General features: G+C 34.7%; 3 protein-coding genes and 1 pseudogene across 8 annotated transcripts; 3 read left to right on the forward strand and 1 right to left on the reverse strand.

Annotated features, from left to right (window-relative positions):
- Positions 1-15288: 15288 nt before the first annotated feature.
- Positions 15289-19739, forward strand: LOC115973204 (midasin-like). 3 transcript variants are annotated; one of them, XM_031093450.1, is made up of 9 exons: positions 15289-15386; positions 15465-15550; positions 15669-15754; positions 16053-16194; positions 16303-16371; positions 17605-17725; positions 18111-18265; positions 18685-18798; positions 19207-19739. In XM_031093450.1, the coding sequence occupies exons 1-9, from the start codon at positions 15344-15346 to the stop codon at positions 19399-19401; spliced, it is 1011 nt and encodes a 336-aa protein (XP_030949310.1). In that variant the 5' UTR covers positions 15289-15343; the 3' UTR covers positions 19402-19739. The 3 variants fall into 3 exon arrangements, with proteins under 3 accessions (XP_030949310.1, XP_030949311.1, XP_030949312.1); XM_031093451.1 differs by lacking the exon at positions 16303-16371 and having other exon boundaries at positions 17602-17725; XM_031093452.1 differs by lacking the exon at positions 16303-16371.
- Positions 19740-24676: 4937 nt separating this feature from the next.
- Positions 24677-29540, forward strand: LOC115973201 (annotated as a pseudogene). The gene is made up of 6 exons (XR_004087644.1): positions 24677-25170; positions 25733-25890; positions 26797-26843; positions 26942-27005; positions 27806-28504; positions 29128-29540. The product of XR_004087644.1 is annotated as a protein NEN1-like (transcript).
- A 5955-nt stretch (positions 29541-35495) lies between these two features.
- On the reverse strand, positions 35496-40921 carry LOC115973203. Its single transcript, XM_031093449.1, has 10 exons — positions 40745-40921; positions 40233-40394; positions 39321-39472; positions 39160-39239; positions 38687-39036; positions 38339-38560; positions 38071-38257; positions 36741-36790; positions 36119-36442; positions 35496-35999 (listed from the first exon to the last, which is right to left on the reverse strand). Exons 1-10 carry the CDS (start codon positions 40919-40921, stop codon positions 35574-35576), a joined length of 2130 nt encoding a protein of 709 aa, XP_030949309.1. The 3' UTR covers positions 35496-35573.
- An 8642-nt stretch (positions 40922-49563) lies between these two features.
- On the forward strand, positions 49564-54097 carry LOC115973202. Of its 3 annotated transcripts, none has more exons than XM_031093448.1 (8): positions 49564-49759; positions 50257-51476; positions 51566-51683; positions 51763-51844; positions 51981-52071; positions 52930-53091; positions 53245-53302; positions 53541-54097. In XM_031093448.1, exons 2-8 carry the CDS (start codon positions 50259-50261, stop codon positions 53693-53695), a joined length of 1884 nt encoding a protein of 627 aa, XP_030949308.1. In that variant the 5' UTR covers positions 49564-49759; positions 50257-50258; the 3' UTR covers positions 53696-54097. The 3 variants fall into 3 exon arrangements, with proteins under 3 accessions (XP_030949308.1, XP_030949307.1, XP_030949306.1); XM_031093447.1 differs by having other exon boundaries at positions 49564-49750; XM_031093446.1 differs by lacking the exon at positions 49564-49759 and having other exon boundaries at positions 49774-51476.
- Positions 54098-61362: the final 7265 nt, after the last annotated feature.

The following is a 61362-nucleotide window of genomic DNA, read 5'->3' on the forward strand; positions in this document are numbered from 1 at the left end:
AGAGAAGTATGCTAGAAACATTGTCAAGAAGTTTGGACTAGACTCCAAAAAACATGCCTCCACTCCAATGAGCTCATCTACTAAACTGAATGTTGAATCTTCTGGAGTAGAAGTAAGTCCTACCTTATATAGGAGTATCATTGGGAGTTTACTCTATCTTATAGCTATAAACCGAACATTGTATTCAGTGTTAGTGTTTATGCCAGATATCAAGCTAATCTAAAGGAATGTCACCTGACTGCAGTTAAACGAATCATTCGATATGTTAATGGAACTTCAGACTATGGTCTGTGGTATTCAAAAGACTCAAATGCTTGTCTTGCCGAGTATTCAAATGCTGACTGGGCTAGTAGTGTGGACAATCGAAAGAGTACTTCAGGAGACTGCTTCTACCTTGGTAATAATCTTGTCTCGTGGATGAGCAAGAAACAAAATTCCGTGTCTCTATCTACTGCTGAAGCAGAATACATTGCCACTAGAAGTTGCTGCACTTAACTTCTTTGGATGAAGAAATTACTTCATGATTATGGAATTCCTCAACAGACGATGTGTGTCTTCTATGACAACACCAATGCCATCAATCTTTCCAAGAATCTTGTCCAGCATTCAAAATCTAAACACATAGAGATACGTTACCATTTCATTTGAGATCTGGTAGAGGAAAGAGTTGTGTGTCTTGAGTTCATACACACCGACAATCAAAAGGCGGACATCTTCACCAAGCCTCTCGATGGTCCACAGTTTGAATCACTCCGTAAGACCATTGGTGTTGGTACAATTCCTTGACTCTCTTATGTGATGTGTGCTTCACATATTTATAATGTGTTAATTTTGTTTATGTTGGGGCACACACTACTTTGTTGGCTTTTTGTATAACATGATTCTGTTTGTTTGCTTTTGTTGTTTTTACATTGTTGTCTTTGATCAATCTTTTTCTTCTTATGTGTCAAAAATCCAAAAATCACATAAAAAATTAGAAAATCAAAAAGTTTGATTGACATTGTTGAGTTTTGTCTCAAAACTTGTTTCGCCTTGTACCTTTGTGCTAATGGCTTTGTGCATTTTCGAGCATAGCTTGTTTCTTTGCACTCTTATCACTGTGAGAGAAATCTTGAAATCCATGTGATTGTTGTAAGTAGATCTTCAAACTTATCATGAATGATTAGTGAATGGTTATGTTGATCTTGAGACATGCATAGACTTATGTCTATATATCTTCCCACTCTTTATTTTTGTTTTTGCTAAAAAGAGCTCACCAAATGTAAATCTCCAAATGAAAAGAGATATTGAGCTGCAAAAGTCTGTCGCACATACTAGTATTCGACTAGGAAAAAGGGAAAGCGACCAAAAATTAAAGTGAATGTTTATTCAAAAAGCCAAAGGCTATCTTATCAAAGTGAAATATCAAATATCACTCTCACAATGAGAGGTGATTGTCTCAAAAGGATCAAATAGATCAAATGATATGATTGAAAGTGGAGTCAAATGTAAAGCTCCAAGTTATGTTATCAAGTTTTGTGGGAAGTCATATATGCATACTTCTATAATTGAGATGGGTCTCATGATCTAGTGCTAATTGTGTATGCCTTGGTTGAATTGATCATTGAAATTTCACATTAGACTATGGACTATCTCATTGTTGATATCCACACACAACACACAAGTTTATGTTCAATAAATGCCATATTCATTTGTGTGATTGTACTTGATGAAATATGTTTTCACATGCTCAATTTTTGTTGATTCAAGTACAAAAAGATTTTTGAGTGTTTTAGGTGTTTTTGGAATGTATTTTGTTCTTCAAAATTTGAAAAGTTTAAAAAGCATTTTTGCCCTGTTTTGGCGACTCAGTCGCGGGTAAGTCAAGTCGCAGGCCTCAGTCGCGAGTTCACAGGTCAATTTTGGCAACTTGTTCGCGAGTGGAAGGTTAAGTCATGAGAGTTACACAGACATTTTCGCGGCTCAGCTCGCGACTCCCTCGCGGGTAGACCTTCCAGTCGTGAAAAACACTTAGAAAATTTTTTAAAATTTTGTCTTTGAGTGTTTTGGTGGCTTGACCTGACATCTTGTTGGCGACTCATTTAAGTCGCGAAAATCGCGTGTTCTGCAAAATGAACTCATTTTCAACACTCTTCTCAAAAAGGGGTTCTCATTTGCTTGTCTTGCACTCTGTGTCTGTTCATTTTCTGGTCTTACTTTCACTTATTCAACATCACTGTGGTAATCTTCAAATTCTTTCACCACTTTTTACCATTCAATCTATCTTCAAGGAAAGGTGTGGGTTTTGTCCTCTACTCTTTGTTTTGCCTTTTCCTTATGGTTTTTGTGTTCTTCTTGGTATTCATATTTCTCTTACTCGTGTTTGGTCACTTGAGTGTGTGATGTTCTCATTTTTGTGTGGTTTTAATCTGATCCACTCTATTTTGTAGCTACATTTGGGTCATTATTGTCGCTTATTGTTATTTCCTGGACATTTCCATCTAACTTTTAGGGTTTCTTCATTATCCCTAATTTGACACTAACCCTCTACTAATAATGTCTGTTGGATTGTGTTCTTTCTTTTCCTCTATTCATGATACAGACTGGAAATGTCTCCATTCAAGAAAGCAGCTGTGAAAGGAGGTAGTTCCAAAGGAAAGGAATCTGTCATTGATGTTGATGACTACTCACCTCAAACAAAAGGGACTCGTTCTTCATCAAAAGGGTTCAATCCCAACAAGTTCAGATCCTACACTGCCTTTCAGTTTCATGAGAATTATTTCCAAAATGCTACACCATTACTGGAAAGATCTGTTGACCAATCATCACTTCATGACACTGACATTCCGAAATGGTTTGCTCACAAGGATTGGAATTACCTTTTCTTTGATCTGGATGACGCGTATGAGAATTTGGTAAAGGAATTTTATGCCAACGCAATTGTGGAAGAAGATGAACTTAAGTGCTGGGTTGGGAAAAAGAGTTTTTCAGTCTCTCCTGCATATTTAGCAGAGATCCTTCACATCAACCGACCAATGCTTCGACACTCACCGGTTTATGATGACCTTTGTCCTGATGAGGAACTTCTTAAGGAAGGTCTCGGACAAGACTTAGAATTCTCATCCAATGGAAACTTCGTCAGTGTTTCCTCTCTTCCTCCAAAGCTGAGAGTGCTTACAATTATGATGTTTCACAATTTGTACCCCCTATCAAGCACTGGGTATATGAACCTCGGACGTGCCTTGTTTCTTCATGATCTAATCTCTGATGTAGAGATTGACGTCTGTGCTCATATCTTTCATGTTCTGCACAAAACAGTTCTACGAACTGAGTCCCGAATATGTGTTCCCTTCTACTGTCTCATTTTAAGGATCTTGAAGCTCAAAGGAATCTATCCAACGGCAGATGAATCTCCTTGCCCAAAACCGACTCCAATCAACATGCGTACATTCAACGCAAGCATTGGTCATAGTCGGAAGAGAGCCAAACCGGAAACTTCCACATCTCACAGTGGTTCGCATTTCAGCACCCTCTCCCTTGACGAAAAACTTGATCACATTGTCTCGTTTGTACACGAGTTGAATACTAAGATGTCCGGACTCACATCAACTCTACACCATCACAGCATTCGATGGGATATGAAGTTTGAAAGTTCAAATATGTGTAAAAACACCCTTGAACATTTAGACCCCCAAATTACAACTTAAACAATTCAAGCATTATGTCAAACAACTAGTGTGCGGAAAATTAACATAAACTATAATATGGAATTAGAAGAACTATCTAAGCCAAAATAAAATCACAACCCACAGCAGATAAAAAGGCAAAAATAAAAGGGAAGGAAGATGCAAACACAAAGACAACACGCGATGTGTTATCGAAGAGGAAACCGAAGCCCTCGGCGTAAAACCTCTCCACCGCCCTCCAAGCGGTAAACAATCCACTAGAAAATGTAGTTGGAATACATGGACAGCAATAGACCCTCCAAGCCTAATCTACCCAGTGCACCTAAGCCCTCCCAGCTTCTTACTCCAACGAGGTTGCGCCGAACCTTTTTCTTTTCTAGCTTCCCGGATTCCGCTACTAGACCGTAGCATCAACCAATGTAGATTGGTTCCTTCCTAACTGCTTCCCAAAAATCCAAACAACCCTCTCACAGTGATGAATATGGTGAGAACAAGGTTTGGTAAAATGCCTCTCAAGGATTTGACAATGGAGAGGAAGAGAGTTGAGGAATTTGAAGAGACTTTAATGTATAGATTGTGGGTGAATCAATCTTATTTTTCTTTAAGGTTTCTCTCTCAAAATTCTCTCTGGAAGCTCTCTTACATTTGTGGGTATAAGGGGTATTTATACTGGAGTGAGAGAGGAATGTGAAACGTCAGGTTTTACAAAATAGGGGTGGCTCGCGGCTTGACCTCGCGACTTGACTGAGTCACGAGATCCAGTCGCGAGATAACCGTATGGCCAGTTGTCCTGTTTTGTCATGTAGTACTCCAACTAGCATGATTGTTCACCTTCTGGCATGCTTGGCACGTGTGCTGCGTCTGGCGGCTTGCAGCCGCAAGTCACCCGCGAGTTACCCCCGAGGCCAAGCCGCGAGTCTCTGTTTTCTTGCACACTTTTGAGCAAACTTCACTCTATCTCACTCACTACCCTTACAACAAACCCACCTAAATATAGGGTTACTAAGTGCTGAAATACAAGCAAATTTGGCACAGAATAAAGCCAATAAAATGGTTGATTAAATTCAACCTTATAATCTCCCCCTTTGGCTATTCCGTGACAAAACCCTAAAACAGACTCTAGACTTAACATGTGAGTTGGGAACAGTTGAACAAAACTCACTCACACCTAACTCTAGAAGTTGTGATGCACTTGAATCATAAGAACATGAAACTGCTGAAACACAATAATATACCATGATCATTGTATGCAGAAAAACATGAAATGCATATGAAACAAGCTTAAGGTGATCAAGCAAAGATGAAGTGAAGATTCAAATCAAGGCTTGATCAACCAAGTAATCACCACAAGGTAGTGATCATAGTGCTCATTCACACTAGGAACGAACAATTGAACATACAACTTAACAAGAACAAGGCAAGATACTTGTATGCTCAACACTCAATCAATGCATAATACACAAAGTATATGCATCTAGGAACAATCCTATAAGGGCACAAGAGTGACAGTACATAAATCAAAATGCAAGACATTTAGATAGAAGTACTGATTTCAACATAGCATAAAAGGTTGCATTAAGCAAGGTACAAACCATAAAACCTAAAGAATATGCATAAAAACATTAACCCTAAAAGCTTACAAAAGCACATGGGTACAGACACAATATATCCTAAAAAACATCAATAATATATATAAAAGATTAAACCAAGATTGTAAGTTATGAGTTAGAAACAAGAATACACCAAAACCACAGTGTATCAAACTCATATAAACATTAAATACCCAAAACATAAGCATATATAAACAATGTCTCTGATTTTGACAACTCCCCCTCAACATATTACTCCCCCTTAAGTGCTGCTTTTCTGCTTCTCATCAACAATCTCATCAAAAACAGAGAACATTTTCTCCCCCTTTTTGATCGGAATGGCCAAAGGGTCACTGTCCATGCTGGGTGGTGAAGCTGTCAAGTTTTGCAGACAAAATATCAATCTGGTCTTGCATGGCTCTCATTCTCTCAGAGAGCTCAGTCTGGACTCCTCTGATCCCATCAAGTCGATCCAAAATGATTTGAAAAGCATCTGGAGGTGTATCTGAAGAAGTTGATGCTCTAGTCCTTTTGCCACTCCTCCTGGGTGTTGAGGTTGATGCATGCCCAGCTGCCTCTGCCTCAGTTTCCATTGGGACACCCTCTCCTTCATCACCTTCATCTTCTTCACCTGGAAGCTGAACAATTATCCTTTTTTGCAGGTAAGCTTGTTAATTGCAGAGGGTGTGGACATGGGACTGATGTCTTGAGGGATTGGAACACCCTTCTTTCTAAAGATCCTCATTAGCAAACTAAGAAAGATCAGTTTTGGCCTAGAAGTTGTTCTAGTCTCATCCACAATAGTGTCATATATGTGGGAACTGATGTCATTGAATGTCTTTTCTTTGAGATCCATCAGAAAGATTGCTCTTGCACAGTTGATTGTAGTCAACTTCTTTATGGGATATAGGTTAAACATCATGATTATTGTTAGACACCTCATGTCCACTGGAAAAGCTGTGGTATTCAGACATTTCCCTTCTCTCTGTCCACCTATCCTTTGTTGAACAGTTTCAATAGATACAATCCTATCTTTGTAATTAACAAACTCCTGATCTTCTAATCCTTCAAGCCCTAGCACATCATCAATGTCATGTCCATCCAAAGTGAATTCTTTACCTCTAACCCAGCAGCTTAAATCATCCTCCCTTATCATAGCATTTGAATAAAACTCCCTAATCAGGGGTTCACACACTACAGGGAGATCACTCAGAAGCTTTTCCCATCCTTTCCCTTCAAAATAGCTGGGGATAAAGGTGTTTCTTAAATCCTCAAAATCTACAAATCTTTCTTGAATAATTCCTGCTTTCAAGAAGAAATCCTTGTATCTCTCAAAGTGTTGAACCGACCTAAACATATTAGAATCCATTTTCAATCGTTTGTCAGCCTTCTTTGCAGGAGTTTTCTTCTTCGGAGGTGAGGGAGCCATCTGTGAACAATCAGAAGAGGCCACAACAACATAAAGCAATACATGTGCAGAACTAATCAGTACTATGTCATTAACAACAACAAAAAATTGCAACCGCACAGATGAACTTAAACACTTAAGCCTTATGCTACTTAAATCAGCCACATGGATGAACAAGCCTAAAAGAGAAAACACAAGAACAACAGGGAGAATGCAGGGGAGTATTAAAGCAGCAGAGATAGAAAACATCCTAAAGACAAATATATGTCAATGAGACATACAATGGGATGAAAATGACATGACTCATAATCAGCATAGTAAAACTCACAGATGCTCCCAATAGATTCACACAATAGAACATGCACATTCAGCACAGTAAACTTCACATCCACAATAGGAACATTTTGAATCAACTCATCAGCACAAGTTTAGATATAATGAGTAACCAAAAAAAAACTTAGCTAAGCACATGATGAAGACCAAAAACAACAACTAAAATAATTTCAAACTCAAGCAACAGTATCCACAAGCTAAGCAAGAACATAGAGTAATAGCCGAAACACAAACCCATCTCAAAAACATAAACCAATGCGAATAATCAAGGGGGAAAAACACAAAATCAAGTAGAAAGGAGTTCAAGAATGAAAACCCATACCTGTTACTTGAAGATTTTGAGCAGAAAATACGCAACAATGGAGTTTGGAAATGGGAGCACGGAGTGTTTGGGAAGGAGACAGTTGAGAAGGAAGATGAACAGTCACAAAAGTTCGAGGGAAAACTAAAAAAGATTTAAAAAACTGCCTCTATTTTTGCCAAACACACGTTTTTCGCGACTGAAGAGAGTCGCCACAAAGTCACCAGTTCAAGCCACCAAAACACTCAAAGATAAAAGTTTGAAAAAAATTTTCTAAGTGTTTTTCGCGACTGGAAGGTCTACCCGCGAGGGAGTCGCAAGCTGAGCCGCGAAAATCTCTGAGTAACCTTCGTGACAGGTATTCACATTAAAGAACTAGCCTTTGGCTTTTTGAATAAACATTCACTTTAATATAAGGTCGCTTACCCTTTTTCCTAGTCGAATACTAGAATGTGCGACAGGCTTTTGCAGCTCAATATCTCTTTTCATTTGGAAATTTACATTTGGTGAGCTCTTTTTAGCAAAAACAAAAATAAAGAGTGGGAAGATATATAGACACAAGTCTATGCATGTCTCAAGATCATCATAACCATTCACTAATCATTCATGACAAGTTTGAAGATCTATTTACAACAATCACATAGATTTCAAGATTTCTCCCACAGTGATATGAGTGCAAAGAAACAAGCAATGCTCGAAAATGCACAAAGCCATTAGCACAAAGGTACAAGGCAAAACAGGTTTTGAGACAAAAGCTCAACAATGTCAATCAAACTTTTTGATTTTCTAATTTTTATGTGATTTTTGGATTTTTGACACTAGAAGAAAAAGATTGAAAAAAAAAATCAAAAGCATGCACAAGTAGACAAGCAAACAACCATTGGCAAAAACAACAAGCAAACAAACAAATATCGTCGCAAAGCATAGGAAGTATTAATGCATGGACATGTTGTAATGCTTATGCATGGGTACCCTTTTTCACCCACACGTCACTTGCTTTTGGGGTGATTTCCTTATAGGATTGGGTACGGGAGGTAGGGCTTTCAAACCTTCGTGAGAAGCTTTCTAAGCAGTTGGTGAATGCACCAATCATCTTCATCACGTTCATCATTCCAGGATCACCATTTTGATCTCTAGATTGTTCACCTGCCCAATTTCTTCTATCATTTCTAGATCTTCGTGACCTTTGAGGAGTTGCATTATTCTTTGCTCTCAGCTTTTGGCAATTTGGTCGAGTATGCCCTTGAAGTCCGCAATGATGACACACATAAGTTGATCTAGGACCTCTTTGTGGTCGTGGACGTGACTTGGCACGAGATTCAGACCTGCCCACAGAATGATTACGGGAATTCAACAACCGTTCGTTCCCCACATTTCTCTTCTCCTCAATCTTAGGCTCCTCAGCAGTAGGACCAACATCGGTTGATTCTTTGGCCTTTATAAACTTCACTTCTTTAGTGACATTTCCAGATGAGCTACTTCTTCCAGTATATCCCAACTCGGATTTGTCTGAAAAGCTCTTTTGAGATGAAATAATATCATCTAGCTTCTTGGTAGTAACCCTCTCAATTTGAGCATTTGCTTGCACAACCTCTTACTCAAGAAATCTCACTTTTGTGTAAGCTTCGAACAGCTCACCATTCAGTGTTTCTATCTCACATTTGGCCTCCCTATATCGGATTAGGAGACTTTTGTAATCCTCCTCTGCCTTCTTCATTTTTCTCACAGCAGCCTTGGCCACCCTTGAGTACTCACCCGACTTCTCCAAGAGTGAGTTATAATTCTCTTGAAGATTGGCTGTGCTTTTGTCTTCTTCAGCATCTGATTCTTCAACAATTCCCAGTGATTCTTCATCACTATGTTCTCCAAGGTCTCTTGCAAGCAGATTCAACTCGTCTGAAGACTCAACATGAGCAAATAGTCATAAAAGCTGAGTAGTTCCCCTCTCCATCACAGCTTTCTTCAGATTCTGAGTCAGATGAATTCGAGTCACTCAATGTTGTGGCATACACTTTGCCTTTCGATTTCAAGTAATTCGAACATTCTTTCTTAAAGTGTCCATGCCCGTTACATTTGAAACAAGTGACACCTTGTGTAGGTTAGGATTCTTTTTCATCTTTCCTTTTGAATTCCCTTTTCTCCTTTCCTGAATTTTGGAATTTTCCTTTATCACCAAATTTGCCATTATTTTTGAATTTCAAAAATTTTCTGAAATTTTTAACAAGGTATGCAACATCTTTGTTAACCACATCTTCTCCCGATGAGTCATGATCTTCCACCTTCTCATTAATGGTTTTAAGAGCAAGAGATTTACTCTTTCGTTGATTGGGCAGCGACATCTCATAAGTCTAAAGAGAACCAACCAGCTCCTGGACTTTGATGTCATCAAGGTCCTTGCTCTCTTCAATCACTGTCACTTTAGCACGAAAACTTTCCGGCAATGATCGAAGGATCTTCCTTACAATTTTAGAATCCTCTGTTTTCTCCCCCAAATTGAACTTGCTGACAACCGTCTCATTTAGCTTCCCATAGAAAGAGTCAAAGGACTCATCCTCACTCATTTTGAGCTCCTCAAACCGAGTGGTCAGCATTTGCAACTTGGTGTCTTTCACTTTCTTCGTGCCTTCGTAGGTGGTTTCCAATATCTCCCATGCTTCTTTGGCAACGGTAATGTGGGAGATCCTGTGAAATTCATCTGGAGACACACCACAAAAAATAGCATTGAGTGCTTTACTGTTAGCATTAGATGCAGCGAGTGCTGCCTTATCCCATGTGGATTTGGCTGCCTCAGGTCTGGTCCAACCAATCTCAACAGCATCCCAAACTGATTCATCAATTGAGCAAAGAAATACTCTCATGCGAACCTTCCAAAAAGTATAATTACTACCATCAAAATATGGAGGTGTATTTAGGGATTGAGATCGATTCATCTCAATAGGGGGTCAAGGATCACATAATGGTATTGAAACCAATAAAAGTGTACCTGCTCTGATACCAAATGAAAGTTCAAATATGTGTAAAAACACCCTTGAACGTTTAGACCCCCAAATTTCAACTTAAACATTTCAAGCATTATGTCAAACAACTAGTGTGCGGAAAATTAACATAAACTATAATATGGAATTAGAAGAACTATCTAAGCCAAAATAAAATCACAACCCACAGCAGATAAAAAGGCAAAAATAAAAGGGAAGGAAGATGCAAACACAAAGACAACACGCGATGTGTTATCGAAGAGGAAACCGAAGCCCTCGGCGTAAAACCTCTCCACCGCCCTCCAAGCAGTAAAAAATCCACTAGAAAATGTAGTTGGGATACATGGACAGCAATAGACCCTCCAAGCCTAATCTACCCAGTGCACCTAAGCCCTCCAAGCTTCTTGCTCCAACGAGGTTGCGCCGAACATTTTTCTTTTCTAGCTTCCCGGATTCCGCTACTAGACCGTAGCATCAACCAATGTAGATTGGTTCCTTCCTAATTGCTTCCCAGAAATCCAAACAACCCTCTCACAGTGATGAATATGGTGAGAACAAGGTTTGGTAAAATGCCTCTCAAGGATTTGACAATGGAGAGGAAGAGAGTTGAGGAATTTGAAGAGACTCTAATGTATAGATTGTGGGTGAATCAATCTTATTTTTCTTTAGGGTTTCTCTCTCAAAATCTCTCTGGAAGCTCTCTTACATTTGTGGGTATAAAGGGTGTTTATACTGGAGTGAGAGAGGAATGTGAAACGTCAGGTTTTACAAAATAGGGGTGGCTCGCGGCTTGACCTCGCGACTTGACTGAGTTGCGAGATCCAGTCGCGAGATAACCGTATGGCCAGTTGTCCTGTTTTGTCCTGTAGTGCTCCAGCTAGCATGACTGTTCACCTTCTGGCATGCTTGGCACGTGTGCTGTGTCTGGCGGCTTGCAACCGCGAGTCACTAGCGAGGCCAAGCCGCGAGTCTCTGTTTTTTTGCACACTTTTGAGCAAACTTCACTCTATCTCACTCACTACCCTTACAACAAACCCACCTAAATACAGGGTTACTAAATGCTGAAATACAAGCAAATTTGGCATGAAATAAAGCCAATAAAATGGTTGATTAAATTCAACCTTACAAAGTTTACCTCTCTTCAAACTCAATTGGATCAGATTCAGAGGAAGCTATAAGAGAATGTGTAGCTATTCCATGGCAAAAAGGGGGAGTGATAGCTTGATCAGAGGGGGAGGAAATTTCCTAAGAGGGAGTGTTCCTGCAAGTTTCAATTCTTTAACTTTAAATTGTTTTTCAGTTTAAGTAGTTATTCTGTTTAGAATGTTTTTGTACCCATGTTGCTTATGTAAGCTTTTAGGGTTATGTTCTATGCATTTTTATAGGCTTTATGGTTTGTACCATGCTTTATGTAGCCTTTTATACTTTGTTTAAATCAGTACTTCTATCTAAATGTCTTGCATTTTCTTTTAAGTATAATCACTCTTGTTCCCTTGTAGGATTGTTCCTAGATGCATATACTTAGTGAATTATGCATTGGTTGAGTGTTGGGCATACAAGTAACTTGTATTGTTCTTGTTTGCTTGTATGTTCAAGTGTTCATTCTAAGTGGGAATGAGCATTATGTTCACTACCTTATAGTGATTACTTGGTTGATCAAGCCATGGTTTGTCTCTTAACTCCATCTTTGCTTGATCACATATTATCTGTTTCATATGCATTTCATGCTTTTCTGCATACAATGATCATGGTGTATTGTTATGTTTTAGGAGTTTCATATTCATATGATTCAAGTACTTCACAGCTTCTAGAGTTAGGTGTGAGTGAGCTTTGCTCAACTATTCCCAACTCACATGTTAAGTCTAGAGTCTGTTTTAGGGTTTTGTCACGGAATAGCCAAAGGGGGAGATTGTAGGGTTGAATTTAATCAACCATTTTGTTGGCTTTATTCCATGCCAAATTTGCTTGTATTTCAGCATTTAGTAACCCTATATTTAGGTGGGTTTGTTGTAAGGGTAGTGAGTGAGATAGAGTGTTGAATGCTCAAGAGTGTGCAAGAAAACAGAGTCTCACGGCTGGACCTCGCGGGTGACTCGCGGCTGCAAGCTGCCAGATGCAGCACACGTGCCAAGCATGCCAGAAGGTGAACAGTCATGCTAGCTAGAGCATTACAGGACAAAATAGGACAACTGGCCGTTCTGTTATCGCGCGGCTGGAACTCGCGACTCAGTCAAGCCACAAGTCCAAGCCGTGAGCCACCCCTGTTTTGAAAAACCTGACGTTTCACATTCTCTTCCCACCCCAGTATAAATACCCCTCATACCCATAAATGAAAGAGTGCTTCTAGAGAGAATTTTGAGAAAGAAACCCTAGAGAAAAACAAGATTGACTCATCCACAATCTTTACATAAGAGTTTCTTCATATTCCTCCTATCATATATAAAAGCTAATATTAATGTATATTAGTTCATATATTAATGTATAACTGAGTTGAAATATTAGTTCATATATTAATGTATATTTTTTTTATCAACTCAGGTGGTAGATGTGATATTTTTTTTTTTTTTTGCTCAATTTAATAATAATAGTAATAAAAAAAAATTGTCCAACCCATGGGTTCAACCCGACCCATGTGGGTTGGGTTAGGTTGGGTTGGACTTATGTGATGGATTGGATTGGGTTAAATTTTTTTTAACTCACCATGGTGGGTTTGATCAAAAAAATCCCCTTAACCAGACCCATGCACACCCCTACTCACACTCTAAAGATAGAAGATTCAGAAAAATGGGAGAAGAAGGGAGAAAGTTCTAGCTGAAAAAAGAAATTATATATTGTTGGGAACATTCGTGCAGCTGCATCGTATGCCACACGTCACATTCCCAAGTGTCCGACACGATTGCGGTGACTAGACGCACTGTACTTTACAGCCATAAACACATGTAATAAATTTTATATTCAACCCAAGTATTTTTTTATTTATTTATTTTTTTTGAGAAGGTATTCAACCCAAGTAAGAAAAGACAAGGTTAGCAAAAAAAAAAAAAAAAAAGTAGGAAAAGACAAGATTGACATAGAATAATAATAACGGTTTTCCTTTAAAAGTATAACAAACAATATAATATTGTGATTAAACATATAAGCAAAAGACCATTTGAGATTTAAAAATTAACTAGATGCATATGAAACAAGAATGACTCATCTTACCCCCTCCATCATCTATTTTTTTTAAAAGGTGAGATTAAAAATGTGCTAAATTTCAACAAGCAATAAGGCACCAACATATTATAGAATAACGTTCAATTAAAATGTGCTGTAGATAGCCTAGGAGCATGGAGTAAGAAGTAGTAGTTGATTTGCAAAGAAACATTTTCGAATCACAATAGAGGGATGTTTAGAATTCACTTATTTTATTTTATTGAAACTAAAAACTTTTGGCTGAAAGTACTGTAGATAAAGGTAAAACTTAACTGAAATAGTATAGTAGAATCTATAAATAATATGTAAAAGTGCCGCGAGGCCCATGAATAATAGTAAAAATAAGTTAAATAGTAACATAAGCTGACTTTTTAATTTTTGCCAAATACACACTAGATAAACTAGTGTAAAAGAAAACATTGTCTTTGAAAACAAACATTGTTCTGTGCCCACAACTCTTGAAATTTTTGCACTAAAGGACTTAGTGTTCATTGTTTATATGAGAGCATTATAGCCATTCTACTATACACATTTTTTTTTCTTTGGGGCATGTATCGTCATACCGACCTTAATATATATTTTATAATAATAGATGAACGATATACATGATTGTTAGTTTTTATTTTTTTATTTTTTTTATTTTTTATAATGGGAATGATTGTTAGGTTTTAAGCAGGGTTTAAAAGGCACTAGATTTAAGTTGATGGACTGTCCATGCATTTGGTTAATGCATCAATGGAAGGTTGGTAAGTTGCTATTATCGTGATAAAAGGCTAATGAAAAACAATGATGCCGAGAGCACACAATTTTTATAGGAGGGTATTGGCAAGTAATTATGCTAAACGTAGTTTATTAAAATATATTTTTCTAGTAGTCTAGCAAATTTGAATTAATCATTTGATTTTTTTTATTAAAGATAAAAATAAAAAACTATTTGAAGCCTTAATAAAAAAATTAAATAAGTTTCCATCAACAAAACAAAAAATTAAATCGATTTGACGGTAAAAAAAAAAAAAATTGTAATTAAGTATTAAATTCTTTGATTCTTTCCTTTAAAAAAAACAGATTGGTTATTCCCTTATAAAATTGATTATTTCTTTATAAAAATAATAAAATAATATGCTAACATAATCCCATTGGTAGCCCATTAGGCCCAACCTGGTAGCCTAGCCCGTTAAAGACAAAATAGGCATTGCCCATGGGCAGGGTCGTGGGTTGGGGTTTTCTCTTTCAGCCCAGCCCGACCCAGCCTGTAACTAGTTAATAGCCCATTATGTCTAGCTCATTGTGCCATTGGGCCAAGTAAAAATGGGTCGGGCCAGCCCAACCCAATCCAATGACGACCCCTAGATGAAATGGTTACAGTTGATCACGACTGCTAATAGTTTGCATATGCTAAAACCAATTCCAACACCAACCTTTATAGAATAAATAGTTTTACCATATAACAATGGCTTAAGCTTTTGGAAGAATTGATTATTTAAATTAGTATCCGAACTAGAAGTCCTGAGTTTGATCTTTGTTTCCTCCACTCTACCTCCCATTTAAAATCCCATGTATTGAGCCTCACTTATAAAAGGGCGTTTGAGCCGACATGTGAGGGGAGATGTTATAATTACGTGGTTAAATGAATAAATCTATCATTTTCTAATAGTTTAAACTTTTGAGAGAATCGATAATTTAACACTTTTTTATATACATTTCTGTGCTCATCATTTATTTTTTCGCTAGTTACAGTAATTAGTTCCACGTGTTCGTTATATTATTTAATATGTTATTTTCTTGCTTTTCATTAATGACAGGATTTGGGTACTGTAACCAACCTGCTGGAATCTGGCTTGAAATTTTCCTTGACCTTCTCATCAAGACCTCCCCAAATGTTTTTACCACATCAAAAGATCTTGTGGACAATGGATGCAGGTCAGTGCAGTATTATCGCTATGGGTTAAGCCTGTTACATTATCCATAAGCTTATCTTTGTACTTATTTTTAATGCAGTGAATGGGAAAATTGCCAGTTTTGTTCTTGAAATGTGGTTTAGGTGGCATCAGTCTCTTTGGATCCATCAGCCTCTTTTTATCAAGGTATCATTTTAAGTGTGACTCTGTGTCTATATGTGTGCATGTGGGTCTGTGTGTTTTATGTTTTTTATTTTTTGACTGAGGAGACTTGTGGTTTTGTGGTCTTCTGATTGACATGCAGAACTTCTCAAAGATTGGTGATTATGATATTCCACTACCTGATATGCTTGTACAGCCTGTGAATACAGCAACAGTCTTCCAGATTCTGTAAGATGATATATATATTGCTTGATAGCCATTTGAATTTGTAAAACTGTTTTATCATATTTCAATTGATTAGTATATGGCCCGTTATTCAACGAAAAGAATAAAGTACAACAATTAGAAACTTGGTATTCTGTTGTCTGGATTGTACATTTTTTCATCATTTACTAAATTACCCTATTTTAAAGATTTGTTATTTTTTACCATTTATTATTATGTAATGATGCTGGTGAAGTCTTCTTTTTGATGTCACACTTGCATATCTCATTTCTCTCTCTTCAAACTTTTGTGCTTAATGCAGGCAAGGTGCATCTGCTATCCGTGAATATGATGTGCGATGTCTGAAGCTTAGAGTTGCTTCTTGTAACCTCTGGAACAGCTCTATGACTGGGACAAAATTTCATCATATTCTTTTATCTATGGCTCGTTCTCTCTTCCACCAGGTAGCTCATGTTGCAAATTGGATATGCTTTTATTATTTCTGCTAGAATTCATGGAATTCATTCTTAATGTTACTCTTCTGCTTCCTGATTATATATGCACATAAAAAGTCTTTTGATTCAAATGAATTTGCAACAATCAAGTCCAATCTTTGTGCATTATCGGAGAACTTAGTTAAGGTATGCTTTTTCTGAAGTTTCTATATCTTTAATAATCTTTTGAAAAATGAGTGTTTCCAAAAGACTGGTCTTCCCATTCGCGTGGTTACTTTCCATATTTTCAGTTTGCATTCTTTTTTTAATTTATTATTATTATTATTTATTTATTTAATGGCGCCATTTGTTTCAACTTAAATCATTTTTCAAAAAATGTTTTCCTCATTTTCAGGTATTTGGAACAGAAATGTTTTACGCCTCTTAGTTATTGCTATTGCACTCATATTTTGATTGTGCATATTATTGTAATGATTGACTTTTTAAAAAGGAAGAAATTGGTTTATTTTGCTTTAGGTTATTTTTCAGTTGTTCTGTATTATTACTTTTATGTGGTGTATCAAACTTTTTATTTCATATCTATATAAAAAATGTAGAGGAAGACCAAAAATCACATTAGTAGAAGTAATAAAATAGGACATGTCAATTAGGGGAGTAACTCAGAATTTGACTTTAGATAGAGTAGAATGGAGGCAAAGAAGACATATTAACTAATATGTTGGGGATCTATAGCCGACCCCAAAATTTTGGGACTATGGCATGAATGAAATGCTAGAAGCTTTGAGGACCAAAGAAAGGAGTCTTCCAGAACTAAAGATGTTTTTTCTTACTTCTCTTTCTTCATTGGGTTTTTATCCTTTTTATTCTCTTTTAGATTTTAATGATCATTGTACTCCACCATGATTGATGGTCTCTAGTATATGTCCTGTATATATTTTTTTTCCCCAATAAATTATGTCATTTATCATATATATATATATATATATATATGAAAATTTGTGATTTTTCAGACGTTTGAAATGCCAGAAAATGTTTCCCAAAGTATAAGAACACAACCAAATACCAGAAAACAAACAGTTTTCCTATAAGATGTTTTTGAAAACATTTTTGACATAAAACATTTTGTGCTTGTAATTATTTTAAGTTTTAACTCTCTGTGCTCATCATTGTGAATATGAAGAATTTCCCATTTTCAATAAAAGTTTCTACTTAAAAAAAATTTATGCTGAAATTAACAGAGCCTTAACCTTACAAACTCATACCTAGACTTTAAAATCGCAGTTTTTGTTTCAATTAGACTTCACATTTGGGTCCCATAGAATAGAACTCGAATAGAAATTTATGAAGTAATAAAAAACTAATCTTTGATGGCTGCATCATGTCCATCCTTTTATCCATCTCTTTCTTTGGTGACAGCAGGAAAACCTCCAGCAAATGAGTTCCCTTGTTCTCTCATTAAGCCATGGCAGATTGAAGGAGTCGGTGCAAAAGTACATTGAACCACTGCTAAAAGATCTCTATCTTCACTGTGAATCTATTGGTGATTAAATTTCTATTGATCTTTTTGTGCTGTGTTTAGAATTACAAGATTTTTCTTGGGTATCAATTTTATTTAAAGGATTTTGTCAACGGATGTCTTAAGGACATTTGTTAGAGAACTATTTTAGGAAAGTTTAATGGGAAACTTAAAAAAAAAGCAACTTATTTTTTAACAGTTTTTTTCTATTTCCCATAAAAGTGATATCAAAACTTTTTTAAAATGGTTCATTAACAAATGCCCTAAGGGCACTTGTTAACCGGACCCCTATTTATAATGTGCTAGTAATATTAATTGTATTTATTTTGGTTCCAAGCAAAATTTGTTTTTCTGTTAAATTTAATTTTTTTTTTAAAAAATTTAATTTTCAATCTTTTTTCTTTCTTAGACTTCCACTATATTCTTGGTTGTGCATGGTTACGGATTGGGGGATTACGTTTTCATCTCTTGCTTAGCTCTGATGATCTAGATCCAGCCATGAAGCACTATTGGAAGTATTCGCAGTTGGCTGACAAGATAGCATCCCTTAAGCTTGAAATCCAGGTATCTTTCTTGTATTATTTAACCAGCCTAAGTGTCTTGTAATGGTCTTTATTGTGAAATTTATGCACCTCCAATGCAATGTCGAAGATAGAATCGCTGTCCACATCTAAAGCTCTTCAAGCACCTCTCCTCAAATTTATTTCTTCATAACTTTTACTTCTAGCTGCGTATTTGCATGGTTCTTTTGTTATTAAGTATCTTAATTTGAACCACAAGTTGAGTGCATAAGTTCTGAAGTCAATCTGACATGTTTAGTTTTAATTAATTTCATTTCTCTTTGTAAGATCATAAACCCAAAACTTGTAATATATGTGAATGAATTTGCATGCTCATGTGCAGGGAGAAGTTTGTAGTTGAGCTTTTCTTTGAAGCCAAATGATGTGATAAATTTAAAGATTTTAATATATGGGTTGTTGTAGGTGCGACAAGAGTGTGGCTACTTAGCAGGACACTTTTCTACAAGAGAAGATGATAATAGAAGAACACTGGCTTTAGAACATCTTGAAGTGGAGCTTAGAAGGGTGCAAAGAAAGGTCTAATCAGTTTCACTTCTATTCTTGTATTACTATTTTCATTGGCAGATGAAATAAACTTATTCATAGTATACGATAATATTTATACTTTGTTAGTGTTTGAGGAAATCAAATGTTTGTGGCGATTGTGAGTATGAATGATACCTTTTTGATAAGTAATAAAGTCTTACTAATATCAAAAACTCAAATCACCCAAGTATACAGGGATTATACAAGGGGAGATCATTCACTCAATCATGCAGATTACATAGATTTATCAAATCACTAACCGAATATGGAGGATGACAACGTAAAACAGACATCCAATCCAATAAAGTTCTAAAGAAAATATTATTTTAGCAAGGCTGGACATGCTTCTTGTCAGTTCTTGTCTTTTATCTGATGACAAAAGTTTCTTCATGTTCTCAGATTGTGTTCCGCTCTGATCCCGGGAAATTTATGAAGTTAAAACATGATTGCAAAGAATTTTTCGAAAAGTGTGATGGGCTTCTTAAATGTATTACACCTTTGGAGGTTATGGTGAGTAATATTGAAGCCATGGGCTTACCACATATTGTTGATCAAGTGTGCAACTGGCAGGTACAAATAATTATGCATGATTAGATAGTTGGGAATGTATTTTGTATGATAACAGTTCATTTCTTTTCCATTCCACATTGCTGTTGCTTTTTAAATTATTATTCCTATTTCACATGTTTCTATCTTGGTTTATCAGGACACAGCAACCTGATTTGTTGGCCGATTATCAGAGGAATATGCTGAATATGTTGATGTGAAATGTTAAAAATATACATTTTTAAACCACCCAAACAAACAACAATTTTGTTGTGGGAGTTGTCAAATTTCCATAAGATGATTGAAATAGAGATAAAACTTTTTCTTCACGAATGGAAAAATAAAAACAAAACAAAAACGGTACACAGATTTAACTTAAAAAATACATCAAGATAGATTTTTCAATTGTATAATATTGATAATTAATTTAATGATAGTTGTAAGACATTATTATAATTGTTAATTTAAATTATCTTAAAGTTTTATTTATATTCATGAGAGTTTTTTTTTTTCTTTTTTACGTAAGATTAGAAATATATACTTATTTAACATAAAATTAATTGGATACATAAAAAAGCACAACCTACATAGGCACACAAATCTTCCGACCATACAAAACAATCAGAAGCACATTCAGCATGTGCCACTGAAATACAAGAAACTTCATTAAGCTTTAAGCCTAAAGAAATCTAACTCCCATATACGCAACCCAGATAACAAAGATTTTACAACATGTATCAAATGGCCATAATAGAGAAACCATGGGTTACAACTTGGTTGCCATTTGTTTCCAAAACCTCATCAGAGATGCCAACATAAATTGCATACTGGACAATTGAATGTGCTGCCCATCAAAGAGGTATCTACTGCTACCCTATCAACCACAAATACATAAGCATACGAGAGACTATCAGAACCTAGATTGAACTTTCTGAAAACCATTTCTGTGAAGCATTGTTGCAGTGAATATTTATTGCAACAAGATATTAGGATCTTTTTCTCTCTACAATGAGAGAAGAGCACGAGCTGTTCTACAATTCGAACACATGAGATTCGTTCAAGTGATGAAGGCTGCCTAGCAACCTTGATTGAATCAAAGGCAGGACCCGTTCGTGAATGACCACTCTGAGCATCTCAAGCAAACCAAGTAAACACAAAATACATTCTGTTGGAGAAATTACCAATGAAATGATATTTTGGTTACAATACAAATAGAAATATAAACGAACAATGTCGGACTGAGACACGAAAATCTTGCTTTCTTTAGGGAGATTCAAGACCTCTGCGTTTGGCAAAGCTTGGAAATACCTTTCTTTGACCCAAAATCTCTCAAGTATTTAGGAGTATTATTAAATTCACTCTTGATCTGAAAATAGTCCATAGCGTAGCTATATATATAATCTTCTAATCCTTCTCATAACCTACATGTTATTTATTAGTTTAGATGACTCCTCTTAATTAATTTAAATTAACTTACATACATGTTAACTCTTTTTTTAACAAATTCCACTATAACTCATCTCTTTATTAATTTTCAGTTAATTTAAGTTTTAAAATTTAATTTAAAATGCGCACATTCCCCTACTCGTTTTAATATTAAATTAGGAAAATGAGAGATTACAGGGCAAAGAGGGATTATTATGCATCATGAAGGTGTGCTCTACATTGAACCTTCATTTAGTGAAACATTATTATGCATCATGAAGGTGTGCTCTACATTGAACCTTCATTTAGTGAAACAACAATCTCTACTTCAGATTCAATAGTGGTGTCTGACTTGAACTATGACTACTTAGGGAAAATAAAATATTACTGCTCACACATAACGATTCAAGTGTTAACATGAGCTTCACTAGCTAGCACATTACGATGTTGTGTTGATCCCAGTTTTCTTGAGCGTCTTTGAGAATAAGCTCAATTCTCATAGGTAGCAACCCCACTCCTACACTCACATAGGTGAAATCTATCTAGCGTGCTCTTGTAACTTTGACACCCCACTCATGAGAGCTACCAATTGCTCATTAAGAGTTTTAAAAAACTCAACCTCCTACACATCATAGGATAAATGCATTTACGCCATTGGGATGGATTTTTTTCTTTCAAATAAAATCAAAATTAATAATGCATTTTCTTACGACCACCATATGATTCGTTTTTCCCATTAAACCTAGTTCTCAGTTGCTCTAGTCCCTGAGTTGGGTATCCTTATACATGGCTCATGATTAGATGGGCTTCAATCCCATCCCCCTCGATGTATTCCAGACCCTTTCTCTTGTTAAGGCCTTAGTTAAAGGATCTGCAAGATTATCACAAGAACTTGATTTAGCAGTGCATCTGTACAGTTTCTTATCAGCTTCCATTGAATGGTTCACTGGTTAAAATTCTTTTCCCTCAATGTGGCTTAAGGTAAGGGGTCCACTTTCACCTTTATCCCTTGTCTTTGGCCTTATTGGAGTGACAATTTTGAGGTATGGTTAAAGGAGTATGGATTGCAAGAAATCTGGACCCAATTTCTCTTCTCATGTTTGCAGATGATTGCATTGTTTTTGTGAGGCACTAATTATATGCAAGATAATGTTTTGAAAAGTTAGTGGTATTGTGACCTTTGTGGAAAGATTGTAATTTTGACAAATCTGAGGTGTTTTTCAGTCCTAACACTCCTGGGCAGGGTATAAACCCTATGTTAGCTCTTTTTAAGGTGAAAAAAGTTGATGGACTTGGTAAGTATTTGGGTCAGAAAAAGACATCATTTCCTGCTTTTTGATTTTTTTCCTTTTTTCTTTTCCCATTTTGTTCTTTATATAGACTTGGTATTGATCATACATTAGATCTAAACCTATAATGTTTGGTATGGCACTATTGTATAAATTCTTATTATTGTTGATTGATTACTTTAGTTAAGTGGCTTTATCTCTTGAATAAGTAGCTTATCTAGGTTGTGGTCGCTGCTGTCGGCTATATTGAGATGATAGTGGACTACGTAGCATGTATACATGAAATTGTTTATCTTCATTTCGAATTTTCTTTAATATAGTCATTTAATAATGATATTAAAAAAGTGGTCAGTGTTGGCTATCAACTTTCAGCAATCTTATTTATTAGGCCAAGTCCATGTTTCCTGCCACTTATAGATGGATAGATGTGCTCAACTGTTTCTTTGCTAACAATTTTATGGTGACCTCTTTTACCTTCTTGTTTTTACACACATACTAAATGTTTCTCATTGTATTATTTGTTTAAAAATTTTCTCATTTTGTCAACTATAATTTATTCTGTTTATGCTGAAGATTTTGGCCAAAAGCCTTATAGTTTAACTGTTATTTCTTAATATTTCCAATGGAAACATTTATAGTTTCAATCCCCTCCCCCGTTATAATTATTAAATTATCAAAAATGGCTTTTCTTGTACATTTTAAATATTCTATTGCCTTATATGCTTATCTTCCTACCAAAATAACATTCCCATAAATGTTCGATGAGAAAGCAACTCACTAGCCAATATTGCTTGATTATTTGGGGGTTAAGAAATAAGAATTGAAAATGACATTGACCTATTTATGCTCCTCTTCTGGAACTATTGTGCTATATTTCCTTAGCATGATTTGCATATTTTTTAGACCCAATTAGTTATGCTTAGAATAGATGTATTGTTTTGTTGGCTTCATTTCATTCCGTTGTTTTTCTTTTTCCCTCTTAATACTAGTGATTGGGTTAGTATTTTCTATTACACAATGCACAAAGTAGAAGCAAAGGAGTCTTTGATTAATGGCTTGGACTTTTAATGATTTCTGGACACATGTTGATTCTCAGACATTCTGATCCTCATCATGAAGAGATTATTTAATGGTAAAAATTGTAATGCTTTTGGCATCGAATCACCCACCTGCACTACATAAAATATTTACTCTAAAGTGATGATTTGTGAGTCATTCTACGATGATTGGAATGAGAGTGGATAAAAGAATATTATTGTGGATTATGAATACTGTATACTCTTTCGAAAGTGCGGGGGGTTGGCCCTGATGATAAGGTTTGTGGGAAGCTAGCAAGGAGTAGAGGTTTTGAGGCTAGAGGTTTTTATCATTTTTTTTTTTTACCCTCCTACTTGCTCTTTCCCTTGGAGGTTGGTGTGGCAATCGAAGGTTCCTCCAAGGGTGGCTTTCATTTCATGGTTAGCTTCTTTAGAAAGATTCTTACAACTGATAACCTTTGCAAAAAGGGTATTATTGTTCTTGATTGGTGTTACATGTGTAAGAGGTGTGAGGAGTTGGTAGATCATCTTCTGCTTCATTGCCCTATAGCTTTTGAGATGTGGTCCTTGGTGTTGTGCTTGTTTGGACTTTAGTGTGTTTGAGAAAGTAGGCATTAGTTTTATGAATGAAAATATACATGAGTGCTCAATTATTGTTGAGGAAGGGATAGCACCCTACAAGTAAGGCATATTGAACGCTTTGGTGTGTGTGTGTGTGTATATATATATATATAGAGAGAGAGAGAGATACCAACCTTAACCACTAGTTAGGGATGTATCACTTAGAGCATGTTAACGAATGATACCAACCTTAACATTTATGGTGTTTTTTGGTTGTTTAGTTGGCTTTGGCGTTACTTTCAAATGTTTTGTTTTGGTTGTAAAGAACAATTGATGTCATATACTCATATTGTATTTATGTTCTTTATTTCACCATGAATTATGTGTCATTTCAACTCTCTTGTTTCACTCTGTCTTCTCTTAGTAACTGCCCTTTGTTAAATAGCAATATGTTTTCTTATTGTATAATGTACCACCAAAGACCCTTTTGTTGATGGGCACGTATGGTGTCCTTTATGGGGTGAGTTCGAGTCCTAAACTCATGGGATGGGCAACTATCCATTTTAAATTGTATTAAAAAAATGTATATAATGCATAGTTGTGTACGAATATTTTAGACTCTAAATATGGTGGGTGGATATCCTAAATTATTCTCAAAGTAGAGCTAATGGTTTAATTAGGAATTGTATCTCACTCTTTTACCTCCAAGATGCAAATACCATGAAATTGTATATATAATTTTAAACGAGTAGACAAACATCATCACCACACATGCCTTTTCATTTAACTTTTAGCTTATTTAACTAATATATAATTTTTTAAAACCTTACTTATTTTTAAAAGTACAAATAAATTTTAAACAATTTTAAGTAAAAAAAATAAACAACAACAAAAAAAAGTCAAATAAGTTGAGACTCTTTCTTTCTCTCTCTCCCCAAAAAAAATTACTGATATTCATTTGAAAATTGTTTATTTCCAGTAGTTTATTTGCATTATATAAAACAAAAAGTTAAAAGTAATGTGAAACTCGCAAACACTTGATAATTTAAAAAATAAATAGTAAAACTTATAATTGGTTGCCAAATGCACACTAAAAGTACCATTTTGGAATACACTTAATACTCTTTCTCTCTCTCTTTCTTGAAATCGAATCCTATACATACATACATACATACACGTACAATTGTGAAAATCAGTACAATTCAAAAACACAAAAGCAATGAGTTCGAGTAGTGGAGAAGAAAGATCGGAAATCGCATTCTTCGACGTGGAAACCACGGTGCCGACCCGACCCGGCCAACGGTTCGCCTTACTGGAATTCGGAGCCATCCTGGTTTGCCCTAAAAAGCTCGTCGAGCTCCAGAGCTACTCCACCTTGATCAAACCAGCCGATCACTCTCTCATCTCCACCTTGTCCGTACGCTGCAATGGTATCACTCCCGACGCCGTCGTTTCCGCCCCTACCTTCCTCCAAATCGCTGATCGCGTTTACGACCTCCTCCACGGTATCTATCTCTCTCTCTTATAGTCTTTGTTTGGTTGCTCAGAAAATTTTGAATTCTAATTTTACTTTTTGGATGTCATATGATTGACTGAGGTGGAGCTAACTTTTTGTTTGGTTGGTCAGAAATGTGAGGAAACTGTAGAAATTTATGAAGGATTTTTGTTGGGTTGAGTCTTTTCGATGACTTAACTAGTTCAAAGTAGTTCAATTTGGGTATATATATAATCATTTTCATTTCCTGCATTTTCTCATCAACCAAACAGAGGGAGAAAAGATTTCTCTTGTTTTGTTTTTATTTTTTGGTTTTTGGTTTTGTTTTTAAGCTAGCCTCAAGTATGCTCATGAAGTTTATTAGGCTTACTTGGATGATTTTTTCTTTTTCTTTTTTTAAATTAATTTTTAATGTGGTTGTGGATTGTGAAAATGTTAGTTTATGATTGAAATATGTTTGCTTTTTTAGAAAAAGAAGAAAAACATGGTGCTTTTAACCTTCTTAATTTGCTTTGTTTGTTGCATATTTTATTTTAATTTTTTTAAATATGATTTTTTGTTTGTTTGAATAGGACGGATTTGGGCGGGTCATAATATACTAAGGTTTGATTGTGCAAGGATAAGAGAGGCATTTGCGGAGATTGGTAAGCCCACACCCGAGCCTAAGGGTACTATCGATTCATTGCAATTGTTGACACAGAAATTTGGAAGGAGAGCTGGTGACATGAAGGTATCAATCTCTCTATTCTTGATGAAATTGGTGAAAAAGCAACATCTTATAAATATTTGCATTAGTTCTCAATCTTGAATGATTTTTCTAAGCACAAGAAACAAGCAAAAAAAAAAAAAAAAAAAAGGATTTAATTCTTGGAATTATTATAGTATCGAAAGAATTAAAGAACTGCAGAGTAGGTGTAGCAATTAGGACAAAATTGTTTAGTGGCAAAAGGAATTCTTTTAATTAAAAATTTGAAAGCATTTTTGGATGTGTGTTTTTCAGCTTTATGATGTATCTGTATAGAGTCTTGAGCTATATGATGTTTCCACAAAGGGGTGATCACCAAATTTGATCATTTATCCCCTCTTTGTGGTTTTGTGTTGTTTTGGAAGATGCTTAAATTTGGATATCAACTTGTCGATTGGCTTAAGGATAATAACCTTTATTTTCAAAAGAAAATAATTATTCTCACCAATCTTTTTCATCTTATAATATGCAGTTTTAAGACCCAGTAATTATTTTTTTATCATGTTGGCCTTAAAATCTGTTGTTGTTGAGGATTCAAAGCCAACCCCAAAAAATTTGGGATTAAAGCCTTTAAACTTGTCAATTTCTATATTATTAGAGGCATCTAAGGCTATCCTTATTTAATTTCTTGTGTGACAGAGACTTTATATGATGACAATTTCATATCTTTGGAGTTGGTGCACCTGGGGAGGTGTATACCAACATTTCTCTCAGCTTTCTTAGCTTTATCAACATCTTAATATGAGTTTCCTTAGTTCATTTATTACTGTTGTTTATACACGATCAGATGGATTTTCAAGTCACGTGAAAGCTTGAGGGTAGTTGTTGTACTATAGGTTTTGACTGATTGAAAATTTTGAAATATTGATATGCTCATATTTTTCACTTTAGATGGCCACTCTTGCAACTTATTTTGGGCTTGGGCAGCAGACACACAGGTAATTGTGCAAACCAAAGTGGAGACACTTGCTCCATATTAGCCTGGTAATATTTTTTTCGTCGTCAAAGCTAATCTCTTCGGTGATGTATTCTTCAGGAGCTTGGATGATGTTCGGATGAATCTTGAAGTTGTCAAGTATTGTGCAACTGTTTTGTTCTTGGTAATTTTATAATTCTGAAAGCTATAAAATGTACTTATCTATGACTGATATGCCACTACTATCAATATTTTAATTTTTAATAGATCTCTCATGAATTATATAAATAAAGTACTTGTTTGGTTTGTCTATAAAGATTTGACACATACTATTTTAAATGTCTTAGGAAATTTGCTTGTACCATGAGAACACTATTCATCTGAATACTGCACACCATTAGAAGTTAGACATGCTTTCCTCAAGTTTGGTGACAGTAAACAATCCTACATGACGTCCAGCAGGAGTACATTATTAATTTATTCCACTTCATGGCTAATTCTGTTTTCAGCCAGTGCTTTACTGCAATTGTTAACTCGGACCATTCTTTATTTGTTGGTTGAGTTAATTCGGTTCCCATTTTGTTCTAAATTGCTGCAAAATATCCTCTCTCTCTCTCTGTCTCTCTCTGTCTCTGTCTCTCTCCGAGCTTGCTTTTGACTCTTTAAACTTCTGAACCATCCATGCCCCTCTTATGAACACATTTTGACTACATAAATCCTGAAATGAGTAGGCCTCTCTAGGAAGAATTAGTGGAGTTCCTTGCACTCTTCGATAACCTTACTTTAATTCTTTAGCATATATGTTTATTTGAATTTTCAATTAGTAGGTTTTCTCTTTTAGACATTTACTTTTAGCTCAGACAGTCCAGATATATTTACTTTTATTATGTCCTTCCTGGTGACTTTGACAGGCTGAGTAGAGGGCTGGTAGAAAAATGCATGTTTTATAAGGTTTGATATTGACAAAAATCTGCAAACATGCAGGAATCAAGCCTTCCAGATATATTCACTGCAAACAGTTGGGTTTCCCCAAATGCTATGACAAGAAGTCGTAGTAATGTAAAATCAACTCCAGAGGGGGTGAGTCTAAAAATAAATACTCCCCCATCAAGTTCGAAGTTAAATGATGATCCAATGCTATCTCCTACAAATCAAGAGCCAGAGGAAAAACATCCAATTTTATCTCTTCTGACACGCATCACAGCAGAGGAGGTTGAACCTAATACAGCTCAATGGGATCCTTTTGACATGGGCCAGCTTAGCAATGAAATGGAGGAGTCATATGAGATGTCTTCCACAGAGTCTTCTGCAGCTGCTGTCTCCGATGGTAGCAGTGACTCTGCAGGGTTTTTAGAGCCTGATGAAGTTCATATTTCTTCTATCATCTTTTGTTACATTTTTTCGTGGGAGTCAAAGAATACAATTATTGCATGAAGGTTTCATTTTGCAGCTTAGTTGTAGTCGTTTGAAAGTGCGGTTTGGAATAAGTACAAAATTTCTTGATCATGCTGGTCGGCCTCGGTTGAACTTTGTGGCTAATGCCCCAGAGAGTTTATGTAAGGTTCTCGATGCATGTGATGGTATTGCACAGAATTTGTCCTTGGATTCAGGTAGCAACTCTGAATGGAGGCCTGCTGTGATTAGGAAAAATGGCTTTGTCAACTACCCTACAGTGAGGCTGCAGTAAGTTTGCTCCTATTTTTTTGCCCTCTCTCTCGCTCTCTCTCTCTCTCTCTCTCTCTCTCTATTGTGATTAGTGGAAAAAAGAAATGCCTCAATTTAAGCTGTATTAAAGAAAGTTTAGATTGCAGCCCAAAATATGTTTTTTGGCTTTTTCCTGCACATTGAATTTTACCATAGTAGGAATAGGAGAGTCCTGATATGCTTTTCTCCATAAAAATATTTCTTGATTAATACATCGCAGCCTAAAAAATCTTGCATGCTCGGTCCTACATTCTTGTTAATAAATCGGATTTTAGTTAAGTTTGTTTTAATTTCTCTTTCATGGATGAAAGTGAAACCATTATTAATATTTTAACCCCTCATTGAGTTTGAATCATATTCATTTATATGGATGTTTTACTTAATTGGTTACTTTGAAATTGAGGCATGAAGATATTTTGGGATTTAGCAGTTTCAACTTGCAACTGCTGCTTGAATTATATAATTATAGTCATAAAATATTGGATTTTTTTGTTTCCCTTATTTGTCTAATATGCAAGCGCATTAAGCATTAGTGTAAATGTCATCAAGTTCTCCATAATTGAAGTCACCTGATGAGATACGTAATTGTTTTGTAACAACAGCATACCAAATACCATATCTGGAGATAACCCATACGGAACAGAGATGTATCAAAAAGATTCAGGCAGCATTCAAAAGCTCGTGTTCAGTAAATATGATCCTGCAGAGCTTGATCCCTTGTTCACTCCTGGTACCTTTGTGGATGCATTCTTTTCAATAGATCCATATGACTATCAGCAGAATGCAGGCATTCGTTTGGTGGCAAAAAAATTGATTATCCATTTCAATTGATGAATGAAGACAGTCTCTAATTTGTTCAATAGGACCAGTTGCTCTGTAAATTTGTCATGTTGGACCAAGTAGACTAACATAAAGAAAGAAAATGTTTTTAATGTTAGGATGGAAAGGATGAGGACCATTAATACTGATGATTGATTGTAAGATATAAATGCAAAATTTGTTCGAATTTTTATTATATGTGGCCAACAAATTATAACAGATTTATTTTCCGAAGTTACAGGCAGCAACTATAAATTGTATCTCAACCCGTTGCAAAGAACACGTGCGTATATAATTTATATTTGCAGTAATGGGATTGGTTGGAGGCATTCTGAAGATTAAGTTAACACAATAATTTTCAGAAACTTGAAATGAAAAATTACAGTGATAGTTATCTTAAATGCATACCCTTTGTAATGGTTTGAGTGGGAATGACGATAGTCAGATTATAATAATGTCATAATTAATTTAATAATTTAATAAATAAAAATGGAACAAATTTATAAAATAAGCAGTCATGATTAAAAAAATTAAAGATATAGAGAAATTAAATAATTTTCAAATACATTTTCACAACTTTTATATAAAAAAAAAAAAAAAAAAAAAAATTGCACACATACAATGAATCTTTACACATACTTTTAAGAAAACTCTATAGACTACTATTCCATAATGATAGTGGCTAATTAATTCTATATATTTTTTTAGTGATCTAATTTGTAATGCTTCTTTCCATTATCATATATTTACTAATTGATAATTTTCATAACAAAGACGATAAATGAGAGGTAGCATTGTTCATTAGATTTTTGAAAGTAATAGTGTATGAAAATTATATATATATATATATATATATATTATAAATAAGGTTAAATGAAATGTCAAAAAATGGATTTTTAAATTTTCTAACTTTATTTCTTATGTAATTTCTACTACTATTAGAGAATATCTCTTTTTTAGTTATGATTAATATGGTTTCCATAGTTAGAATTTGATTATTTTTAAATTTAAATTTAGTATTATGATTGTATTTAATTGTTGATTGTTGATTTAATTTTTTAAGCGAATTTAACGGTTTATGTTACTACACTATAAAGTTTTTAATGTTTTCCACACGGTAATCTCTATTTTATTTTTTTACTTCTCCTTACAACTTCTTTGTTTTCCAATCAACAATTACTAATTGACGTTTAGTTTTTTTTTTTTTTTTTTTTTTTATCTACTCTTTATTACTTTGTATTGGTCTCTCTCTCTCTCTCTCTCTCTCTCTCTCTCTCCATTGGCAACCTATCGTTTTCCAAAATTTGATGATGATTCTATGACATTAAATATGCATTATTAGTTTTTTTTTTTTTTTTTTTTTTAATTTTGTGTTTCTAACTTGATTTGTTTTGTATTTCATTCTTCCTTTGATGCATTGGGTGTAAGAATGAGTGTTTCCAAATCATTACTCCACTTAATGTGGACAATTTTATTTATTTAATTTAGGCAAAATATTATATTTAAAATTTTTAAAAATAAAAAAGGAGTGGAAATATAAATAATTTAATGATATATATGGGGGATGTGGTTGAATTTAAATGTTAAATAAAATGATATGAGAAAAAAATAAAAATAAAATACATAACAATAAACGCTAACTTATCCAAATAATTCTATGTAATATAATAATAGAACATTCTTATATACTATTTTTAATTATTTATAATGCAATATGATAATATTTAACAATCAAAGATATAAAAAAATAAAAAATAAAAAACCTAAAAACACAAAACTAAATCCTATAAACCAAAATAGAGTTCTAAAGAATACAAAACTTTATCAAGCTAAAATAGAGATGCAAGAAAAATAAAAATAAAAATCTACCAAAAAATTGAGGGAGGATCAAAAACAGCCCACAGTTTCTATATTGGAAAATAAAGGCAAAATTCAACATACAAGACTTTCTGAGGCAAGTCATAAGCTGTTTTCTATTAATATAATTAGATGACAATGTAATGATGTGTTTAATGTAACACTATTTGCAATGCCTCTTTTTTATTTTTCCAGGTTCCCGTGAAATTTGTTACAGAATTTCACAAACTACTTGCCAGCATGTGTGGTTCACGTAAATCAACTGAAAAAATAGCAAGTGAACTTCCTCGCAGGAGTCATAGAGGTTTAATAATACATCTTGTGTCTCCTAGTAAAAATGATGACATTTGACTTGTAGCCAAGATGAATTTCATTGACTTGGCAGGTTTTCTAATGACATCCCAAATTTAGCACTTTGTTGAAATTATAATTTTTATTATTTTTAAACCCGGGTTGATGCTTTACTACCTTTTGTTAGGGTATGAGGATGGCAGAAGAGAGAGTGCTGATGGCCTTAATCTTGTTGAAAGTACCATACCTTTAAGAAAACTCTATGTATTTCACTTTTTTGAATGCGTTAAATTATAGACTACTATTCCATAATGATAGTGACTAATTAACTATATTTTTTTTTTAGTGATCTCATTTGTAACGAAAGCCAAAAGTTCAACAAGACCAATGGTGCCTTCTTCACATAAGAAGAATTTTCCACCTGTAAGTGTTTCCACTACTGTGAAGAAACATACAGCTTCAAAAGTGCGACTTTCTGGAAAGAAAGCCAATTGTTTGGCTTCTGCACTGAAAGGAAGGTATGTACAGAAAGTTCAATCTATTTGTTGAAGCACATATATAAGTGTATACAAATACTGAAATACCCAATTGAAACATTTGTATATTTTTTCATTTGAAGGAAACTAATTGATGAAGCAATTCATCGGACCACATCTAAGAAGGTATCCAATATTTTGCTTTATTTTGCTTTTTTACTGAATATCAAGTAATCATGATACTGGCTAGATCATATTTTGTGCAAAGATTAGAAACCTGCAACTTATCTTAATTCACTTTCTAGGAAATGGACATAATAGGAGTTTGTCAGGGGACGAAAATAATACTTTCTCAATTGTAATATAAGAGATTTGGAAAATTATGAGGCTCAGGTACCTAGATAAAAGATGGTTTTTCATGTTTGTAAAGAAGCCTAATAAGCTTTGTTTTGTTGCAGGCAAATGCCGACTGCAGTAAGAAAATATAATTAAATATCCATGCATTAGCAGCAACATCAGAAACAAAACAGCAATAACAAAAAATAGGCCAAGGAATTTAAACTTTTGACTTTGGTAATTTATTGGATTGGTCATAGATAGAAAGGATAATTTTGAAAATTGAGAGAAATTTGGAAGATTTCAAACTCTTAGAGAAATTTGGAAGATTTCGAACAATCTGCTAATTTATCCATAGTCGTTGCTCGTGGAATGAATTATCTAAAATTCAATGACATTTGTTAGCTGCCATATGGAACATCCCAGATCTCCACCCATTACTTCTTGCTTACATATTATTTTAAAATTTAAACATCCATCAATCCCAAATAGCTTTACCATTTTATAAAAAGTTCTATAATTCAAAACTCGGTTAATCCTACAAAAAAAATATATGACAGATGAAGTACCAAGTAACAAATTCTTAAAATGGTAAAAGTCTTTTTTTATCGAATAAGATTTTTGGGATTCAAACACTTCTTATGCAAAAAACCAATGAGTGTCTTAGTCTGTGAGAAAAGTAATCATCATAAAATAGATGTCATATATTGAAATTCTATCTTATCTAAAAGCAAGTAACAAATTCTTGGTAATCTAGTTATACCAGGAAAAAGCATATGATAGCAATGCACCACCCGTCAGGGCCCTTTCCTCTGGCTCCTTAAGGAACAACTTATCCTCCATGTAGTTTTGAATGTCCCTGATTGTTGCACTTAACTTTAGATCTTCACGAGCTAGATCTTCACATGCTTTCAATTCTTGTAGAAAGTTGTTCCAGATGTAGCTTAGTACTTTGATGAATCGAGTTTTATATTTTCTGAAGAGAGCAAACCCTGCCATCTGTAAAAACATAATTTAAAAAAATAATAATAATTAATTAATTAAAAAAAAATAACTTTAAAAGGGCTTTCAAATATTGTTTTGCAAATGGCATTATGTTTCTGTATCAACTTTCTTTCAGGAAGGCACTCAGTGCAACCGCTGTATCTCTATTGACAGGCATAGTATTTAAGAACCTTGCCATCCATGCCCAACCTTCATTGAGGCCATGTGTGTTCTGGAAACCCTGTACTTCTGTCTGCCAAAACAATCATTCTTGGTAAGCTTCTTTTGCTTTCAGAGATGAAGTAAGGGATAAAGGAAAGGTGTGACAATAGCACCATGTCAAGAGAGCTGGGGTTTTGTAAATTGCACATTGCTAAAAATAAAGCATTTCAACACCGCAAAAGTCAAAAGCATAAGATCATATTATCAACAAAAAAAAAAAAAAATCTTTTGAACACTTTCCAGATACCAAATAAAATCCCACATTTTCCAACTTTAAGCTTGTTAACATGTATATTCCAAAACTTTCTGTCTGTTTCTGCCATTCTATGAACAATCCAACCAAAAACTGAATCTAGGTAGAACACAAGAGCATGCCTTTGGCCAGATTTATGAATTTACCTTCTTTGCAAATGCTGCCATGCCGAGAGATTGGGGGCAATGAGGATCATGGAAAATCTAAACAATTTCACATGCCTTTTCATTGCAATTGGTAAATCAATACAAACAAGATCCAAAAGTATTAGTTACTTTTGTGGTGAAGAATTATAACCAAAACGAATGCCATGAATAAAACAAGAATTTGAGTTCTTTAACAATGAGGCTTTATTAGCATTAGAAGGGAATGATTCTTGTGTACAGCTCCTCAAGAATAGGGAAAACCTTCCTCTATCTAAAGAGGCTGAAGCAGCAACTACAAGTCTACAACATTCACAAATGAATGAAAGATCATAAATCAGCCAGTTTGATCAGTAGCAATCACTTTTTTAGTTCAAAGTCTTGAATAATACAGTAATTTATAATAATAAATAAATAAATAAACCCTTAAGGCAGTCCAGGGAAAAAGGGCTGGCACTTAATTTACTGGTCTGACCAGCTGTAAAGGCAAGCAAAAACCTTTTTTTTTTCTTTTTTTTTTTTTTCTTTTTTTTAATTTATAATCAAGTAAAGCAAAAACTAGGTCCTTCATAGCAGTGTCATGCTGCAATTTGCTGGGGTGAAGTGAAAACATTGATGCCGTTACAATACTCATCATGATAAAAAAATTTAGATAAAGTAATACAGATAATAAAGACAAACCAAAAAAAAATTCATTGATAATAAAACGTTTCGCTAGAATGCAGCAATAATCAAATCTATCTCACCTGACAACTTTCGTTGACCTACGTATTTGATTTATCGACCTTTTAATAAGCTTTTCATAGCTGCTCAAATCCTAACAAAAAATAAGACCACATCACCTACCGATATAAAGGAAACAAGTCACATAGCCTATAACTTAGACTTCAATAAAATAACAGACACAAAATCAGAATTCTAATCTACAATAACAGTATCTAGGTGAGTAATAAGTAATAACATTAGCCTTTTTAATATATAAGGCCCAAATAAAATTTAGGAAAATATATTCCAGTTTTTCAAAATTTGTGTAGTCTTGCCTGATCAAAATTTAAAGCACTTTCTGCAGCCCAAAGTACTTTACCTATCATCACATTGCCGATTGATGAGGGAAAAATATTAAACGAGACAAGTCACTAAACAACAAACACAAAGCATGTTATAATCAAATCCACTTCATTAAAATTTCTTAACTTCCACCTCCTTTAAAAACCAAAACAATCTCAAACTTCCAACTATTTCTCCAAAAAATTCACTAACTTAATAAACATAGACAATGAAAAATAAGGACACAGAATTTTGAATACATTTTTTCCACCTTAAACAGTAATTCACTTAAGTTGTCCACCCCAAATCCAAAACTTACACATTCAATGAGATACAAAAAATAACATTCTGAGTCAATACAAGCACCAAACAAGTTTCAATTTTTTTTTATTTCTTTTAAGCAAAAGCCCTAAAAGTTGATTTGATGCTCGAAACCAGAACACTATAATAGCCGGGAACAGTAAACCACCAATCCTAAAACTTTCTAGTCAAACAAAAATAACCCCAACACCAAATAGTGCAGTCATTAACATGCATATTCAAATATAATTTACATAATTGTTTCTCAGCACAATACAATGTGCCCCCACTAAGCCATACAAGCAACTGAACAAACTCCCCTAGGATGACCTAGTCAGATACTTGATCCAGGCCAGTCGTCCATCCGAAGTGAAGTTGACGAAAGCTTCCCTCCATTCAGCCTTTACTAATTTTTCAGTGGCCTTGAACATGGTTTCATCATCAAGATCATTAGACATAGAGATCAAAATTTTTGTGGCCCTTGTCACTGAGAAATCAGGAACTTGTGCAGATTCTACAGTGTTTCGACTTTTAGGGGCTCTGGCAAAGGACACAGCTTTCCTCTTCTTCATGCGTGAGGTGTCGGTGTGAGCTGGCTGCTTCCCTTTTGGGTTGCTGCCTTGCTCGTCCCCATCAACTGCACTGACATGTTGGGCAGAGGATTGTGCAACCGTGGGGAGGAGCTGTCTTAGCAACCCATAGTGGTCCAGCCCCTTTTTGCAAAAGTCGTTGTACTTACTGTTCGACTAGAAACAGACAAGATGTGGTATACATGGGATTAGAGATACCGGAATACATAGGATTGTTTACATTAAGAATTTAAAGAATAAACGGCGTGAAAATTGATTAAACGTATAACACTCACCTTCACTGCATCTAACCACGCCGCATCACTTCCTTTGACGATGTTAGCATCAGAATCCCATTCCATATCGGTTCTGTCAATTAGTTGGGAAAACGCTCTGTATTTCTTTTTAAGCCGTTTAAAATTTTCTTTTATTTGATTGACGCTATAGTATTTTCCGGTTCGATTGTTAAACTCCTCTGTGACAACTGGCCCAAGGTCTTTCTTCATTATCCCATTACAAATGTTCCCTTTAGCTGCTGCTTCTAACAAAATTTCAATGAACTGCTTTTCAACTGGTTCAGGCCATACCTTCGAATCCGCAGCATTCGATGTCTCTGCGATCTAATAGGACATACACACTTAAGGCCTAAATATTTGTTTTATAATTTCTCAACTTGACCCTAACCCTATGTACCAAACAAGTTGTAGAGTTATGTATAAAAGAAAGTAATGCATCCAGAGCAATAGAGAGTGAAGATTAACTCAAAGCAGTTATACATATATGAACAGTTAGAAGGGCATGGAGGAAAAACGTGTCCAACATCAAGAGCAACAAGCAACAATGAACAGCAACCAAGAACAAATTTCAGTAACGGTAAACATATCATTTTTGAATTTAACAGAAACATTAAACACTTACCTTAGGTGCAGAAACGTCGTTGGAGGAGGATGATGAAGATGGTGCAAAGACTGAGAAGGACAAAGCGAGCTCCATATGTAATGCCAGACGTGGGGTGAAGGGCAATTAAAGTAAGAATTTGCCTCACAGCAAGTGGAAAAAAAACAATCTATAAAGTTTTCTCTTTGAAGCTCAAAATCAAAATATGAATATGCCTCACTGAATATATATATATATATATATATATTTCTATGACTAACAATGGATAAATGATTTACTTAGCAAACAGTTTCTTAAACAAAATCAAGATATTGAGACCCAAACTTCATTTCTTTAATTTTTCAAATTCTTAGCACAAATTCAATAGATAAAAAAGAAAAGGAGAAATTCTCAGCAGCCAAAGTGAAAGTCAGAACCAAATCAAAAGAATTATAAAAAAAAAAAAAAAAAAATTTCCAAGCTCGAGTTCAAATAGAAGATCGTAAGCAAACGCTGAAAATATGAGATTTCTCAGAGAAGAGAGGAATGTAACCACCTTCCTTGTACTCCCCCCGATCTTCCTTCCTTGAAGGCTCAGTTCTCAAAATTTGAATTGCGAATACCAAAACTGGCAAACCAATTAGTATCAAAATCTCAGTGATCAAGGGTGTAGCTGGGCTGTGCGAGTAGATTGGCTTTGATTTTGGGGGAGAAGTGAAGGACAACGTGATCAGCAGGCCGTTGGGGAAAGAGAGAATCCTGGGGAGTGAGAATGTGAGAGTGAAAAGAAGACGAAAGGGAAAGAGGGGAGACTGGACAGTGGTAAATGGAGGCAGGGTAGGTTGGCTCTGGGAATGGTGGATAGAGGAGTAAATATGAATCAAACTTGAGTTTAATATAGAACCAAACTTAAAATATTTCCATCTTTGAAAGTATGCTTAAATTAGTAGACACACGCACGCACACATTATTTTTGAACATAGAATAGCTCCGGATGTATGAGCCACGAAGATTTTTAAAAAAAAAATAATATTGTTATATTTTTGGATAAAATGAGTTATGGTTGGTTTCTAAGACTGACTAACTAGCTTTGAACTCAATGAGATATAGTTTATAAAAATAGATATCTCTTTGCTTTAATAAATCACTCCAGCGTCTTTCATTATTTCCAAATAATTAATTATTAGAACAATCTACGTCAAAAATAATAAAATGTCCAAAATTAACCTCCGCCAGAACTTGTACACATATATAATAGAGATCAGCTTTGTATTGCCAGAAGTCAACCCATCTTGAGTTCATGACACAATCCATGTGAATGAAGTGAAACCTTAAACATCAGAGCATGAATCTATGTGAATAGAACACTTACAATTCGAAAGAGACGGATCCTGCTGCTTTCCTGATGGTACCTGCCCATGCCTCTCGGCCAACATCGTACTCCTCAAAACCATCGTTGGATTTGTAAACAGTTCATTGAGCTTAAGCTCCAAAACAGAGTGCAGCTCCTGAGCTTTGTTAACATATTGGGTCTGCGCTTTTTCAAATTCAAACAATAGCTGCCCCAAGGAACAAAGAGGGAAATTAAATTTATTAACTAATTATAACTAAGCAAGAAACTCAGTGAATTGGAAACTGACCGCTTCTTTATGATTTTTTAGTTCCTCCTCCATTTTTTTACGAATTATTTGCAGCTCACTATTGCACGGGTCTGAATGCGAGCTCATAGCATTGCGTGTAGGAATCTGAGCAGGTTGGTTGGATGTATGGCCTCCAGAGCTTAGTTGATGTTCGATGCCACCAGCTGAACTAACTTGCAATGGGGCAGCCATGGAGATTGGTGTGCATTCATCTTGGAACACCTGCACACACACAAATTAATTAATAAGACTTGGATGGCCAAGGAAAATCTCTATTTTTAATTACATAATGCCATATAATATCAGCCACGTGATTATAATACATATTGACACTGGAATACACCATACCTGTTCAAATGGCACACAACTACCTTTATCAACCTTGCGCTTCTTTATAACTTTTTCAGAGACAACTTTGGGGGTATTTTTTCCCTTCAACAATTTATTCCAATAATTACTCGGTTCTGCATAATCTTCCTGTGAAATTTCAAGCAGCTCAATAGGCATTTGGGAACTCATGTAGTAAGATCCCTCTACTTTAACTTTCAAAATTACAGACAAGTTAATTGTCCCTGTGCCTTCACCATTCAGAAGAAGCTGCTCTATATCTCTCATTAGTGATTTTTCTGACATAGTATTTGCACTGGAGACTGGAGTATTGCCACAATTGAGCTCCCTCAAAGTAAGAAATAAATTATCTGCCCCCCTCATGAGCAAATTATGACAAGTAATCCAGCTCATCTTCTGTAAGCTATCAATTTTTTTTTTCCCCTTTGCAAAGAATAAAATATTTTCTTCCACTGTAAAAGGCGAATATAAACGAAATATTTTTATCTGTTCAGGCTGTGATTCAAGTTTTATCCTTTCCAGAGCTTTTAAACTTTTCATAGGGGTCCAGTCGCTATTAAAAATGAACACAGTATTAACTGAAGATAAACTTATGACTGAAAGACATGCATGTTTTTCTAATAAAAAAAGGAACTTCTTATGCTTCGCGTTGAACTCAGTCAACGCATCTACCCTCTTAGCAGGAATAGGGTCCCTTCCAACGTGTTCATAGGAATCTGAACCAAATTTTTGAATCAGGAAGTCATCCAAAATTCCTCCAATATAACTTCCAGAGGAACCAGTTTCCTGTTAATAAAAGATGTTTAGATAACAGTAGGAAACATATGTTGAACATTGTCCAAAAGGACCAAATCCCCAACAAACACCGAACACAGAAAAAAGAGAATATATTCCTAGTTTGTTGGGTCTTGTTGGACATCCTTGGATGGGAGTAGACCTTCCAAAATGCATTATTTTTTAGATTCCTTGTATTTTTCATCTCTTTGGAGAGTTTTAGGCATATAACTAGTATATTCCATTGTTCTCCTCCGTTTCATTGTATATTGATATAAATACTATACTTGCTAGCAAGAGAAAAAATCATCAAGTCAAATGCAGTAAAATGAAAAATTATTAGAGGGGATTCATTATTAAGCCTATTTCTAATTCAACAATTATTGTCCAGCCCACATATTTGAAATCATATTACCAAAACTGATTCATCAGATCTACATAATATCTACATCATATTACCAAAACTGATTCATCAGAGCCCACTCGTATTAGATGTAACCAATGTTAGTTTGACATGTAACAAACTCTCAAAATTCTGTTTGAAATAGAAAATTGATTCCTCAAGCAAAGAATTGATCATTTCAGATTTTGGCAGATGAAATGAACACTCGACATCTTCAGGCAAAATGACAGCGTGTTGATAAACAGAAGTCATCAAGAATGAATCAATAACATAGTACAAACTACAATTAAGAAGATGAGAGTTACTTATAGAGCAAAGGAGAAGAATAAGGAAGAGGAAGAAAACTTGGTCAGTATATTGCGTACTCGCCTCGTAGAGAATAAGCGCTTTTAAGGATTGTTTATTAATCTCCTCAAGCATCCTGCCAAGAAGATTTAGCTTCCCACTTGCAGCTATTTCAACATTCTGTCGCTTAGCTTCGGTTGAGGATAATTCGGGGCTCCGTTCCGCGACTTGCAAATGTGTAGAGCACTGGCAGGAAACAGAACTTACGAAAATGTCAAGAAAACAGCAATAAAATTCATTCAGGGCTTCCATTCTTCAAAAGACTGTAAACAAATATAACATATCTCAACGTTCAAAAATATAGACTATTTTCTCCCTTCTTTCATTCAAAAGCATAGAGGAGCTCCACTTAAGATTTAAAAATGCGAATAACGAACACAACTCAACAAGTTCGTCATATAATCTTGGAACCGTACAAAGGGGTGAAAAAACACCAAAACCGTAGGAATGCAGAGAAGTAATGGAATAACATATAGACATCCAATGCAACCATGTGATTAATGCAAGAAGTTTAATAACAAAAAACAAAAATCAACCTTCTGTGTGGATGTCAAAATATTCCGTAGACCTTCTCTAAAAGAAGAATCTTTAGATTGTGTGCAAAGTATATTGCTTTTATCCGTTAGTATTTTGCAATATGTTTCCAACTGGCTATTGGTCAATTTTGCTGGCACCCAATACTCTGTATCGAAGTGCCTCCGATGAGATGACATTGCTGTGGGTAGAAAATGATTTGTACAAGAGATGGATAAAGAAACTGATGGTAAAACATCGATCTGTCAAGAGAGATGAAGAAAGAACTCCATTATGTTTGTAGAAGAGAAGAACTCAGTCAATATAGGGTAGACTTGGTGTTATTTCTTGACCTCACGAGACACAGCTGATTAGATTTTCCTTCTTTCAAAGAAGCTTTTCAAGGAAGCTTCGGTCTTCCCAAGAGAGCCTAATGAGTAACAAGCACAAGTGAGAGATGCTTCGGAATCCACGATACCATGACTGACGTGACCAGCAAAATGTAGAGGTTACCTTAGACACTACAAAGCAGAAAAACAAGAGGGAAGTAAGGAGAAGAAGACAAAAGGGGTGAAAGTTGAAAAGGATGTTTGTTCTGTAGTTAAGATTGAGATGATAAGAAAGGAAAAGGTGGGGGACGAGGTTGACAAGAGGAGCGGGAAGAAACAGTGGGAAGAAATGATGAAAACAGTACAGAAATAAAGAGTAACATAAATAGACAAGATAGCTATACCTAAAAAGGGAAGACAAGGATGAAAACCGATGTGAAATAAAGAGGAGTTGACAACTTATCAGAGTTGAAAGAAACGCCGGCGCGGAGAGAGCTCTCAAAGAGGGAAAAATCTTTTCATCTTAGGTATATGAAAAGGAGCGAAAGCACCTACCATATATGTAACCATTTTTCTACTAGCACGATGGTTGCCACAATTTCATAAATTATGAATAGTAAAGTACCACTTTTACTCGATCATTAAAGTTGCGTTCCTTTCTTTTATTCATTCATATTACATTCTGACCAATATATGTAACCATTTTTCTACCCTCACAATGGTTGCCACAATTTCATAGATTATGAATAGTAAAGTACCCCTTTTACTCGATCATTAAAGTTGCGTTCCTTTCTTTTATTCATTCATATTACATTTTGACCAATATATGTAACCATTTTTCTACCAGCACAATGGTTGCCACAATTTCATAGATTATGAATACTAAAGTACCACTTTTACTCGATCACTAAAGTTGCGTTCCTTTCTTTTACTAAAGTTAGGAGTATTAGAGAATCTTGCTAAAGTTATACAATATATTGAGCAGTATTATTTAATATTTACTATTTAGGCACTATTTAGAAAGTTGGAGTATTACACTAAAGTGCTAATTAATATGAGCTAGATGTAAACAACTTGACTTGTAATAATTAAAAGTAAAGAAAAGAGGCAAAAGGAGAAACAAATATCATTTCTGGAAATAAATTCATAATAAACTAAGTCGTATCCTGGAGATAAATTTGCAGTACCTTTTATCATGAGTGCATATATTGTCTAAGTATAGCATATTGTTGTAGCTCCAAATTCAAAAACATTTTGTTTGATTACTGAATCACTATATTATTTTCTTTATGCAAATATAGTGAGAAAGTGCTGTCTACTCCCTTTTTTTTTCTTTTTTCTTTTTCTTCTTTTAATTTGAGAAATTTTAAATCCTCTTTAGTAGAGCTAAAGTGACAAAAACTGTGGCAATAAAGTTAAAAAAAAAAAAAATAGAGAATCTTTTACATACAAGAGTTGTATGTATGATGTACGAGATTTTCAAGTTTCTTTTGCATCAAAAGTTTCTTTTCCTCAAAGTTTGTACGAAATACAAACATATGAGTGTTGCTGGTGGTTTTGCAGAATTTACGAATTTGAAAATTTTTTGGACAAAATTTGTTCTAATTGAAATGACGACATTTGTGAACATTTAAAACAGTTTATGGACGGTTATAACTCTTTACCCATGATATATAAACGATTCTACATCTCACCTTGAATGTCTTCTTCTTTCAAAACTTTCTTAGAAACACTAAAAATCCTCTGGGACTTCACCAAAATTTCTATTTTTAGAACCGAATAATTTTGGTTGTATTCTCGGGATTAATTTATAGTAACCTTTTAGCAAATGTTGTGTGAGTGGCTGAGTGCACACATTGTCTAAAGAAAAGGGATGTAAGGAGAAGAAGACAAAAGGGGTGAAAGTTGAAAAGGATGTTTGTTCTGTAGTTAAGATTGAGATGATAAGAAAGGAAAAGGTAGGGACGAGGTTGACAAGAGGAGCGGGAAGAAACAGTGGGAAGAAATGATGAAAACAGTACAGAAATAAAGAGTAACATAAATAGACAAGATAGCTACACCTAAAAAGAGAAGACAAGGATGAAAACCGATGTGAAATAAAGAGGAGTTGACAACTTATCAGAGTTGAAAGAAACGCCGGCGCGGAGAGAGCTCTCAACTACAGAACAAACATCCTTTTCAACTTTCACCCCTTTTGTCTTCTTCTCTTTACATCCCTTTTGTTTTTCTGCTTTGTAGTGTCTAAGGATAGCGTTTCATTGTGGTTCAAAATGGTCAACTGTTTGGTTTAATTATTAAATCACTATATTTTTTTAATATTTTTTTTGGTAGTGAGAAATAAATGTTCATATTTATTAGGTCCCTCTTTAGTGAGCGTTTGGTTTCAACTGAAACCAACGTTCACGTTTTCCTTTTTTTTTTTTCAGTTTATGAACAGTAAATTTATTGTGCAGTAAAAATTACTACAGAACACTGTTCATATATTAAAAATATTAAAAATAGATCTCATGGTACTTTTCACCCATTTAAAAATTATTTTGTTACAGTATTTTCAGTTTTCAGTTTTAGTAACAATAAATTCAATCCAAACAGACCCTTAGTAGAGGTAAAGTGAAAGAAACTGTGACAATGAAATTAAGGAAAAAAAAGTTTTGGGAATCTCGTACGTACAAGATATGTATGTAAGACGTACGATATTTTCATATTTCTTTTGAATTAATATTTCCTCAGAGTTTGCACAAAACATGAACATATGAGTGTTGCTGGTGGTTTTGCAGAATTTATGAATTTGAAAATTTTTTGAACAAAATTTGTTCCAATTGAAATGGTAACGTTTGTGAATATTCAAAACAATTAATGGACGGTTATAACTCCTTGCCCATGATATATAAATGATTCTTCATCTCACCTTGAATGTCTTCTTCTTTTAAAACTTTCTTAGAAACACTAAAAATCTTCTGGGACTTTACCAAAATTTCTATTTTTAGAACCAAATAAACTTGGTTGTATTCTCAGGATTAATTTATAGTAACCTTTTAGCAAATGTTGTGTGGGTGCACACATTGTCTAAAGAAAGCATTTCACTAGGACTCCAAATTATCTAGTATTTCGTTTGATTACTGAAACACTATATTTTTTAATTATATTTTTTAGTACAGAAAATGAGATGTTTATTCCAAAATTTATTTTATGTGAAAAGCATTAATTCCTCTTTAGTAGAGGGAGAGTGACAAAAAAAGTGGCAAACAAATGAAAAAATAAAGTTTATAGAATCTCGGATGTACAAGATTTCTATATAATACGTACGAGAGTGTCAAGTTTCTTTTCATCAAAATAAATTGTGGGTTGTACAAATTTCACACGTATGAGTGTTGTACTAGAATATGCAAAATTTATGAATTTGATAGTTTTCGGGCCAAAAGTTGCACAAATTGAAATGAAAACTATTGTGAATATTGGAAACAGTTTTTGTATGGTTTTAAGATTTTGCCGGTGATATATAAATGATTGTAACTCTCACATTAAATTTCTTTTCTTTAAAAACTTTCTAAGAAACACAAAAAACACCTAAGAGTGTCGTCCAAATTGCGATTTTTGGAACGTTATAAACTAGGTCGTATCTTGGAGATAAATTTGCAGGACCTTTTATCATGAGTGCATATATTATCTAAGTATAGCATATCGTTGTAGCTCCAAATTCAAAAACATTTTGTTTGATTACTAAATCACTATATTATTTTCTTTATGCAAATACAGTGAGAAAGTGCTGTCTACACCCTTTTTTTTATTTTATTTTTTATTTGAGAAATTTTAAATCCTCTTTAGTAGAGCTATAGTGACAAAAACTGTGGCAATGAAGTAAAAATATATATATATATATATTGAGAATCTTTTACGTACGAGAGTTGTATGTATGATGCACGAGATTTTCAAGTTTCTTTTGCGTCAAAAGTTCCTTAGATTTTGTACGAAGTGAAATGAAAATTATTGTGATTAGTGGTAATAGTTTTGGATGGTTTTAAGACTTTACCCATGATATATAAAGGATTGTAACTCTCACTTTGAATATCTTCTTCTTTCAAAACTTTCAATGGAAAACTAAAAATTCTCTGAGACTTCTCCAAAATTTTTGTATTTAGAACTTAATAAACTTGGTTGTATCCTAGGGATAAATTTGTAGTGACATTTTCATAACTCTTCTGCGGGTGCATATATTGTCTAAGGATAATGTTTCGTTGTGGATCCAAATTGTCAAATGTTTTGTTTCATCATTAAATCACAATATTTTATAATTATATTTTTTGGTTGTGAAAATTTGATGATTAGTTCCCCCCACCCCGATTTTTTTTTTTAAATGTGAGAAGTGTTGCTTCCTCATTAGTAGAATTAAAGAGAAAGAAACTGTGGCAATGAAATTAGAATTTACCAATTAAAATAAAAAATAAAAAAAAAAAACCTAAAAGCATGATGAAAGAATTATTTAACTCAAGAATGCAAAATACTCGTCACACTTTTTTTTTCTTCTTCTTGTGATTGGATTTTTATGAAAAAACAAACGAAAAATTTGAATGAACGGAAGCGAATGATCAAGACAAAGGTATGATTTTAAAAAGTTACTATTAGGGTTCATTTGGATATCGTTTATTTTATTGAAAACTAAAAATTATAAAAAAAAAGTTACTGTTCATGTGTGGTTTTACTGTTCACATGCCTAAATGCACTATTCGACGCCACTCGATGCTTCCTCATGCACGGCAAGCGTTGCGGCGTGTCGTTGTGGGGTACATTTGGTGGTGTTGCAGTGTAATGTACATGATAGCGTGTGAGTGGTGGTAGGGTTGCATGGCTTGGCAAGCTCCATGCTCGCGCATCGAATTGTCCAGCATGCTCCCAATCAGCATTGTTCCAAGCATCGCTTGGATGCAATTTAGGTCCCTGTGCTGCATACCTACCTCGAAGGCACTTGTCTCTCTAGTTGATTCATTCCTAGTCGACGTTCCTCACGGGGCGTCGGTAGGACCTCGAAGCCGTCCTTGTGTCCCATGCCTGCCTTGTGACCTCCGCATTGCCGATGTGGACCACGTAGGCGTGCTCGTGGCCTTGGATGCAGAACACCATGTGGGTTTGGGGCCTCCGGCCCCCTTTGTCAACGCTACGTTTTGGTAAAATTTGTGACAAACTAGCATTGTTTCAGAAATATGTAGCAAACTACAACTTTTTCAGTACTCGAGTTTCACAAAATCGAGTTCTAAATAGTACTCAAGTTTAGTGAACTCGAGTTTCTAGGTGAGTCGCTAGCGTGACACTGCTAACTTGGAATTTGATTAATTAAAAAAATAATGTGGTACTTTTTAAGGTACTCGAGCTTATAAAACTCGAGTACCTTGTTTTTCTTTTTTAAGGTACTCAAGTATTGTAATTAGCTTCGTCACCCTAACTTACAGTTAATTCAAATGCATTAACTAAGGATCTCGATTTTCCTTTTCTTTTCTTTTTTTGCAGCACAAGGTTTAACAAAGGGTATGCATTTGTTAACTTCACTAACCCACAGGCAATGTGGGAGTTTTACATTGCCACTGATAGAATCCAGATAGAATCCTAGATAGAATCCAGGTATAGACCTAATTATTATTGGGAAAGTCTTAGCTAGTTCGGGACTACAAGGTCACCAAGCTGACTTTGTAGTGCGGACCAATTAAAATGAGACACCTAAGAGAAAGTGCTGATATTATTTAACGAGAAACCAAGTCAGCAATAGAGTTAATGGTGTTTAGTGTGTTGCTATTCCGTTAGGTTCAAATTCATATCTCAGCCCTTTAGTTAATCCAATGGTAGAGAAACTTCATTAATCCGCGTGAAATGGGAAAACCCTATTCTCTAACTCGCCTTTTTTCTTTTCTCAATTATTTCAAAAACTCTCACTCTCCCTTTCTTTCTCCTCCTCCCATTTGCTCTCTCTCAAAAACAATCACCTTTACGCAAAGCCGCATCGTTGCACGACCCACCTCTCGCACCAACTAGTGTCGTGGCCTCTTTCCCCTACGATTCCTTTTACTCTTCTCTCAACCCCAACTGCGCTGTCACCGATGCCACTGCCCCGTAAGTTTTTTGTTTTTCTCTCTTTGTCATTTTTTAAATTGATTTATTTTAATGAGCTCTGTTTGGTTGCTAGGAAAAAAGAAGGAAAGTAAGCTTTGTTTGTGGGATTCGTGGATTGTGTTGATCTGGTCTCTTTTAGAAGCTATGGCATTTATGGGTTTTTCAGATTGTTTGGGTCTGTGATCATCTAGTGAACTGTTTGTATATACTATATGGCCTAGGAGTATTGGATTTGGAACAAAAAGGCCTATCATGCTATATAGCATAGAGAGAGAGAGAGAGAGAGAGAGAGGCATCTAAATGGGTTATTCCCAACACTGTTTTTTCAAGGATGGTTGTTCCAGATCTAGGAAATTTTCACTTTTAGAAAAAATAGGGCCGCTACATTCTCCTAAATTCCCAACCCTTGGATTTTATTTCTCAAATTATATTATTTATTTATTTATTTACTAAAATAAACGAATTGGGATTTGCCACGTGTTCGTAGGAAAAAAATAATAATAATACTGTTCTGTTAGAGAAATTTTTTTTGTTTTTGTTTTTGTTTTTGTGGGAATGTACTATTTAACAGTAAAAAGAAAAAAGAAAAAAGAAAAAAAGAAATGGAAAGCTACTATTCTCTCTCGTTGCTCTCTTTTGTTGCTTTCTTTTCCTACCCCGAAACTCTCTGCCTCTCCTCAATCTAGAGCCAATAGGCCTCTAGACAAAACGATGCTCACGGACCAGGGTGGAAGTCGATCTTGCCGTGGCTGTGGTGGTGACTATATGCTGTTTTAATGGGTTTTGGCGGTGGAGAATCTTGCGTTGGTGTGGGTCATGCACTGGTGGGTATTTGTTGCATGGCTCTAACCATCCAGCTCTTGGTTCATTTGTGACTAAATTTGGTAACAAGTCTAACCACTTTTGCCCTTCTCAGCAAATCACATCAAATAACCTTTATGTCAAATCATTCAGATTTTTACCCAGCTTGATATAGGTCGTAGACCGGAGCTATCTTTTAGAGTTTCAAATTGGAGTCTTTTGGCTTAATATTGCTAAATTCAAAATTTATTTGCGTTATAGGTGCTGTTCCAACTTAATTAGCAAAATGAAGAAAGAGAGAGAATTTCGGCAACACTATTGCTGAAATTCAACAAAAGTAGGAGACAGAAAGAGGAAAAGTTGGAGAGAGAAAGATTTTAAATTTCGACAACGCTGTTACCGAAATTCCTTTGCCCAAATTCCCTGCCCGAGCTAAAAAAAACCAATTGCGGCAATGTCATTGCCAAAATAGGGAAAAAAAAATTCCTGATAATTGTGGCAATGGCATTGCCGAAAATGGGTGGGAAAAAAATTTAATGGAATTGTGGCAATGCCGAGAATGGGAGGAAAAAAAAAATTGTTGTTGTCAAAATCTGGGGAGGAATTAAAAAAAAAAAGTATTACGTTCACAATATTTTTATAATACTTTCACAACAAATCACAGGTGATTAGTTATTATTAGTTCAAATTCGATTTTAACACTGAGATTGCTTTTTTAATTCAACAATAACAACCTGCCACTTAAAATTTGTTGTAAAAATTGCGTGTACCTATCATTTCTTAAAAAAAAAAAAAGAATAGAATTGTGGCAATGGGATTGCCGAAACAGGTGGAAAAAAAACCATTGCCGAAAATGTGAGGAAAAAAAAAAAAAAAGAATTGTGGCAATGGAATTGCCGAAATAGGTGGAAAAAATTTTCACCTATAATGCAAATAAATTTTGAATTTAGCAATATTAAGCCAAAAGACTCTTCAAATTGTTATCAACTTACCAATTTTTTATGGGTTTTATTAGGTCGGGTGCGTGTAGCTTACCATTTATATAATAAAAAGTTTATACAGCAGGCATAAAAAAAAAAAAAAAAAAAACACCATTTATATAATAAAAAGTTTAGGGGGTGTTTGGTTTGTGTTTTCAAACAACCATTTTCAGTTTTTAAACAACATTTTACACATTTTTACATACTTTTTCACTCACACATATTTTCATAAATGTTTTTAAACAACAATTTTCAGTTTTTAAACACATATATCAAACAGGTCCTTGGCATTGGCATTAGTATGTGCAAAATTTTTTCTTCATCTTTAAAATCAATTTTTTCTATTTTACGCACTTATTTTTATAAAATAACAGCAGATAATTTATCATACACATTTATTCAAATGAAATGTTATTTTTTTACACCATAAACAGTAATCATGAGAGGAGAGAGAAAGGAAAAGAGAGTGAGGTGAGGAGAGGAGAGAGAAAAAAGAATAAAAAAATCATTTATAATTACTTAACTTCCACCGTTCGTCCGTTCCTTAAAAAAAGAAAAAAAAAAAAATCGAGACACGATATTCTATTTATTACTTCACAGTTACAACTTACACGTTTATCACATCAGAGAAAACAGAAGAGAGAGAGAGAGAGAGAGAAAGAGAGGGAGAAAGAACGCAGCAGAGAGAGAGAGGGGGATAAGGCCGGTAGAGATAAGTGTTGCCGGAAGGACAAAGCCGGCGGAGATCGGTGTTCACCAAGCAGCAGCGCCTCGTCCGCCTCCCCACTACCGCTATTCCTCCTCCCCACCGCCAGACTGGGTCAGATCGGTTTGACTTTTTTTTTTTTCCTTATTTTCTTGTTTTGATTCAACTTTGCTATTATAATGAGAAATAAATTTTGTTTTGTGTTTTGATTATGTGAGACGTTTGAGTCTATGAGGGAGAAAGAATTGTTTTTTATTGAGTTGTTTGATTTTTTAAAGGAGAAAAAATCATTTGGAGTTGCTGCAGTGCTCTCCAAGTCAAGAGAGTGTGAGTTGTGACCCACTCTCTCTTATAAATTTATACTATCTGATTTTTTCTCCCTCACGTTCGAATCCTATGCTTCTAGGTTCCTAATGTTTTAAGCCTGTAGTGTGGAAGAACTTCTTTATATGAGCTAATTTAGACAAGCTGTTGGATTTCTGGTATTAACAATAATTGTTATTATTGCATCTCAATGGTGGGGTTGGGCGCACACTTGTGTATTTGTTCTTATTGTCATCATTGCACACCTATGTTTTGATCTCTCATACTCACGATCATGCATATTTCCTTTTGGTCAGTCATGGCTAAAACTTCAACATCCAAGCGAAAGCAAAGTTCAGAGGCCAAGACTGCTTTCTGCCGAAGGTCCAAGAGAATAAAAGAGTCTGATACGGTTCTCAAACGATGTCGGCCGTTGATGGAGCGGGAGGTGAAATTCTCCTCAATTGGTGACGACTCTTTGAAGTTGTTTGATAGAGAGGGTTGGGGAATCATGTATAATGATTTCCCTACCCCTAAGATGCGTTGGGTCAAGGAATTTTATGAAAACCTCAACAATAAAAATGAACATTCAGTCGAGACCATTGTGGAAGGTGTCATGATTCATCTTACTCCTGCTATCATTGCTGAGACCCTTAATCTTCCACTTCTTAGTGATAGTGATGTCTCTAGTAGAGAGTCGTACATAACTAGAAATGATGATAATCGTGATGAAGTCATGCGATTCTTTACCCGTGAGCAATCATGTCAATGGCCAAAAAAAGCCACTACTTTTAAAGCCAGTAAATTTGTGAATCCTATTCATAGGTTAGGTATGAACATCATGAACACTAACTTGTTCCCAACTGCCAACCGGGGAGAAGTTACCTTAGGTCGGATGCTTTTTCTTTATGATATGTTTAACAACCGACGTATTGATCTTCCACATCACCTCTTTCATGTGATGTGCCATGTTAAAATGGGTGAACGTATTGTTTGCCCTTTTCCATCCTTAGTTACCAAGCTGTTGTCGCATAAGGATTTTAATGTTCCTGAGCCTAAATATTTCAAGGCCCCTAAACGTCGAAGACCCTTCAGTAGATCTTCTTTGGATTATAGTTTAAGCCATCTTCATCGGCCTGCACCTGATCTGGAGCGTCCTGCATCTCCCAATCCTATTGATCCTTTAACTGAGAATGATGCTACGACTACTCCTCAGTCGCCTCCTGCAGAACCGTTTCAGTCCTTGCGTGCATTTCAAGATGAGATAACAAGATCCATGCATGCTTTTTTTGATGAGATACGTCAGGATATAGACAGACGCCTGTGTGATTTTGAGGAACGGATGACTTCGCAGCCAGAAAAATGTCCTTGCTGCGCTGAGAAAGATCTTGGTGCTGAGGATGAAGAGGAGGGCGCTGACCGGGCCACTGTTGATGCTTTTAGGGATGAGATGCCTCAGCATTTTAATTCCATGGAAACTGGAACTGATGACCCTACCACTGATGATGCAGTGACTGCTTCCAGACACAATTTATTGGTTTGTATAGAAAGCTAAAATCTTTTTCTATGAAAAATGTTGAGCTACTACTTTTAAATTTTTTCTTGTTTGCATAACTTTGTGTGTAGGACAATGTGGGGGACCCTCCGTGTTCTTGTTCTTATGAGAAAAAGCTTCTTATCCTTGATGTGAATGGATTGCTTCTTGCTTTACGTCCTACAGACATGAGAAAGACCTTTGAAACAGGTGAAGCTCGATGCTTAAACGTGGATTTATACTTCTGTGTTCAATAGCTCAATTCTAACTTTTTTTTTTCTCTCCCCAGCTATTTGGAGGCCTTCTGTTAATGAGTTTCTACGTTTTTGTTTTGAGAAATTTGATGTGGCTCTATGGTCTTCAAGAAGTCGGTAATACTCTCTCCTTAAATTAAATTGCTCTCTAAGGGGGATGTATATTCTATAGATTTGTTTATTAAAAAATTTGCTTCATTCTCTCTGTCTCTCCCCTTGTGTCTTGACCATGTTGTTTACTAAAATCTTGTAGGGAAAACTTGGACAAGCTGATTGAGCCTCCCAAACTGACTCACAATAATTTGATCTTCGATTGGTTTATAAAGAATTTGATCTTCAATTGGGTAATAACATCTTAAATCTTTGTTTTTATTTTTTATTTTCTGTAAATTTCCTTTCAACTTGCATGGGAAAAATTAATTATGGATCTTAGTTTTCCTAGTTTAGAGTCTGTCAATATTTGGTACTAAGGTGGCCAAAGATTTTTTTTTTTTTTTTTTTGATCAGTAATAAAAATTTTATTAAGAAAATTGTGCTATGTTCATTATTGTCAACACATGGTACCTAAAACAGTTACATGCAAATCAATTAGAAAATGTAACTATTACAAGCGAATCTAATAGAAAATCTTATAGAGTGCTGGAATTAAAAATGGAAGTACAATGTGTAAAAGTCCAAACCCGAGACCAATAAAAAATTGCCCAGATTAGCAAGGATTTCAAATGGTCTGTAGGTTTCACAACATCCTGCATATGTCTGGGTGTTTTTTTTTCCCCCACACTAACAACATCAGGCGTGCCGGTACCAAATTCCAAACATTCAAGGAATGTTTCCCCAACCTGTTCCACCAACCAAACAAAAGAGATGTGACGATTACTGACATCACCCACTGAATCTCAAACATTAGAAAAATCTGCCGTTTCCCCACAAATGGACACATACAACACTTGTTAAGCTAGGGACAAACCTGTCTTAACAAGATTATCAACTGTATGAAACTGACCCAATGCTGCTGCCCACAGAATAAATGACATACTGATGTAGGATAGAGTCTACAATTTAATTTTTGTATTTTATTAATTTTCGTATTTTTTATGTAGTTGTCGATATTTTGTGTATTTCTTGTTTCATAGCCAATTATGCTACTCTTTGGGGGTTAGTGCATCTTATTTATTATTGTTCTATTCATTGGTTTTCTGCAGGATCAAAGTCACTGTACTGAGAGTGGGTTCGATACTCTCGACTGTCCTTCAAAGCCTTTATTTTTGAAGGACCTTCGAAAGGTTTGGGAAAAATATGAAGCGTATAATGCTGCCAACACATTATTGTTGGATGATTCACCATACAAGGCTTTATTGAATCCGGTTAGCTAATGAACCCTATGTTATATTTTTTGTTATAAGGGGATGATGACTTGTTTTAAGATGCTGGATTATATCCCAATATTGACACCTTTTAATTTTCACCTTGCGTGACATTGTTTATTTCTTCATTTTTGCATCTTGTCATCAATTTAGCCCAACACAGCGGTATTTCCAGAGACATTCTGTGGTGATTATAACGATATCTCGCTTGGTAAGGCACTCTCAGAGTTGACGGAAAAGCTTATTCTTCCTTTTTCTAGTTTAAATCGTTTTCCCATAATGGCTGATTTTCTCAGCCCCTTAAGTGTACTTTACATTATTGCTGCCAGAAATTGTTATAATGTTGCCTGTTACTGATTGATTTCTTGGTCTCCTACTAATGTCTTTCTTAATTTTGATGACTACTACTCGTTATACAGTAACTTGTTTTGAACATGCTTTCACCACAGGACCTGGAGGTGATCTTCACATGTATCTGGAAAAGTTAGCTATGGCAGAGAATGTTCAAAAATATGTTGAGCAGAATCCGTTTGGTCAACGTGCCATCACCGAGTTGGACCCAAACTGGGAATTCTATAGCCGTATTATAAAGGCTTTTAGTTGATAATCACCCCCAGACAACCACAACATAATTTTTGTCCAAATTACTGTTATTGTTGTACCTTGCAAGGATACTACCAGACATGCTGGTGGGTTAACATGCATTTTTATTTTTATTGAAATGCAGGTGATAACATGCTTCGCTTAGCTCTACTGTAAATTTCACCGACCTTGGTATGGAAGTGCCTAAAGTCCGGGAATAGCTCACTCTTGTAACCATCTCTCTTAATTAGAATTTACATTAAGCGTGTCTAGGAAGAAAGAAAATTGACTGAAGCAAAAGTTCGTTCCTTCACAAAGAGACACACAGTCAGAGTGACCTTGACAGCTTCGATTGAGTGAGTCTGAAACTGTTGGATTGAGATCAGCAATTTCTCCATGCAATTAAATTCGTTCTTTCACAAAAGTTTTTCCTTTTTTAACTTTTTAACTTTTTTTATTTATTTAACAATTGAGATTGAAAGTTGATTTTTTTTAACTTTCAATCTCGTACAATATTCTAAGCATATCACTTAATCTCTATCCAAAATTGTGAGAGGAATACAACAAGACCGGGTATATTTTACCAAAATAAAGAGAGATACAGAGTGAAAAGGCAAGAAATTTTAGTTTGAATAATATTTTGTTAACGTGTGCGCGCTAAGGGTAAACAATCATTAATCATTTTTATAAAAAGAGTTTATCGAAAATTAAAATAGTATTGACAACTTTTTTAATTTTTAAGAAAATGTTTCAAAAAATAAATGACTTAATGTATATATTTAGGATACACATTTAACTGGATCCTAAACTTAAATATATGAAATGATATAGAAATACTCCAAGTCAACTGTAAAGTGTCTTTATTGAGATTTTGGAGTAAAATAGAAAAAAAAAATAGGGGAAAACAAATATGCCTATTTAAGGATATACCGACACGGACAAAACCAGTCTGGCTGCATTGCCTTGCCCTACTCAGAACTCTGCCAAAGGCTTCTGGCAAGGTGATTGGCAGTAGATTTTCAGTGTCAATGTCTTACCGGTGCGGCCATCGGTGTAAAGATGTGAACATAGACAAAGATCGAACTGATCCGAGCATGTTTTATGTATAAGAAGAACTGAAGAAGAAGAGGCCTAACGTTGGATATGTGCCAAATGCTAAATATTTGGCAAATATCCCACACCAAACCCAGTTTAAGCCCATTTATCAGATGTTGTAAATGTTAAATTTTTTGCAACTTGCTACAGTAAAATCACAAATATACAACTGTACGAAATACTGTGGTATATTGGTTTATTATTTTTTTATTTCTCTTTCAACCCTCGTCTCTTTCATTTCTCCTTCGGCTCACCGCCTCCATCTCCATCTCCGCTCTCCCATTCTTTTTCTTCTTCCCTCTTCCCCGTTGCTTTATTGTCTTCCCGTTCATGAATATGAGCCACCATCAATTTCGTTTCTACCATCATTGATCTAACCACATAAATCCAGTTTTTTTCCCCCTTTTGGTTCGCTCTGTCCTCTCTGTTCTATCGACGTCGGTCTGGTTCATTAGTCTCCGTTTTGGTTGTGATTTCCGATTGTGGGTCTGGTTGTGGGTCTGGTTTTATTTTCCAATTGTGATCAGCGTGGGCGTAGGCCTTTGGGTTGTGGGTCTCTCCTCTCTGTTTATTTTTTCCCCTTTTGGTTCGCTTCCTCTCTGTTCTATCGGCATCAGTCTAGTTGTTTTTTGAAAGAAAATGGAAATGTTACCGTTAGAACAAATAATAAAGAAAGGATAAAATAAGAATTGAAAAAAATAATATTTAAATAAAGTGGTAAAAATATAGAACATCTGATAAATGAGATATAGTAAAATAATGTGGTAAAATAATAAAGTAGACTTTTGATGTGATAAAATTGCACGCATGCCAAAATTTGATTCAGGTGAAAATTCTTGACGAGTCTGACCTTGGGGCATTTTCGTACAAAATTGATACGAGTTTTTTTTTTTTTTTTTTTTTTTTTTTTTTTTAATTTTCCGTTAGTTTCTTGGACCTCTATATATGCTACGTACAAGTTTTTATTTTTTATTTTTTATTTATTTTTTATTTATTTTTTAAAAACACTGATATTGGACTCAGGTCAATATTCTAGACCAATCTAACCGAGGGACATTTTCATACAAAATTGATACGATTTTTTTCGTTTATTTTCTTTCTAAAGAATTTTGCATTTGTTACTCGGACCACTTTATGTGCTATCTACAAGTTTTCATGCACACGTGGCGACATTTTATTCAAGTCAAAATTCTTGACCAGTTTGACCTTGGGACATTTTCGTACAAAAAATACTCGAGTTTTTTTATTTTTTTTTTCCTAAAATATTTTCTATTTTTTTCTTGGACCTCTATATATGCTATTTACATGTTTTCATGCAAAAACGCCGATATTGGATTAAGGTCAAAATTCTTGGCCAGTAAGACCTAGGGGCATATTCATACAAAAATTACTCGAGTTTTTTTTTTTCTTCGACCTCTATATATGCTATCTACAAGTTTTCATGCAAAAACGCAGATTTTGGATTCACGTCAAAATTCTTGACCAATCTGACCCTAGGGCATTTTCGTTCAAAATTTATACGAGTTTTTTTTTTTTCAATTTTTTTCTTTTCCTTTTAAAGAATTTTGCATTTGTTTTTTGGACCTCTTAATGTGCTATCTACAAGCTTTCATGCACACGCCGACATTTGATTCTGGTCAAAATTCTTGATCAGTTGGACCAAGGGGCATTTTCGTATATAAATAACTCTCGTATATAAATAACTCGATTTCTCTCTCTCTCTCTCTCTCTCTCTCTCTCCCTCTTTCTAAAGAATTTTGTTTTTGTTTCCTAGAACTCATAATGTGCAATCTACAAGTTTACATGCACACATGCCAAAATTTGATTCAGGTGAAAATTCTTGACGATTCTGACCTTGGGGCATTTCCGTACAAAATTGATACGAGTTTTTTTGTTTTATTATTTAATTTTCCATTAGTTTCTTGGACCTCTATATATGCTACGTAGAAGTTTTTTTTTTTTTTCTAAAGAATATTGCATTTCTTTCGTGGACCTGTTAATGTACTACCTGCAAGTTGTCATGCACACACGCCGACATTTGATTCGGGTCAAAATTCTTAACCAATCTAACCCTGGGGCATTTTCGTATATAAATAACTCGATTTTTTTTTTCTCTCTCTCTCTCTTTCTAAAGAATTTTGTTTTTGTTTCCTAGAACTCATAATGTGCAATCTACAAGTTTACATGCACACATGCCAAAATTTGATTCAGGTGAAAATTCTTGACGATTCTGACCTTGGGGCATTTTCGTACAAAATTGATACGAGTTTTTTTTTTATTATTTTATTTTCCATTAGTTTCTTGGACCTCTATATATGCTACGTAGAAGTTTTTTTTTTTTTTCTAAAGAATATTGCATTTCTTTCGTGGACCTGTTAATGTACTACCTGCAAGTTGTCATGCACACACGCCGACATTTGATTCGGGTCAAAATTCTTAACCAATCTAACCCTGGGGCATTTTCGTATATAAATAACTCGATTTTTTTTTTCTCTCTCTCTCTCTCTTTCTAAAGAATTTTGTTTTTGTTTCCTAGAACTCATAATGTGCAATCTACAAGTTTACATGCACACGTGCCAAAATTTGATTTTGGTGAAAATTCTTGACGATTCTGACCTTGGGGCATTTTCGTACAAAATTGATACGAGTTTTTTTTTTTATTATTTAATTTTCCATTAGTTTCTTGGACCTCTATATAATCCTACGTAGAATTTTTTTTTTTTTTTTTTTTTTTTTTTCAAAAAAAACAGCGATATTGGATTCAGGTCAATATTCTAGACCAATCTAACCAAGGGGCATTTTCATGCAAAATTGATACTATTTTTGTCGTTTCTTTTCTTTCTAAAGAATTTTGCATTTGTTACTTGGACCACTTTATGTGCAATCTACAAGTTTTATTGCACACATGCCAAAATTTGATTCAGGTGAAAATTCTTGACGAGTCTAACCTTGGGGCATTTTCGTACAAAATTGATGCGAGTTTTTTTTTTTTATTATTTAATTTTCCATTAGTTTCTTGGACCTCTATATATGCTACGTAGAAGTTTTTTTTTTTTCTAAAGAATATTGCATTTCTTTCGTGGACCTGTTAATGTACTACCTACAAGTTGTCATGCACACACGCCGACATTTGATTCGGGTCAAAATTCTTAACCAATCTAACCCTGGGGCATTTTCGTATATAAATAACTCGATTTTTCTCTCTCTCTCTCTCTCTCTCTCTCTCTCTCTCTTTCTAAAGAATTTTGTTTTTGTTTCCTAGAACTCATAATGTGCAATCTGCAAGTTTACATGCACCCATGCCAAAATTTGATTCAGGTGAAAATTCTTGACGATTCTGACCTTGGGGCATTTTCGTACAAAATTGATACGAGTTTTTTTTTATTATTATTTAATTTTCCATTAGTTTCTTGGACCTCTATATATCCTACGTAGAAGTTTTTTTTTTTTTTTTTTTTTTTTTTTTTTTTTTTTGGTCAAAAAAACAGCGATATTGGATTCAGGTCAATAATCTAGACCAATCTAACCAAGGGGCATTTTCATGCAAAATTGATACTATTTTTGTCGTTTCTTTTCTTTCTAAAGAATTTTGCATTTGTTACTTGGACCACTTTATGTGCAATCTACAAGTTTTATTGCACACATGCCAAAATTTGATTCAGGTGAAAATTCTTGACGAGTCTAACCTTGGGGCATTTTCGTACAAAATTGATGCGAGTTTTTTTTTTTTATTATTTAATTTTCCATTAGTTTCTTGGACCTCTATATATGCTACGTAGAAGTTTTTTTTTTTTCTAAAGAATATTGCATTTCTTTCGTGGACCTGTTAATGTACTACCTACAAGTTGTCATGCACACACGCCGACATTTGATTCGGGTCAAAATTCTTAACCAATCTAACCCTGGGGCATTTTCGTATATAAATAACTCGATTTTTCTCTCTCTCTCTCTCTCTCTCTCTCTCTCTCTCTTTCTAAAGAATTTTGTTTTTGTTTCCTAGAACTCATAATGTGCAATCTGCAAGTTTACATGCACCCATGCCAAAATTTGATTCAGGTGAAAATTCTTGACGATTCTGACCTTGGGGCATTTTCGTACAAAATTGATACGAGTTTTTTTTTATTATTATTTAATTTTCCATTAGTTTCTTGGACCTCTATATATCCTACGTAGAAGTTTTTTTTTTTTTTTTTTTTTTTTTTTTTTTTTTTTTTTTTTTCAAAAAAAACACCGATATTGGATTCAGGTCAATATTCTAGACCAATCTAACCAAGGGGCATTTTCATGCAAAATTGATACTATTTTTATCGTTTCTTTTCTTTCTAAAGAATTTTGCATTTGTTACTTGGACCACTTTATGTGCAATCTACAAGTTTTATTGCACACATGCCAAAATTTGATTCAGGTGAAAATTCTTGACGAGTCTAACCTTGGGGCATTTTCGTACAAAATTGATACGAGTTTTTTTTTTTTTTTTTTTTTTTTTTTTTTTAAATTTTCCGTTAGTTTCTTGGACCTCTATATATGCTACGTACAAGTTTTTATTTTTTATTTGTTTTTTATTTATTTTTTAAAAACACTGATATTGGACTCAGGTCAATATTCAAGACCAATCTAACCGAGGGGCATTTTCATACAAAATTGATATGATTTTTTTCGTTTATTTTCTTTCTAAAGAATTTTGCATTTGTTACTCGGACCACTTTATGTGCTATCTACAAGTTTTCATGCACACGTGGCGACATTTTATTCAAGTCAAAATTCTTGACCAGTTTGACCTTGGGACATTTTCGTACAAAAAATACTCGAGTTTTTTTGTTTTTTTTTCCTAAAATATTTTCTATTTTTTTCTTGGACCTCTATATATGCTATTTACATGTTTTCATGCAAAAACGCCGATATTGGATTAAGGTCAAAATTCTTGGCCAGTAAGACCTAGGGGCATATTCATACAAAAATTACTCGAGTTTTTTTTTTTCTTCGACCTCTATATATGCTATCTACAAGTTTTCATGCAAAAACGCAGATTTTGGATTCACGTCAAAATTCTTGACCAATCTGACCCTAGGGCATTTTCGTTCAAAATTTATACGAGTTTTTTTTTTTTCAATTTTTTTCTTTTCCTTTTAAAGAATTTTGCATTTGTTTTTTGGACCTCTTAATGTGCTATCTACAAGCTTTCATGCACACGCCGACATTTGATTCTGGTCAAAATTCTTGATCAGTTGGACCAAGGGGCATTTTCGTATATAAATAACTCTCGTATATAAATAACTCGATTTCTCTCTCTCTCTCTCTCTCTCTCTCTCTCCCTCTTTCTAAAGAATTTTGTTTTTGTTTCCTAGAACTCATAATGTGCAATCTACAAGTTTACATGCACACATGCCAAAATTTGATTCAGGTGAAAATTCTTGACGATTCTGACCTTGGGGCATTTCCGTACAAAATTGATACGAGTTTTTTTGTTTTATTATTTAATTTTCCATTAGTTTCTTGGACCTCTATACATGCTACGTAGAAGTTTTTTTTTTTTTTTTCTAAAGAATATTGCATTTCTTTCGTGGACCTGTTAATGTACTACCTGCAAGTTGTCATGCACACACGCCGACATTTGATTCGGGTCAAAATTCTTAACCAATCTAACCCTGGGGCATTTTCGTATATAAATAACTCGATTTTTTTTTCTCTCTCTCTCTCTCTTTCTAAAGAATTTTGTTTTTGTTTCCTAGAACTCATAATGTGCAATCTACAAGTTTACATGCACACATGCCAAAATTTGATTCAGGTGAAAATTCTTGACGATTCTGACCTTGGGGCATTTTCGTACAAAATTGATACGAGTTTTTTTTTTATTATTTTAATTTCCATTAGTTTCTTGGACCTCTATATATCCTACGTAGAAGGTTTTTTTTTTTTTTTTTTTTTTTTTTTTTTTTTTTTTTTTTTTTTTTTTTTTTTTTTTTTTTTTTTTTTTTTTCTAAAGAATATTGCATTTCTTTCGTGGACCTGTTAATGTACTACCTGCAAGTTGTCATGCACACACGCCGACATTTGATTCGGGTCAAAATTCTTAACCAATCTAACCCTGGGGCATTTTATATAAATAACTCGATTTCTCTCTCTCTCTCTCTCTCTCTCTTTCTAAAGAATTTTGTTTTTGTTTCATGGAACTCATAATGTGCAATCTACAAGTTTACACATGCCAAAATTTGATTCAGGTGAAAATTCTTGACGATTCTGACCTTGGGGCATTTTCGTACAAAATTGATACTAGTTTTTTTTTATTATTGTTTAATTTTCCATTAGTTTCTTGGACCTCTATATATGCTACGTGGCAGTTTTTTTTTTTTTTCAAAAAAAACACCGATATTGGATTCAGGTTAATATTCTAGACCAATCTGACCAAGGGGCATTTTCATGAGAAATTGATACCATTTTTATCGTTTCTTTTCTTTCTAAAGAATTTTGCACTTGTTACTTGGACCACTTTATGTGCAATCTACAAGTTTTATTGCACACATGCCAAAATTTGATTCAGGTGAAAATTCTTGACGAGTCTAACCTTGGGGCATTTTCGTACAAAATTGATACGAG

The sequence above is a fragment of the Quercus lobata genome, unplaced genomic scaffold (genome assembly GCF_001633185.2).
Source record: "Quercus lobata isolate SW786 unplaced genomic scaffold, ValleyOak3.0 Primary Assembly Scq3eQI_356, whole genome shotgun sequence".
Lineage (NCBI taxonomy): Eukaryota > Viridiplantae > Streptophyta > Magnoliopsida > Fagales > Fagaceae > Quercus > Quercus lobata.

Excerpts from the sequence above, each read along its gene's own strand:
- LOC115973204 (XM_031093450.1), top strand. The coding sequence starts at position 15,344 with ATGTTTTTACCACATCAAAAGATCTTGTGGACAATGGATGCAG. Across the intron at positions 15,755-16,052 it reads GCAACAGTCTTCCAGATTCT|GCAAGGTGCATCTGCTATCC; the intron begins GTAAGATGATAT and ends TGCTTAATGCAG. Across the intron at positions 18,266-18,684 it reads CCCTTAAGCTTGAAATCCAG|GTGCGACAAGAGTGTGGCTA; the intron begins GTATCTTTCTTG and ends GGGTTGTTGTAG.
- LOC115973203 (XM_031093449.1), bottom strand. The coding sequence starts at position 40,921 with ATGTCATCTCATCGGAGGCACTTCGATACAGAGTATTGGGTGCCAGCA. Across the intron at positions 40,395-40,744 it reads TTTTGACATCCACACAGAAG|TGCTCTACACATTTGCAAGT; the intron begins GTTGATTTTTGT and ends GTTTCCTGCCAG. Across the intron at positions 36,443-36,740 it reads ACGACGTTTCTGCACCTAAG|ATCGCAGAGACATCGAATGC; the intron begins GTAAGTGTTTAA and ends ATGTCCTATTAG.
- LOC115973202 (XM_031093446.1), top strand. The coding sequence starts at position 50,235 with ATGCATATTTCCTTTTGGTCAGTCATGGCTAAAACTTCAACATCCAAG. Across the intron at positions 51,477-51,565 it reads CTTCCAGACACAATTTATTG|GACAATGTGGGGGACCCTCC; the intron begins GTTTGTATAGAA and ends CTTTGTGTGTAG. Across the intron at positions 53,303-53,540 it reads TTATAACGATATCTCGCTTG|GACCTGGAGGTGATCTTCAC; the intron begins GTAAGGCACTCT and ends CTTTCACCACAG.